The 63,264-nt window shown below is 51.1% G+C and overlaps 2 protein-coding genes and 3 pseudogenes across 2 annotated transcripts; all 5 read left to right on the top strand.

Annotated features, from left to right (window-relative positions):
- The first annotated feature begins 2,953 nt into the window (after window positions 1-2,953).
- Window positions 2,954-4,657, top strand: LOC135441470 (zinc finger protein 239-like). The gene is made up of 2 exons (XM_064701015.1): window positions 2,954-3,053; window positions 3,280-4,657. The coding sequence occupies exon 2, from the start codon at window positions 3,294-3,296 to the stop codon at window positions 4,200-4,202; it is 909 nt and encodes a 302-aa protein (XP_064557085.1). The 5' UTR covers window positions 2,954-3,053; window positions 3,280-3,293; the 3' UTR covers window positions 4,203-4,657.
- A 222-nt stretch (window positions 4,658-4,879) lies between these two features.
- On the top strand, window positions 4,880-13,465 carry LOC135441471 (zinc finger protein 883-like; annotated as a pseudogene).
- A 4,256-nt stretch (window positions 13,466-17,721) lies between these two features.
- On the top strand, window positions 17,722-22,434 carry LOC135441469 (zinc finger protein 850-like; annotated as a pseudogene).
- A 4,419-nt stretch (window positions 22,435-26,853) lies between these two features.
- LOC135441468 (zinc finger protein 850-like) lies at window positions 26,854-46,591 on the top strand (annotated as a pseudogene).
- A 2,912-nt stretch (window positions 46,592-49,503) lies between these two features.
- On the top strand, window positions 49,504-61,789 carry BLVRB (biliverdin reductase B; the record flags this gene model as incomplete). The annotated part of the gene is made up of 3 exons (XM_064701014.1): window positions 49,504-49,573; window positions 58,031-58,192; window positions 61,662-61,789. Coding segments are annotated over exons 1-3 (360 nt in total), but the record flags the coding sequence as incomplete, so codon positions are not given.
- Between the last annotated feature and the right edge of the window lie 1,475 nt (window positions 61,790-63,264).

Below are 63,264 nucleotides of genomic sequence, written 5' to 3'. Positions count from 1 at the left end.
CGGGAACATCTTTTCCTTGCTGGGAGCTGGAATTCCAGACTTTTGGAATGTGTGGAGGGCGATAAGGACTGGGATTAAATATGGAGTGAGATCAATTAGGGACTGGGATTAAATATGGACTGGGATTAAATATGGACTGGGATCAAATATGGAACTGGGGTAAAATATGGACTGGGATCAAATATGGACTGGGATTGTGCAGACTGGGATAAACTGGACTGAGATTATTTAGACTGCAATAAAATATGGGCTGGGAATCTTATGGATTGGGACCACTAAGACTGGGATAAACTGGACTGGGATCAAATAGGGACTGGGGTAAAATATGGACTGGGATCCTACAGACTGGGATAAAATGGACTGTGATTATTTAGACTGGGATCATGTATGGACTGGGATCAACTTTGGACTGGGATCAAATATGGACTGGGATCAAATATGGACTGGGATGAAATATGGATGGGGATCAAATATGGACTGGGATCAAAAATATATTGGGATCAAATGGACTGGGTTTCTACAGACTGGGATAAACTGGACTGAGATTATTTAGACTACGATCAAATACGGACTGGGATTAAATATGGATTGGGATCAAATATGGACTGTGGTAAAATATGGACTGGGATAAAATATGGACTGGGGTCAAATAGGGACTGGGATCCTACAGAGTGGACCAAATATGGAGTGGGATTAAATAGGAACTGGGATAAAATATGGACTGGGATCAAATATGGACTGTGATCAAATGGACTGGGATAAAATATGGACTGGGGTCAAATAGGGACTGGGATCAAATAGGGACTGAGATAAAATATGGAGTGGAATCAAATGGACTGGGATCCTACAGACTGGGATAAACTGGACTGAGATTATTTAGACTGGGATCAAATATGGACTGGGATTAAATATGGATTGGGATCAAATATGGACTGGGATCAAATATGGACTGGGATCAAATATGGACTGGGCTCAAATATGGACCGGGACCATCCCGACAGGGACGGCTGCACCGGAACCGAGCGAGCCGAGGCCGTCCCACCCCGCGCAGTCCCTCCCAGTTCCCTCCCAGTTCCCTCCCAGTCCCTCCCAGTTCCCTCCCAGTCCCTCCCAGTCCCTCCCAGTTCCTCTCAGTCTCTCCCAGTTCCCTCCCATTGCCTCCCAGTCCCTCCCGGTTCCCTCCCAGTTCCCGCCCATTCCCTCCCAGTCCCGCCCAGTCCCTCCCAGTCCCTCCCAGTTCCCTCCCAGTTCCCTCCCAGTCCCTCCCAGTCCCTCCCAGTCCCTCCCAGTTCCTTTCAGTCTCTCCCAGTTCCCTCCCATTCCCTCCCAGTCCCGCCCATTCCCTCCCAGTCCCTCCCAGTTCCCGCCCATTCCCTCCCAGTCCCTCCCAGTCCCTCCCAGTTCCCTCCCAGTCCCTCCCAGTTCCCTCCCATTCCCTCCCAGTCCCTCCCAGTTCCCTCCCAGTCCCTCCCAGTTCCTCCCATTCCCTCCCAGTCCCTCCCAGTCCCTCCCAGTTCCCTCCCCAAACCCCTCGGAGCCATCGCGGAGCTCCCGGTGCCGATCCCGATCCCAATCCCGAATCCTCGGTTCCGGTCCCGATCGCGGTCCCGGTTCGAGTCTCGCTCCCGATCCCAAATCCCGATCCCAGATCCCGATCTTGATCCCGTTCCCGGTTTGATCCGGTTCGGTTCGGTTCGGTCCGGTTCACGGCACCGGGGATGAAGATCGCGATCTTTGGAGCCACCGCAGAACCGGGCGGGTCACGCTGGGGCTGGCGCTGGAGCAGGGTACGGGACACCCCGAAAACGGGCACGGGACACCCCAAAAATGGGCACTGGGATCCTGAAATTTGGGGGAATTTGGGACCCCAAATTCGGGAATGGACGGAGCCAAAAATGGACACAGGGAGCCCAAAAATGGACACAGGGAACCCAAAATTTGTGAGAAATTGGGGAAACTTGGGACCCCAAAAACGGGCACGGGCACCCCAAAAATGGACACTGGGACGCCAAAATTTGGGGGAGTTTGGGGGAATTTGGGACCCCAAAAACCGGGAACAGTGGGACTTGGATCTGGTGCTCCGTGAGCAGCTCCGTGAGGGGAGAAGCCACACACGTGTGGGGAGTGTGGGAAGAGCTTCAGGTGGAACTGCGAACTGATCGAGCACCAGAGGATTCACACTGGGGAGAGGCCCTATGAGTGTGATAAATGCAGGAAGAGGTTTCGGACCAGCACCCATCTCCTCAGGCACTATTGGAGTCACAGAGAGGAGAGACCCTTCCAATGCCCTGAGTGTTGGAAGGGATTCAAGCGTAACGGCAACCTCGTCACCCACCGGCGCATCCAGACTGGGGAGAGGCCCTACGAGTGTCCCCAGTGTGGGAAGAGCTTCTCACAGAGCTCTAACTTGACTCGACACCAATGGAAGCACCACGAAGGGATGACCTGTGAGTGCCCCGAGTGCGGGCAGAGCTTCGTGCGCTGCTCAACCTCACGGATGTGGATTGTTATGGGCTGGCAGAGAATGATGTATTTGACAGCAAATAAAAGTCTGAGACGTACAACTTTCTTTCACGTTCATGTTCAGTCGGTTGCAGTTCTGTTTGCAGAGTGCCGCCTCCCAGAGAGTCCCCTCAGAGTTGCCGCCCTTGGCCTGAGCCCGCCCCTTTCCCCTCACGGTTCCCGCCCTTTCCCTGCCCCCTTTCCCCTCACGGTTCCCGCCCTTTCCCTGCCCCCTTTCCCCTCACGGTTCCAGCCGGTTCGGGGAGAGGAGCAGGGCTGGGGTGGAAGGATAGCGGAGATGCGCAGCGATGGAAGAGGAGAGAAGGTGGGTAGGGAGCAGGAGGAGGAGAAGGGATGGAAGGGGGGGATGGAAGAGGAGAAGGAGGCGGAGATAACGCTGAGGAGAGGGCGGGGGGATGGAAGAGGGGGAGCGGGAGGAAGAGGAAGAGGAGGGACAAAGGCGGATCGAGGCTGAGCGGACGGATCCACGCGGTCGACCAGCCTGAATTCGCAGCCCCCGCCTGTGGGATCATCGCCCCCGGAACGCGCCGGTGAGCAGGGACGGGAGCCCGGCCCTGATATCCCGGGGGGTCCCTGGGTTGGGTTTTTGGGGGATGTTTGGAGAATGAAGAAGTCCAAGGCTGAGCGGAAAAGGCCCCTCGGGGGGACATCGGGGGTGGCGGTGCCGTCCTGCCGGGGACGGCCTGGGGGGATCTCGTTGCCCTCGGCTGTGGCACGGAGGCAAATCCCATGGTGTCCTTGTCCTTCCTCCCCCAGAGCAGGAGCGGAGCATGGAGAGCAGGGAGGACAAATGCCCGCGGCAGGAGCTGGTGGAAGAGGCCGTTTTGAGCGGCTCCACGGCGCAGGAAGGCAACGGGGAGGAAAAGGCGCGGAGATGCCGCTCGAGGAGGGGCTGCAAACGCAGCCGGCGGGGATGTGAGGAGGAAAGAGCCGGCCTGGGCCGGGAAGGCGGCCGGAGACGGAGGCAGAGCTCGGAGCTGGTGCTCCGTGAGCAGCTCCGTGATGGGGAGAAGCCCCACACGTGCGGGGAGTGTGGGAAGAGCTTCAGGTGGAACTCTGTACTAATCAAGCACCAGAGGATTCACACTGGGGAGAGGCCCTTTGAGTGTGGGGAGTGTGGGAAGAGCTTCACAGAGAGCTCCAGCCTGATCGTGCACCAGAGGATCCACACTGGGGAAAGGCCTTTCGAGTGTTCCGTGTGTGGGATGCGCTTCACCCAGAGCTCCGCACGGAACATGCACCAGAGGAGCCACACAGGGGAGAGGCCCTTCGAGTGTGACAAATGCAGGAAGAGGTTTCAGACCCGCGCCGATCTCTTCCGCCACTTTCAGACTCACACAGAGGAGAGACCCTTCCAGTGCCCTGACTGTGGGAAGGGATTCCGGAAGAACTCCACCCTCATCGCCCACCAGCGTATCCACACAGGGGAGAGGCCCTACGAGTGTGATAAATGCAGGAAGAGGTTTCGGACCAGCGGCCTTCTCCTCCAGCACTATCGGATTCATACAGAGGAGAGGCCCTTCCAGTGCCCTGAGTGTGGGAAGGGATTTAAGCACAACTCCACCCTCATCAAACACCGGCGCATCCACACTGGGGAGAGGCCCTACGAGTGTCCCCAGTGTGGGAAGAGCTTCTCACGGAAGTCTCACTTGACCCAACACAAACGTAGACACCAGTAAGGGAAGCCCTGTGAGTGCCCCGAGTGCGGGCAGAGCTTCGTGCGCTGCTCCAGCTCCATCCCCCACTGGAGGAGGCACTGTGGGCACAGCCCTGGTCACTCACATTCCCTGTGATCCGTGCTGGGAACAGACAAGGAGGCTTCAAATTTTGGTTTGGCCTTAATATTTCTCCCTTCTCCATCTCTTTGCACTCCAAAATCCACGAGGGATGGATCTGTCACCTCAAAACCACTCAAATCCCACTGAAAACAGATCAATCTTATCCCAAAACTGCTTAATTGCAACTCAAAAAAGTCAATGTCATAGAAAACTCACTCAATTCCTCCACCACCTGAGTAAGACTGGGCTGGAAGGAGACTGGGAGAAGCGTGACCTCACTTACGGTGGTGGGATGGGGATTATCTTGGGCTGGGTGTGTGGGATGTATTTGATACGAAATAAAACTTTCAGACTTATTAATTTCTCTCCTGTTCATGTTCAGACGTTGCAGTTCTGTTTGCACAGTGCCGCCTCCCAGAGTGTCCCCTCAGAGTTGCCGCCCTTGGCCTGAGCCCGCCCCTTTCCCCTCACGGTTCCCGCCCTTTCCCTGCCCCCTTTCCCCTCACGGTTCCCGCCCTTTCCCTGCCCCCTTTCCCCTCACGGTTCCCGCCCTTTCCCTGCCCCCTTTCCCACACGACTCCAGGCGGTTCGGGGAGAGGAGCAGGGCTCGGGGAGATGGAAGGGGAGGGATGAAGGCAGAGAGAGAGCAGCGATGGCAGGAGGAAAAGGAGGTGGGGTTAGGGAGCAGGAGGAGGAGAAGGGATGGAGGAGGCGGGATGGAAGAGGAGAAGGAGGCGGAGATAACGCTGAGGAGCGGGAGGGGGGATGGAAGAGGAGGAGCGGGAGGAAGAGGAAGAGGAGGGACAAAGGCGGATCGAGGCTGAGCGGACGGTTGCACGCGGTCGACCACCCTGTATTGGCACTAGTCTCTATGGGATCATCTCACCCCCCATCGCGCCGGTGAGCAGGGACGGGAGCCCGGCCCTGATATCCCGGGGGATCCCTGGGTTGGGTTTTTGGGGGGATGTTTGGAGAATGAAGAAGTCCAAGGCTGAGCGGAAAAGGCCCCTCGGGGGGACATCGGGGGGTGGCGGTGCCGTCCTGCCGGGGACGCCCTGGGGGGATCTCGTTGCCCTCGGCTGCGGCACGGAGGCAAATCCCATCGTGTCCTTGTCCTTCCTCCCCCAGAGCGGGAGCGGAGCATGGAGAGCAGGGAGGACAAATGCCCGCGGCAGGAGCTGGTGGCAGAGGCCGTTTTGAGCGGCTCCACGGCGCAGGAAGGCAACGGGGAGGAAAAGGCGCGGAGATGCCGCACGAGGAGGGGCTGCAAACGCAGCCGGCGGGGATGTGAGGGGGAAAGAGCCGGCCTGGGGCGGGAAGGCGGCCGGAGACGGAGGCAGAGCTCGGAGCTGGTGCTCCGTGAGCAGCTCCGTGATGGGGAGAAGCCCCACACGTGCGGGGAGTGTGGGAAGAGCTTCAGGTGGAACTCAAAACTGATCGAGCACCAGAGGATTCACACTGGGGAGAGGCCCTTTGAGTGTGGGGAGTGTGGGAAGAGCTTCAGCCAGCGCTGCAATCTTCTCAGGCACCAGAGGACCCATCCTGGGGAGGTGCCCTACGAGTGTGGGGAGTGTGGGAAGAGCTTTACCCAGAACTCCAGCCTGGTCAAGCACCAGAGGTCCCACCTTCGGGAGAAGCGCCACGAGTGTGGGGAGTGTGGGCAGAGCTTCCGATGGAGGTCGGACCTGATCAGGCACCAAAGGACCCACAATGGGGAACGGCCCTACAAGTGTGGGGAGTGTGGGAAGAGCTTCACAGTGAGCTCCAGCCTGATCCAGCACCAGAGGATCCACACTGGGGAGAGGCCTTTCGAGTGTTCCGTGTGTGGGATGCGCTTCAGCCACAGCTCCGCCCGGAACATGCACCAGAGGAGCCACACAGGGGAGAGGCCCTTCGAGTGTGACAAATGCAGGAAGAGGTTTCAGACCCGCGCCCATCTCTTCCGCCACTTTCAGACTCACACAGAGGAGAGACCCTTCCAGTGCCCTGACTGTGGGAAGGGATTCAGGCAGAACTCCAACCTCATCGCCCACCGGCGCATCCACACTGGGGAGAGGCCCTACGAGTGTCCCCAGTGTGGGAAGAGCTTCTCACAGAGCTCTAACTTGACCCAACACCAATGTAGACACCACTAAGGGAAGCCCTGTGAGTGCCCCGAGTGCGGGCAGAGCTTCGTGCGCTGCTCCAGCTCCATCCCCCACTGGAGGAGGCACTGTGGGCACAGCCCTGGTCACTCACATTCCCTGTGATCCATGCTGGGAACACACCTGGCTGCTTTTCCTTTTAATTTCACCTGAATTTTTTTCTCTTCTCGTTCTCTTTGCACTCCAAAAGCCAAGAGAGATGAATCTTTCACTGCAAAACTACTCAAATCCCAATGAAAACAGCTCACTCTTGCCCCAGAATGATGAATCCCTCCTGAGAAAAACTCCATGCCATACAAATTTTCCTCGATTCTACAGCCAGCCTGTGGTTTAGAGTAGTGGGATCTCAATTAGATTGGTGGGGCGAGGATTGTGTGGAGCTGGGTGTGTGGGATGTATTTGATAGCAAATAAAACTCTCAGAGTTACAGATTTCTCTCCTGTCCATGTTCAGTCCGTTGCAGTTCTGTTTGCACAGTGCCGCCTGCTGAGCTCATTGTGTTTGTGTCCCTTTTTCTCTCCTGCCTCTCTTTGCCTGCTCTGTTTCTCTCTCAGTGTCTCCCTTGATCCTGGGACCACCAGAGACCCTGCCCTGATTTAATTGACCCCTGCCCTGATTTAATTGACCCCTCCCCTGATTTAATTGACCCCTGCCTGATTTAATTGACCCCTTTCCTGATTTAAATTTCACATTGCCCGATTTAATTGACCCCTGATCTGATTTAATTGACCCCTGCCCTGATTTAATTGACCCCTCCCCTGATTTAATTGATCCATTGCCTGATTTAATTGACCCCTCCCCTGATTTAATTTTCCCTTGCCTGATTTAATTGATCCATTGCCTGATTTAATTGACCCCTCCCCTGATTTAATTGACCCCTCCCCTGATTTAATTGACCCCTTGCCTGATTTAATTGACCCCTCCCTGATTTAATTGACCCCTTGCCTGATTTAATTGACCCCTTGCCTGATTTAATTGACCCATTACCTGATTTAATTGACCCATTGCCTGATTTAATTGACCCCTTGCCTGATTTAATTGACCCCTTGCCTGATTTAATTGACCCCTCCCTTGATTTAATTGACCCCTTGCCTGATTTAATTGACCCATTGCCTGATTTAATTGATACATTACCTGATTTAATTGACCCCTTGCCTGATTTAATTGATACATTACCTGATTTAATTGACCCCTGCCTTGATTTAATTGACCCCTTGCCTGATTTAATTGACCCCTGCCTTGATTTAATTGACCCATTGCCTGATTTAATTGACCCCTCCCCTGATTTAATTGATCCATTGCCTGATTTAATTGACCTATTGCCTGATTTAATTGACCCCTTGCCTGATTTAATTGACCCATTACCTGATTCAATTGACTCCTGCCCTGATTTAATTGACCCCTCTGTCCCCACCGACCCTCCCCTGAATATTAATTATTTTATTTCCCAATTATTATTTTAATTTCCAGTCCCCGGAGCTGAAGTCCTGAGGGCTGGCAGGGAAATGTCTCTGTAGGATTTTGCTCCGTTTGTCTTCAAGGTCGGGAACATCTTTTCCTGGCTGGGAGCTGGAATTCCAGACTTTTGGAATGTGTGGAGGGCGATAAGGACTGGGATTAAATATGGAGTGGGATCAATTAGGGACTGGGATCAAATATGGACTGGGATTAAATATGAATTGGGATCAAATATGGACTGGGATTAAATATGGACTGGGATTAAATATGGACTGGGATTAAATATGGTTTGGAATCAAATATGGACTGGGATCAATTAGGGAGTGGGATTAAATAGATTTGGATCAAATATGGACTGGGATCAAATAGGAACTGGGGTAAAATATGGACTGGGATAAATCGGACTGGGATAAAATACGGACTGGGATAAAATATGGACTGGGATCCTACAGACTGGGATAAACTGGACTGAGATTATTTAGACTGGGATCAAATCCGGACTGGGATCAACTTTGGACTGGGATCAAATATAGCCTGGGATCAAATACAGACTGGGATGAAATAGGGACTGGGATCAAATCAGGACTGGGATCAATTTTGGACTGGGATCAAATATAGCCTGGGATCAAATATGGACTGGGATCAAATATGGACTGGGATTAAATATGGAGTGGGATCAAATAGGGACTGGGATTAAATATGGTTTGGAATCAAATATGGACTGGGATCAATTATGGAGTGCGATTAAATAGATTTGGATCAAATATGGACTGGGATCAAATAGGAACTGGGATTAAATATGGATTGGGATCAAATCAGGACTGGGATCAAATATGGAACTGGGGTAAAATATGGACTGGGATCAAATATGGACTGGGATTGTGCAGACTGGGATAAACTGGACTGAGATTATTTAGACTGCAATAAAATATGGACTGGGAATCTTATGGATTGGGATCACACAGACTGGGATAAACTGGACTGGGATCAAATAGGGACTGGGGTAAAATATGGACTGGGATAAAATATGGACTGGGATCCTACAGACTGGGATAAACTGGACTGAGATTATTTAGACTGGGATCAAATCCGGACTGGGATCAACTTTGGACTGGGATCAAATATAGCCCGGGATCAAATACAGACTGGGATGAAATAGGGACTGGGATCAAATATGGACTGGGATCAAAAATATATTGGGATCAAATGGACTGGGTTTCTACAGACTGGGAAAAACTGGACTGAGATTATTTAGACTGGGATCAAATACGGACTGGGATTAAATATGGATTGGGATCAAATATGGACTGTGGTAAAATATGGACTGGGATCAAATATGGACTGGGATCAAATATGGACTGTGGTAAAATATGGACTGGGATCAAATGGACTGGGATCAAATATGGACTGGGGTCAAATAGGGACTGGGATCCTACAGAGTGGACCAAATATGGAGTGGGATCAAATATGGACTGAGATAAAATATGGACTGGAATCAAATGGACTGGGATCCTACAGACTGGGATAAACTGGACTGAGATTATTTAGACTGGGATCATATATGGACTGGGATCAGATATGGACTGAGATAAAATATGGACTGGGTGTGGTGGTTTGACCAGGAAGAAGTGGGAATTCTGGGAAGCTGTGGTCAAACCAATGAAGGTTTTGGGTTTGAGACTGGCACCTGGTGTAGCCAGTGGGGTTTGGACACACCTCCGAGAATACACAGGGGTTAAAAAGCAGGGCACTGCCCTTGGATCTCTCTCTTGGGACGTCGCAGCGCAGAGGTCGGATCTCTTCCCCCGTCCAGCCTCTGCTGCTGGGCGGGGGGGAGGGGCAGCCATGCGGTAGGCCCGGGGCCTGGACAGAGATGGGGGTGAGAAAGCTCTCAAGGATGGAAGGGTGGGGGAGCCCCAAGAGACATCGGGCAGCCATTCCCCCCCCCAGGAGAGAGAGAGAGGAGAGCCGGCGTCTGAATGTGATAGCAGCCAGCCCGGGAGGAGAAAGGGGAGGGAAGAGTGCAGCCTGGCCGGCGGAGCAGCAGCACCTGTGGGAGTACCAGCATTCTGAGATAGACAGAGACTGAAAACTTTTAACCCTTTCTTTCATGATTGGGGCCTTGCAAAAATGCTAATCCTCCTCGAAGCTGAATAAGAAGGGAGATAAGAGATGAGATGAGACAAGGACCTGGCCCGAAGAACGTGGAGATGATTGGATGGGGAGAGATGATTTGGAGTGGCCTTTTGGCTGGACTTTTCTTGTGGCCATGGACTCAGTTGTTCCTGTGACACAGACTGCATTTAGGGGGAGGCAGTGCCTCAAAACCAGGAGGGTTCATTCGTGAGGACCCCCCGGCCCCAGGGGGTTGGAAAAATATGGGGGGGACAGATGTCCCAAAGCAGAGACTGTGCCTTTTTGGAGTGAGACAAGGCATCCTTGAAAGACAACCCTAAAAGCAGCTCTGATCCATGCACGGTGGTGAGAGCACTGGGCATGGAAGGAAGATGTCACAAGCGGCAAAAAGGACTTTTTCCGGGCGGTGCCGAAGTGACAGGGAAGCACACGAGGTTTCAGTGTGTTTCCAGGGGAAGCCTATGGAACAAGAAGGACTCCTTTCCTCTTCATGAACTGCAGTTTGAGTATACTAAAATGTGGGGCCAAGGCTGGGCAGTTGATGATTTGGGAGAATGTATCGGATTGGGAAAGTCAGGTAGTGGGGAGGGGGGAAAGTGGTTTTTGTAAGGTTTTCAATTTTTTTTCCTTTTCCTTATAGTCTTTCCCTATTTTCCTGTAGTTTAGGTAATAAAGTGTTTTTTATGTTTAAGTTGGAGCCTGTTTTGCTTATTCCTGGTCACATCTCACAGCAGACACCAGGGTGAGGCATTTTCATGGGGGGCACTGGCTCTGTGCCAGGCTCAAACCATGACACCCCTCTGGAGGAGGCACTGTGGGCACAGCCCTGGTCACTCACATTCCCTGTGATCCATGCTGGGAACACACCTGGCTGCTTCTCCTTTTAATTTCACCTTAATTTTTTTCTCTTCTCGATCTCTTTGCACTCCAAAAGCCAAGAGAGATTAATCTATCACTGCAAAACAACTCAAATCCCAATGAAAACAGCTCGCTCTTGCCCCAGAATGCTCAATCCCTCCTGAGAAAAACTCAATGCAATACGAATTTTCCTCGATTCTTCAGCCAGCCTGTGGTTTAGAGTAGTGGGATCTCAATTAGAGTATTTGGGCGGGGATTGTGTAGGGCTTGGTGTGTGGGATGTATTTGATAGCAAATAAAATTCTCAGAGTTACTTTTTTCTCTCCCGTTCATGTTCAGTCGGTTGCAGTTCTGTTTGCAGAGTGCCGCCTCCCAGAGTGTCCCCTCAGAGTTGCCGCCCTTGGCCTGAGCCCGCCCCTTTCCCCTCACGGTTCCCGCCCTTTCCCTGCCCCCTTTTACCCTCACGGTTCCGCCCTTTCCCTGCCCCCTTTCCCCTCACGGTTCCGCCCTTTCCCTGCCCCCTTTCCCCTCAGGGTTCCCGCCCTTTCCCTGCCCCCTTTCCCCTCACGGTTACAACCGGTTGGGGGAGAGGAGCAGGACTAAGGAAGAAAGAAGGGGAGGGATGAAGGCGGAGAGAGAGCAGCGATGGAAGGAGGGGAAGAAGGCGGGGTTGGGGAGGAGAAAGAGGAGAAGGGATGGAAGGGGCGGGATGGAAGAGGAGAAGGAGGCGGAGATAACGCTGAGGAGCGGGAGGGGGGATGGAAGAGGAGGAGCGGGACGAAGAGGAAGAGGAGGGACAAAGGCGGATCGAGGCTGAGCGGACGGATCCACGATCTGGAGCCCGGCCTGAATTCGCAGCCCCCGCCTGTGGGATCATCTCCCCCCGCATCGCGCCGGTGAGCAGGGACGGGAGCCCGGCCCTGATATCCCGGGGGGTCCCTGGGTTGGGTTTTTGGGGGGATGTTTGGAGAATGAAGAAGTCCAAGGCTGAGCGGAAAAGGCCCCTCGGGGGGACATCGGGGGTGGCGGTGCCGTCCTGCCGGGGACGGCCTGGGGGGATCTCGTTGCCCTCGGCTGTGGCACGGAGGCAAATCCCATCGTGTCCTTGTCCTTCCTCCCCCAGAGCGGGAGCGGAGCATGGAGAGCAGGGAGGACAAATGCCCGCGGCAGGAGCTGGTGGAAGAGGCCGTTTTGAGCGGCTCCACGGCGCAGGAAGGCAACGGGGAGGAAAAGGCGCGGAGATGCCGCACGAGGAGGGGCTGCAAACGCAGCCGGCGGGGATGTGAGGGGGAAAGAGCCGGCCTGGGCCGGGAAGGCGGCCGGAGACGGAGGCAGAGCTCGGAGCTGGTGCTCCGTGAGCAGCTCCGTGATGGGGAGAAGCCCCACACGTGCGGGGAGTGTGGGAAGAGCTTCAGGTGGAACTCTGTACTAATCACACACCACAGGATTCACAATGGGGAGACGCCCTTTGAGTGTGGGGAGTGCGGGAAGAGCTTCAGCCAGCGCAGCCATCTGATCAGGCACCAGAGGACCCACACTGGGGCGAGGCCCTACGAGTGTGGGGAGTGTGGGCAGAGCTTCACCCAGAGCTCCAGCCTGATCAAGCACCAGAGGTCCCACCTTAGGGAGAAGCGCCACGAGTGTGGGGAGTGTGGGCAGAGCTTCCGATGGAGGTCGGACCTGATCAGGCACCAAAGGACCCACAATGGGGAACGGCCCTACAAGTGTGGGGAGTGTGGGAAGAGCTTCACATTGAGCTCCGGCCTGATCCAGCACCAGAGGATCCACACTGGGGAGAGGCCTTTCGAGTGTTCCGAGTGTGGGATGCGCTTCAGCCACAGCTCCGCCCGGAACATGCACCAGAGGAGCCACACAGGGGAGAGGCCCTTCGAGTGTGACAAATGCAGGAAGAGGTTTCAGACCCGCGCCCATCTCTTCCGCCACTTTCAGACTCACACAGAGGAGAGACCCTTCCAGTGCCCTGACTGTGGGAAGGGATTCAGGCAGAACTCCAACCTCATCGCCCACCAGCGTATCCACACAGGGGAGAGGCCCTACGAGTGTCCCCAGTGTGGGAAGAGCTTCTCACAGAGCTCTCACTTGACCCAACACCAACGTAGACACCACTAAGGGAAGCCCTGTGAGTGCCCCGAGTGCGGGCAGAGCTTCGTGCGCTGCTCCAGCTCCATCCCCCTCTGGAGGAGGCACTGTGGGCACAGCCCTGGTCACTCACATTCCCTGTGATCCATGCTGGGAACACACCTGGCTGCTTCTCCTTTTAATTTCACCTGAATTTTTTTCTCTTCTCGATCTCTTTGCACTCCAAAAGCCAAGAGAGATGAATCTTTCACTGCAAAACTACTCAAATCCCAATGAAAACAGCTCACTCTTGCCCCAGAATGCTCAATCCCTCCTGAGAAAAACTCCATGCCATACAAATTTTCCTCGATTCTACAGCCAGCCTGTGGTTTAGAGTAGTGGGATCTCAATTAGTGTGGTGGGGTGGGGATTGTGTGGAGCTGGGTGTGTGGGATGTATTTGATAGCAAATAAAACTCTCAGAGTTACAGATTTCTCTCCTGTCCATGTTCAGTCCGTTGCAGTTCTGTTTGCACAGTGCCGCCTGCTGAGCTCATTGTGTTTGTGTCCCTTTTTCTCTCCTGCCTCTCTTTGCCTGCTCTGTTTCTCTCTCAGTGTCTCCCTTGATCCTGGGACCACCAGAGACCCTGCCCTGATTTAATTGACCCCTCCCCTCATTTAATTGACCCATATCCTGATTTAATTGACCCCTGATCTGATTTAATTGACCTATTGCCTGATTTAATTTACCCTTGCCTGATTTAATTGACCCATTTCCTGATTTAAATTTCACATTGCCCGATTTAATTGACCCCTTGCCTGATTTAATTGATACATTACCTGATTTAATTGACCCCTTGCCTGATTTAATTGACCCCTATCCTGATTTAATTGACCCCTCCCCTGATTTAATTGACCCTTCCCCTGATTTAATTGACCCATTTCCTGATTTAAATTTCCCATTGCCTGATTTAATTGACCACTCCCCTGATTTAATTGACCCCTGCCCTGATTTAATTGACCCCTCCCCTGATTTAATTGACCCCTCCCCTGATTTAATTGACCCCTCCCTTGATTTAATTGACCCCTCCCCTGATTTAATTGACCCCTGATCTTATTTAATTGACCCATTGCCTGGTTTAATTGACCCATTGCCTGATTTAATTGACTCCTGCCCTGATTTAATTGACCCATTACCTGATTTAATTGACCCCTCTGTCCCCACCGACCCTCCCCTGAATATTAATTATTTTATTTCCCAATTATTATTTTAATTTCCAGTCCCCGGAGCTGAAGTCCTGAGGGCTGGCAGGGAAATGTCTCTGTAGGATTTTGCTCCGTTTGTCTTCAAGGTCGGGAACATCTTTTCCTGGCTGGGAGCTGGAATTCCAGACTTTTGGAATGTGCGGAGGGCGATAAGGACTGGGATTAAATATGGAGTGGGATCAATTAGGGACTGGGATTAAATATGGAACTTGGGATCAAATATGGACTGGGATTAAATATGGACTGGGATTAAATATGGTTTGGAATCAAATATGGACTGGGATCAATTAGGAGTGGATTAAATAGTTTGGATCAAATATGGACGGGGATCAAATAGGAACTGGGTAAAATAGGATGGGATCAAATCAGGACTGGATCAATATGGAACTGGGTAAAATATGGACTGGGATCAAATATGGACTGGGATTGTGCAGACTGGGATAAACTGGACTAAGATTATTTAGTCTGGGATCAAATATGGACTGGGAATCTATGGATTGGGACATACAGACTGGGATAAACTGGACTGGGATCAAATAGGACTGGGTAAAATATGGACTGGGATAAATCGACGTACTGGAGGATAAACTGGACTGGGATCAAATGGACTAAAATGACTGGGATCAAATATGGACTGGGATCCTACAGACTGGGATAAACTGGACTGAGATCATTTAGACTGGGATCAAATATGGACATGGGATCAACTGGTTGGACGGGGATCAAATATAGCCTGGGATCAAATACAGACTGGGATGAAATAGGGACTGGGATCAAATCAGGACTGGGATCAAATCAGGACTGGGATCAATTTTGGACTGGGATCAAATATAGCCTGGGATCAAATATGGACTGGGATCTTATGGACTGGGATGAAATATGGATGGGGATCAAATATGGACTGGGATCAAAAATATATTGGGATCAAATGGACTGGGTTTCTACAGACTGGGATAAACTGGACTGAGATTATTTAGACTGGGATCAAATATGGACTGTGGTAAAAAATGGACTGGGATCAAATGGACTGGGATAAAATATGGACTGGGGTCAAATAGGGACTGGGATCAAATAGGGACTGAGATAAAATATGGACTGGAATCCTACAGACTGGGATAAACTGGACTGAGATTATTTCGACTGGGATCATGTATGGACTGGGATCAACTTTGTACTGGGATCAAATATGGACTGGGATCAAATACAGACTGGGATGAAATAGGGACTGGGATCAAATATGGAATGGGATCAAAAATATATTGGGATCAAATGGACTGGGTTTCTACAGACTGGGATAAACTGGACTGAGATTATTTAGACTGGGATCAAATACGGACTGGGATTAAATATGGATTGGGATCAAATATGGACTGTGGTAAAATATGGACTGGGATCAAATGGACTGGGATAAACTGGACTGGGATAAAATATGGACTGGGGTCAAATAGGGACTGGGATTGTAGAGAGTGGACCAAATATGGACTGGGATTAAATAGGAACTGGGATCAGATATGGACTGGGATCCAATATGAACCGCGATAATCCTGACTGGGATAAACTGGATGGAGATTATATAGACTAAGATCAAATAGGGACTGGGATCAAATAGGGACTGAGATAAAATATGGACTGGAATCAAATGGACTGGGATCCTACAGACTGGGATAAACTGGACTGAGATTATTTAGACTGGGATCATATATGGACTGGGATCAGATATGGACTGAGATAAAATATGGACTGGGATCAAACAGACTGGGATCAAATGGACTGGGCTCAGATATGGACTGGGCTCAAATATGGACTGGGATCAAATATGGACTGGGATCAAATATGGACCGGGACCATCCCGACAGGGACGGCTGCACCGGAACCGAGCGAGCTGAGGCCGTCCCACCCCGCCCCGCCCAGTTCCCTCCCAGTCCCTCCCAGTTCCCTCCCAGTCCCTCCCAGTTCCCTCCCAGTTCCCTCCCAGTTCCCTCCCAGTCCCTCCCAGTCCCTCCCAGTTCCCTCCCCAAACTCCTCGGAGCCATCGCGGAGCTCCCGGTGCCGATCCCGATCCCGATCCCGAATCCCGGTTTCAGTCTCGGTTCCGGTCCCGATCGCGGTCCCGGTTCGAGTCTCGCTCCCGATCCCAAATCCCGATCCCAGATCCCGATCTTGATCCCGTTCCCGGTTTGATCCGGTTCGGTTCGATCCGGTTCGGTTCACGGCACCGGGGATGAAGATCGCGATCTTTGGAGCCACCGCAGAACCGGGCGGGTCACGCTGGGGCTGGCGCTGGAGCAGGGTACGGGACACCCCGAAAACGGGCACGGGACACCCCAAAAATGGGCACTGGGATCCTGAAATTTGGGGGAATTTGGGACCCCAAATTCGGGAATGGACGGAGCCCAAAAATGGACACAGGGAGCCCAAAAATGGACACAGGGAACCCAAAATTTGCGAGAAATTGGGGAAACTTGGGACCCCAAAAACGGGCACGGGCACCCCAAAAATGGACACTGGGACCCCAAAATTTGGGGGAGTTTGGGGGAATTTGGGACCCCAAAAACCGGGAACAGTGGGACTTGGATCTGGTGCTCCGTGAGCAGCTCCGTGAGGGGAGAAGCCACACACGTGTGGGGAGTGTGGGAAGAGCTTCAGGTGGAACTCCCACCTGATCGCGCACCAGAGGATCCACACAGGGGAGAGGCCCTACGAGTGTGATAAATGCAGGAAGAGGTTTCGGACCAGCACCCATCTCCTCAGGCACTATTGGAGTCACAGAGAGGAGAGACCCTTCCAATGCCTGAGTGTTGGAAGGGATTCAAGCGTAACGGCAACCTCGTCACCCACCGGCGCATCCAGACTGGGGAGAGGCCCTACGAGTGTCCCCAGTGTGGGAAGAGCTTCTCACAGAGCTCTAACTTGACTCGACACCAATGGAAGCACCACGAAGGGATGACCTGTGAGTGCCCCGAGTGCGGGCAGAGCTTCGTGCGCTGCTCAACCTCACGGATGTGGATTGTTATGGGCTGGCAGAGAATGATGTATTTGACAGCAAATAAAAGTCTGAGACGTACAACTTTCTTTCACGTTCATGTTCAGTCGGTTGCAGTTCTGTTTGCACAGTGCCGCCTCCCAGAGAGTCCCCTCAGAGTTGCCGCCCTTGGCCTGAGCCCGCCCCTTTCCCCTCACGGTTCCGCCCTTTCCCTGCCCCCTTTACCCTCACGGTTCCGCCCTTTCCCCGCCCCCTTTCCCCTCACGGTTCCCGCCCTTTTCCCTGCCCCTTTCCCCTCACGGTTCCCGCCCTTTCCCTGCCCCCTTTCCCCTCACGGTTCCAGCCGGTTCGGGGAGAGGAGCAGGGCTGGGGGAGATGGAAGAGGAGGGATGAAGGCGGAGAGAGAGCAGCGATGGAAGGAGGGGAAGAAGGCGGGGTTAGGGAGGAGAAAGAGGAGAAGGGATGGAAGGGGCGGGATGGAAGAGGAGAAGGAGGCGTAGAACGCTGAGGAGCGGGAGAAGGGATGGAAGAGGAGGAGCGGGAGGAAGAGGAAGAGGAGGGACAAAGGCGGATCGAGGCTGAGCGGACGGATCCACGCGGTCTGGAGCCCGGCCTGAATTCGCAGCCCCCACCTGTGGGATCATCTCCCCCCGCATCGCGCCGGTGAGCAGGGACGGGAGCCCGGCCCTGATATCCCGGGGGGTGCCTGGGTTGGGTTTTTGGGGGATGTTTGGAGAATGAAGAAGTCCAAGGCTGAGCGGAAAAGGCCCCTCGGGGGGACATCGGGGGGTGGCGGTGCCGTCCTGCCGGGGACGGCCTGGGGGGATCTCGTTGCCCTCGGCTGTGGCACGGAGGCAAATCCCATGGTGTCCTTGTCCTTCCTCCCCCAGAGCGGGAGCGGAGCATGGAGAGCAGGGAGGACAAATGCCCGCGGCAGGAGCTGGTGGAAGAGGCCGTTTTGAGCGGCTCCACGGCGCAGGAAGGCAACGGGGAGGAAAAGGCGCGGAGATGCCGCTCGAGGAGGGGCTGCAAACGCAGCCGGCGGGGATGTGAGGGGGAAAGAGCCGGCCTGGGCCAGGAAGGCGGCCGGAGACGGAGGCAGAGCTCGGAGCTGGTGCTCCGTGAGCAGCTCCGTGATGGGGAGAAGCCCCACACGTGCGGGGAGTGTGGGAAGAGCTTCAGGTGGAACTCCCATTTGATCGAGCACCAGAGGATCCACACTGGGGAAAGGCCTTTCGAGTGTTCCGTGTGTGGGATGCGCTTCAGCTACAGCTCCGCCCGGAACAAGCACCAGAGGAGCCACACAGGGGAGAGGCCCTTCGAGTGTGACAAATGCAGGAAGAGGTTTCAGACCCGCACCGATCTCTTCCGCCACTTTCAGACTCACACAGAGGAGAGACCCTTCCAGTGCCCTGAGTGTGGGAAGGGATTCAGGGAGAACTCCAGCCTCATCGCCCACCAGCGCATCCACACAGGGGAGAGGCCCTACGAGTGTGATAAATGCAGGAAGAGGTTTCGGACCCGCGGCCATCTCCTCCAGCACTATCAGAGTCACACAGAGAAGAGGCCCTGCCAATGCCCTGACTGTGGGAAGGGATTCAGGCGCAACTCCACCCTCGTCACCCACCGGCGCATCCACACTGGGGAGAGGCCCTACGAGTGCGATAAATGCAGGAAGAGGTTTCGGACCAACGGCCATCTCCTCCAGCACTATCGGATTCATACAGAGGAGAGGCCTTTCCAATGCCCTGAGTGTGGGAAGGGATTCAAGTACAACTCCACCCTCGTCAGGCACCGGCGCATCCACACTGGGGAGAGGCCCTACGAGTGTCCCCAGTGTGGGAAGAGCTTCTCACGGAGGTTTCAGTTGACCCGACACCAACGGAGCCACCACTAAGGGAAGCCCTGTGAGTGCCCCGAGTGCGGGCAGAGCTTCGTGCGCTGCTCCAGCTCCATCCCCCACTGGAGGAGGCACTGTGGGCACAACCCTGGTCACTCACATTCCCCGTGATCCGTGCTGGGAACACACATGGAGGCTTCAAATTTTGGTTTGGCCTTAATATTTCTTCTTTCTCCATCTCTTTGCACTCCAAAATCCACGAGGGATGGATCTGTCACCTCAAAACCTCTCAAATTCCACTGAAAACTGCTCGATATTAACACAAAACTGCTCAATTGCAACTCAAAAATGTCAATGTCATAAAAAATTCACTCGATTGTCAGCCTCCTGAGTAAGATTGGGCTGGAAGGAGACTGGGAGAAGCGTGACCTCAGTTAGGGTGGTTGGATGGGGATTATCTTGGGCTGGGTGTGTGGGATGTCTTTGATATGAAATAAAACTCTCAGAGTTACTGATTTCTCTCCCGTTCATGTTCAGTCACTTACAGTTCTGTTTGCACAGTGCCGCCTCCCAGATTGTCCCCTCAGAGTTGCCGCCCTTGGCCTGAGCCCGCCCCTTTCCCCTCACGGTTCCCGCCCTTTCCCTGCCCCCTTTTCCCCTCACGGTTCCGCCATTTCCCAGCCCCCTTTCCCCTCACGGTTCCCGCCCTTTCACCGCCCCCTTTTACCCTCATGGTTCCGCCCTTTCCCTGCCCCCTTTCCCCTCACGGTTACAGCCGGTTGGGGGAGAGGAGCAGGACTAAGGAAGAAAGAAGGGGAGGGATGAAGGCGGAGAGAGAGCAGCGATGGAAGGAGGGGAAGAAGGCGGGGTTGGGGAGGAGAAAGAGGAGAAGGGATGGAAGGGGCGGGATGGAAGAGGAGAAGCAGGCGGAGATAACGCTGAGGAGCGGGAGGGGGGATGGAAGAGGAGGAGCGGGAGGAAGAGGAAGAGGAGGGACAAAGGCGGATCGAGGCTGAGCGGACGGATCCACGCGGTCTGGAGCCCAGCCTGAATTCGCAGCCCCCACCTGTGGGATCATCGCCCCCCCCATCGCGCCGGTGAGCAGGGACGGGAGCCCGGCCCTGATATCCCGGGGGGTCCCTGGGTTGGGTTTTTGGGGGGATGTTTGGAGAATGAAGAAGTCCAAGGCTGAGCGGAAAAGGCCCCTCGGGGGGACATCGGGGGGTGGCGGTGCCGTCCTGCCGGGGACGGCCTGGGGGGATCTCGTTGCCCTCGGCTGTGGCACGGAGGCAAATCCCATCGTGTCCTTGTCCTTCCTCCCCCAGAGCAGGAGCGGAGCATGGAGAGCAGGGAGGACAAATGCCCGCGGCAGGAGCTGGTGGAAGAGGCCGTTTTGAGCGGCTCCACGGCGCAGGAAGGCAACGGGGAGGAAAAGGCGCGGAGATGCCGCTCGAGGAGGGGCTGCAAACGCAGCCGGCGGGGATGTGAGGGGGAAAGAGCCGGCCTGGGCCGGGAAGGCGGCCGGAGACGGAGGCAGAGCTCGGAGCTGGTGCTCCGTGAGCAGCTCCGTGATGGGGAGAAGCCCCACACGTGCGGGGAGTGTGGGAAGAGCTTCAGGTGGAACTGCGAACTGATCGTGCACCAGAGGACCCACACTGGGGAGAGGCCCTATGAGTGTGGGCAGTGTGGGAAGAGCTTCAGCCAGCACGCCTATCTGATCGTGCACCAGAGGATTCACACTGGGGAGAGGCCCTACGAGTGTGGGGAGTGTGGGAAGAGCTTCAGCCAAGTCAACAATCTGGTCACGCACCAGAGGAGCCACACTGGGGAGAGGCCTTTTGAGTGTGGGCAGTGTGGGAAGAGCTTCAGGAGGAGCTCCCATCTGATCGAGCACCAGAGGATCCACACTGGAGAGAGGCCCTTTGAGTGTGGGCAGTGTGGGAAGTGCTTCAGGTGGAAGTCCCATTTGATCCCGCACCGGAGGATTCACACTGGGGAGAGGTCCTTTGAGTGTGGGGAGTGCGGGAAGAGCTTCACCCAGAGCTCCAGCCTGATCAATCACCAGAGGTCCCACCTTCAGGAGAATCGCCACGACTGTGGGGAGTGTGGGCAGAGCTTCCGATGGAGGTCGCAGCTCATCAGGCACCAGAGGACCCACACTGGGGAGAGGCCCTACGAGTGTGGGGAGTGTGGGAAGAGCTTCACAGTGAGCTCCAGCCTGATTGTGCACCAGAGGATCCACACTGGGGAAAGGCCTTTCGAGTGTTCCGTGTGTGGGATGCGCTTCAGCCAGAGCTCCCACCGGAACAAGCACCAGAGGAGCCACACTGGGGAGAGGCCCTTTGAGTGTGACAAATGCAGGAAGAGGTTTCAGACCCGCGCCGATCTCTTCTACCACTTTCAGACTCACACAGAGGAGAGGCCCTTCCAGTGCCCTGAGTGTGGGAAGGGATTCCGGAAGAACTCCAACCTCATCGCCCACCAGCGCATCCACACTGGGGAGAGGCCCTACGAGTGTGATAAATGCAGGAAGAGGTTTCAGACCAGCTCCCATCTCCTCCGGCACTATCGGATTCACACAGAGGAGAGGCCCTTCCGCTGCCCCGACTGCGGGAAGGGATTCAAGCACAACTCCACCCTCGTCACCCACCGGCGCATCCACACTGGGGAGAGGCCCTACGAGTGTCCCCAGTGTGGGAAGAGCTTCTCACAGAGCTCTCACTTGACCCAACACCAACGTAGACACCACTAAGGGAAGCCCTGTGAGTGCCCCGAGTGCGGGCAGAGCTTCGTGCGCTGCTCCAGCTCCATCCCCCACTGGAGGAGGCACTGTGGGCACAGCCCTGGTCACTCACATTCCCTGTGATCCATGCTGGGAACACACCTGGCTGCTTCTCCTTTTAATTTCACCTGAATTTTTTTCTCTTCTCGATCTCTTTGCACTCCAAAAGCCAAGAGAGATGAATCTTTCACTGCAAAACTACTCAAATCCCAGTGAAAACAGCTCACTCTTGCCCCAGAATGCTCAATCCCTCCTGAGAAAAACTCCATGCCATACAAATTTTCCTCGATTCTACAGCCAGCCTGTGGTTTAGAGTAGTGGGATCTCAATTAGTGTGGTGGGATGGGGATTGTGTGGAGCTGGGTGTGTGGGATGTATTTGATAGCAAATAAAACTCTCAGAGTTACAGATTTCTCTCCTGTCCATGTTCAGTCCGTTGCAGTTCTGTTTGCACAGTGCCGCCTGCTGAGCTCATTGTGTTTGTGTCCCTTTTTCTCTCCTGCCTCTCTTTGCCTGCTCTGTTTCTCTCTCAGTGTCTCCCTTGATCCTGGGACCACCAGAGACCCTGCCCTGATTTAATTGATCCATTGCCTGATTTAATTGACCCCTCCCCTGATTTAATTGACCCCTCCCCTGATTTAATTGACCCATTTCCTGATTTAAATTTCCCATTGCCTGATTTAATTGACCCCTATCCTGATTTAATTGACCCCTCCCCTGATTTAATTGACCCCTATCCTGATTTAATTGACCCCTGATCTGATTTAATTGACCCCTCCCCTGATTTAATTGACCCTTGCCTGATTTAATTGACCCCTTGCCTGATTTAATTGACCCCTCCCCTGATTTAATTGACCCCTATCCTGATTTAATTGACCCCTTGCCTGATTTAATTGACCCCTTCCCTGATTTAATTGACCCCTCCCCTGATTTAATTGACCCCTCCCCTGATTTAATTGACCCCTTGCCTGATTTAATTGACCCCTTGCCTGATTTAATTGACCCCTCCCCTGATTTAATTGACCCCTCCCCTGATTTAATTGACCCATTGCCTGATTTAATTGACCCCTGCCCTGATTTAATTTTCCCTTGCCTGATTTAATTGACCCCTCCCTTGATTTAATTGACCCCTCCCCTGATTTAATTGACCCCTTGCCTGATTTAATTGATACATTACCTGATTTAATTGACCCCTTGCCTGATTTAATTGACCCCTGATCTGATTTAATTGACCCCTTGCCTGATTTAATTGACTCCTGCCCTGATTTAATTGACCCATTGCCTGATTTAATTGACCCCTCTGTCCCCACCGACCCTCCCCTGAATATTAATTATTTTATTTCCCAATTATTATTTTAATTTCCAGTCCCCGGAGCTGAAGTCCTGAGGGCTGGCAGGGAAATGTCTCTGTAGGATTTTGCTCCGTTTGTCTTCAAGGTCGGGAACATCTTTTCCTGGCTGGGAGCTGGAATTCCAGACTTTTGGAATGTGTGGAGGGCGATAAGGACTGGGATTAAATATGGAGTGGGATCAATTAGGGACTGGGATTAAATATGAATTGGGATTAAATATGGACTGGGATTAAATATGGTTTGGAATCAAATATGGACTGGGATTAAATATGGACTGGGATTAAATATGGTTTGGAATCAAATATGGACTGGGATCAATTAGGGAGTGCGATTAAATAGATTTGGATCAAATATGGACTGGGATCAAATAGGAACTGGGATTAAATATGGATTGGGATCAAATATGGACTGGGATCAAATAGGAACTGGGGTAAAATATGGACTGGGATCAAATATGGACTGGGATTGTGCAGACTGGGATAAACTGGACTGAGATTATTTAGACTGGGATCAAATATGGACTGGGAATCTTATGGATTGGGACCATACAGACTGGGATAAACTGGACTGGGATCAAATAGGGACTGGGGTAAAATATGGACTGGGATAAATCGGACTGGGATAAAATACGGACTGGGATAAAATATGGACTGGGATCCTACAGACTGGGATAAACTGGACTGAGATTATTTAGACTGGGATCAAATCCGGACTGGGATCAACTTTGGACTGGGATCAAATATAGCCCGGGATCAAATACAGACTGGGATGAAATAGGGACTGGGATCAAATATGGAATGGGATCAAAAATATATTGGGATCAAATGGACTGGGGTCTACAGACTGGGATAAACTGGACTGAGATTATTTAGACTGGGATCAAATATGGACTGGGATTAAATATGGATTGGGATCAAATATGGACTGTGGTAAAATATGGACTGGGATCAAATGGACTGGGATAAAGTGGACTGGGATAAAATATGGACTGGGGTCAAATAGGGACTGGGATTGTAGAGAGTGGACCAAATATGGACTGGGATAAAATATGGACTGGGGTCAAATATGGACTGGGATCCAATATGAACCGCGATAATCCTGACTGGGATAAACTGGATGGAGATTATATAGACTAAGATCAAATAGGGACTGGGATCAAATAGGGACTGAGATAAAATATGGACTGGAATCAAATGGACTGGGATCCTACAGACTGGGATAAACTGGACTGGGATCAAATCAGGACTGGGATCAAATATGGAACTAGGATCAAATAGGAACTGGGATTAAATATGGATTGGAATCAAATAGGAACTGGGATAAACTGGACTGGGATTAAATATGGATTGGGAACAAATATGGAATGGGATGAAATGCGAACTGGGATCAAATATAGACTGGGATAATTCTGACTGGGGTAAACTGGAGTGAGATTATATAGACTAAGATCAAATATGGACTGGGATCAGATATGGACTGGGATTAAATATAGATTGGGAACAAATATATATTGGGATCAAATGGACTGGGTTTCTACAGACTGGGATAAACTGGAGTGAGATTATTTAGACTGGGATCAAATACGGACTGGGATAAAATATGAAATGGGGTCAAATAGGGACTGGGATTGTAGAGAGCGGACCAAACATGGACTGGGATTAAATGCGAACTGGGGTCAGATATGGACTGGGAGAAAATACGGACTGGGGTCAAATAGGGACTGGGATCCTACAGAGTGGACCAAATATGGAGTGGGATTAAATAGGAACTGGGATAAAATATGGACTGGGATCAAGTATGGACTGGGATAATCCTGACTGGGATAAACTGGACTGGGATAAAATATGGACCAGGGTCAAATAGGGACTGAGATAAAATATGGACTGGCATCAAATGGACTGGGATCCTACAGACTGGGATAAACTGGACTGGGACCAAATATGGACTGGGATCAAATCAGGACTGGGATCAAATATGGAACTAGGATCAAATAGGAACTGGGATTAAATATGGATTGGAATCAAATATGAACTGGGATAAACTGGACTGGGATCAAATATGGATTGGGAACAAATATGGAATGGGATGAAATACGAACTGGGATCAAATATAGACTGGGATAATCCTGACTGGGATAAACTGGAGTGAGATTATTTAGACTGGGATCAAGTGGACTGGGATAAAATATGGACTGGGGTCAAATATGGACTGGGATTGTAGAGAGCGGACCAAATATGGACTGGGATTAAATGGGAACTGGGGTCAGATATGGACTGGGATCAAATATGAACTGGGGTCAAATAGGGACTGAGATAAAATATGGACTGGAATCCTACAGACTGGGATAAACTGGACTGAGATTATTTTGACTGGGATCATGTATGGACTGGGATCAACTTTGTACTGGGATCAAATATGGACTGGGATTAAATATAGACGGGGATCAAATATGGACTGGGATCAAAAATATATTGGGATCAAATGGACTGGGTTTCTACAGACTGGGAAAAACTGGACTGAGATTATTTAGACTGGGATCAAATACGGACTGGGATTAAATATGGATTGGGATCAAATATGGACTGTGGTAAAATATGGACTGGGATCAAATGGACTGGGATAAACTGGACTGGGATAAAATATGGACTGGGGTCAAATAGGGACTGGGATTGTAGAGAGTGGACCAAATATGGACTGGGATTAAATAGGAACTGGGGTCAGATATGGACTGGGATCCAATATGAACCGCGATAATCCTGACTGGGATAAACTGGATGGAGATTATATAGACTAAGATCAAATAGGGACTGGGATCAAATAGGGACTGAGATAAAATATGGACTGGAATCAAATGGACTGGGATCCTACAGACTGGGATAAACTGGACTGAGATTATTTAGACTGGGATCATATATGGACTGGGATCAGATATGGACTGAGATAAAATATGGACTGGGATCAAACGGACTGGGCTCAAATAAGGACTGGGATTAAATCAGGACTGGGATCAAATGGACTGGGCTCAGATATGGACTGGGATCAAATATGGACTGGGATCAAATATGGACCGGGACCATCCCGACAGGGACGGCTGCACCGGAACCGAGCGAGCTGAGGCCGTCCCGCCCCGCCCCGCCCAGTTCCCTCCCAGTCCCGCCCAGTCCCTCCCAGTTCCTTCCCATTCCCTCCCAGTTCCCCCCAGTCCCTCCCAGTTCCCGCCCAGTCCCGCCCAGTCCCTCCCAGTCCCGCCCATTCCCTCTCAGTCCCGCCCATTCCCTCCCAGTCCCTCCCAGTCCCTCCCAGTCCCGCCCAGTCCCTCCCAGTTCCCTCCCAGTCCCTCCCAGTCCCGCCCAGTCCCTCCCAGTTCCCTCCCATTCCCTCCCAGTCCCTCCCAGTCCCTCCCAGTTCCCTCCCCAAACTCCTCGGAGCCATCGCGGAGCTCCTGGTGCCGATCCAGATCCCAATCCCTAATCCCGGTTTCAGTCTCGGTTCCGGTCCCGATCGCGGTCCCGGTTCGAGTCTCGCTCCCGATCCCAAATCCCGATCCCGGATCCCGATCTCGATCCCGTTCCCGGTTCGATCCGGTTCAGTTCGGTCCCGTTCGATCCGGTTCGGTTCGGTCTGGTTCGATCCGGTTCGGTTCACGGCACCGGGGATGAAGATCGCGATCTTTGGAGCCACCGCAGAACCGGGCGGGTCACGCTGGGGCTGGCGCTGGAGCAGGGTACGGGACACCCCGAAAACGGGCACGGGACACCCCAAAAATGGGCACTGGGATCCTGAAATTTGGGGGAATTTGGGACCCCAAATTCGGGAATGGACGGAGCCAAAAATGGACACAGGGAGCCCAAAAATGGACACAGGGAACCCAAAATTTGTGAGAAATTGGGGAAACTTGGGACCCCAAAAACGGGCACGGGCACCCCAAAAATGGACACTGGGACCCCAAAATTTGGGGGAGTTTGGGGGAATTTGGGACCCCAAAAACCGGGAACAGTGGGACTTGGATCTGGTGCTCCGAGAGCAGCTCCGTGAGGGGAGAAGCCACACACGTGTGGGGAGTGTGGGAAGAGCTTCAGGTGGAACTGCGAACTGATCGAGCACCAGAGGATTCACACTGGGGAGAGGCCCTTCGAGTGTGATAAATGCAGGAAGAGGTTTCGGACCAGCACCCATCTCCTCAGGCACTATTGGAGTCACAGAGAGGAGAGACCCTTCCAATGCCCTGAGTGTTGGAAGGGATTCAAGCGTAACGGCAACCTCGTCACCCACCGGCGCATCCAGACTGGGGAGAGGCCCTACGAGTGTCCCCAGTGTGGGAAGAGCTTCTCACAGAGCTCTAACTTGACTCGACACCAATGGAAGCACCACGAAGGGATGACCTGTGAGTGCCCCGAGTGCGGGCAGAGCTTCGTGCGCTGCTCAACCTCACGGATGTGGATTGTTATGGGCTGGCAGAGAATGATGTATTTGACAGCAAATAAAAGTCTGAGACGTACAACTTTCTTTCACGTTCATGTTCAGTCGGTTGCAGTTCTGTTTGCACAGTGCCGCCTCCCAGAGAGTCCCCTCAGAGTTGCCGCCCTTGGCCTGAGCCCGCCCCTTTCCCCTCACGGTTCCCGCCCTTTCCCTGCCCCCTTTCCCCTCACGGTTCCCGCCCTTTCCCTGCCCCCTTTCCCCTCGCGGTTCCAGCCGGTTCGGGGAGAGGAGCAGGGCTGGGGGAGATGGAAGAGGAGGGATGAAGGCGGAGAGAGCGCAGCGATGGAAGGAGGAGAAGAAGGTGGGGTTAGGGAGCAGGAGGAGGAGAAGGGATGGAAGGGGCGGGATGGAAGAGGAGAAGGAGGCGGAGATAACGCTGAGGAGAGGGCGGGGGGATGGAAGAGGAGGAGCGGGAGGAAGAGGAAGAGGAGGGACAAAGGCGGATCGAGGCTGAGCGGACGGATCCACGCGGTCGCCCAGCCTGAATTCGCAGCCCCCACCTGTGGGATCATCGCCCCCCGCATCGCGCCGGTGAGCAGGGACGGGAGCCCGGCCCTGATATCCCGGGGGGTGCCTGGGTTGGGTTTTTGGGGGGATGTTTGGAGAATGAAGAAGTCCAAGGCTGAGCGGAAAAGGCCCCTCGGGGGGACATCGGGGGGTGGCGGTGCCGTCCTGCCGGGGACGGCCTGGGGGGATCTCGTTGCCCTCGGCTGTGGCACGGAGGCAAATCCCATCGTGTCCTTGTCCTTCCTCCCCCAGAGCGGGAGCGGAGCATGGAGAGCAGGGAGGACAAATGCCCGCGGCAGGAGCTGGTGGAAGAGGCCGTTTTGAGCGGCTCCACGGCGCAGGAAGGCAACGGGGAGGAAAAAGGGCGGAGATGCCGCACGAGGAGGGGCTGCAAACGCAGCCGGCGCGGATGTGAGGGGGAAAGAGCCGGCCTGGGCCGGGAAGGCGGCCGGAGACGGAGGCAGAGCTCGGAGCTGGTGCTCCGTGAGCAGCTCCGTGATGGGGAGAAGCCCCACACGTGCGGGGAGTGTGGGAAGAGCTTCAGGTGGAACTCTGTACTAATCACACACCAGAGGATTCACACTGGAGAGAGGCCCTTTGAGTGTGGGGAGTGCGGGAAGAGCTTCAGCCAGCGCAGCAATCTGCTCAGGCACCAGAGGACCCATCCTGGGGAGAGGCCCTACGAGTGTGGGGAGTGTGGGAAGAGCTTCACCCAGAGCTCCAGCCTGATCAAGCACCAGAGGTCCCACCTTCGGGAGAAGCGCCACGAGTGTGGGGAGTGTGGGCAGAGCTTCCGATGGAGGTCGGACCTGATCAGGCACCAAAGGACCCACAATGGGGAACGGCCCTACAAGTGTGGGGAGTGTGGGAAGAGCTTCACATTGAGCTCCGGCCTGATCCAGCACCAGAGGATCCACACTGGGGAGAGGCCTTTTGAGTGTTCCGTGTGTGGGATGCGCTTCAGCCACAGCTCCGCCCGGAACATGCACCAGAGGAGCCACACTGGGGAGAGGCCCTTTGAGTGTGACAAATGCAGGAAGAGGTTTCAGACCCGCGCCCATCTCTTCCGCCACTTTCAGACTCACACAGAGGAGAGGCCCTTCCAGTGCCCCGACTGTGGGAAGGGATTCAGGCAGAACTCCAACCTCATCGCCCACCAGCGTATCCACACTGGGGAGAGGCCCTACGAGTGTCCCCAGTGTGGGAAGAGCTTCTCACAGAGCTCTCACTTGACCCAACACCAACGGAGCCACCACTAAGGGAAGCCCTGTGAGTGCCCCGAGTGCGGGCAGAGCTTCGTGCGCTGCTCCAGCTCCATCCCCCACTGGAGGAGGCACTGTGGGCACAGCCCTGGTCACTCACATTCCCTGTGATCCATGCTGGGAACACACCTGGCTGCTTTTCCTTTTAATTTCACCTGAATTTTTTTCTCTTCTCGTTCTCTTTGCACTCCAAAAGCCAAGAGAGATGAATCTTTCACTGCAAAACTACTCAAATCCCAGTGAAAACAGCTCACTCTTGCCCCAGAATGATGAATCCCTCCTGAGAAAAACTCCATGCCATACAAATTTTCCTCGATTCTACAGCCAGCCTGTGGTTTAGAGTAGTGGGATCTCAATTAGTGTGGTGGGGTGGGGATTGCGTGGAGCTGGGTGTGTGGGATGTATTTGATAGCAAATAAAACTCTCAGAGTTACAGATTTCTCTCCTGTCCATGTTCAGTCGGTTGCAGTTCTGTTTGCACAGTGCCGCCTGCTGAGCTCATTGTGTTTGTGTCCCTTTTTCTCTCCTGCCTCTCTTTGCCTGCTCTGTTTCTCTCTCAGTGTCTCCCTTGATCCTGGGACCACCAGAGACCCTGCCCTGATTTAATTGACCCCTCCCCTGATTTAATTGACCCCTCTCCTGATTTAATTGACCCATTGCCTGATTTAATTGACCCATTGCCTGATTTTATTGACCCCTCCCTTGATTTAATTTACCCTTGCCTGATTTAATTGACCCATTGCCTGATTTAATTGACCCATTGCCTGATTTAATTGACTCCTGCCCTGATTTAATTGACCCATTGCCTGATTTAATTGACCCATTGCCTGATTTAATTGACCCCTCCCCTGATTTAATTGACCCCTTGCCTGATTTAATTGACCCCTCCCCTGATTTAATTGACCCCTTGCCTGATTTAATTGACCCCTCCCCTGATTTAATTGACCCCTTGCCTGATTTAATTGACCCCTCCCCTGATTTAATTGACCCATTTCCTGATTTAAATTTCCCATTGCCTGATTTAATTGACCCCTTGCCTGATTTAATTGACCTCTGCCCTGATTTAATTTTCCCTTGCCTGATTTAATTGACCCCTCCCCTGATTTAATTGACCCATTGCCTGATTTAATTGACCCATTGCCTGATTTAATTGACCCCTTGCCTGATTTAATTGACCCCTTGCCTGATTTAATTGACCCCTTGCCTGATTTAATTGACCCCTCCCTTGATTTAATTGACCCCTCCCCTGATTTAATTGACCCCTCCCCTGATTTAATTGACCCATTGCCTGATTTAATTGATACATTACCTGATTTAATTGACCCCTTGCCTGATTTAATTGACCTCTGCCCTGATTTAATTTTCCCTTGCCTGATTTAATTGGCCCATTGCTTGATTTAATTGACCCCTCCCTTGATTTAATTGACCCCTCCCCTGATTTAATTGACCCCTACCCTGATTTAATTGACCCATTGCCTGATTTAATTGACCCCTTGCCTGATTTAATTGACCCCTATCCTGATTTTATTGACCCCTGCCCTGATTTAATTGACCCCTCCCTTGATTTAATTGATCCATTGCCTGATTTAATTGACCCATATCCTGATTTAATTGACCCCTGCCCTCATTTAATTGACCCATATCCTGATTTAATTGACCCCTGATCTGATTTAATTGACCCCTATCCTGATTTAATTGACCCCTATCCTGATTTAATTGACCCCTTGCCTGATTTAATTGACTCCTGCCCTGATTTAATTGACTCCTGCCCTGATTTAATTGACCCCTCTGTCCCCACCGACCCTCCCCTGAATATTAATTATTTTATTTCCCAATTATTATTTTAATTTCCAGTCCCCGGAGCTGAAGTCCTGAGGGCTGGCAGGGAAATGTCTCTGTAGGATTTTGCTCCGTTTGTCTTCAAGGTCGGGAACATCTTTTCCTGTCTGGGAGCTGGAATTCCAGACTTTTGGAATGTGTGGAGGGCGATAAGGACTGGGATTAAATATGGAGTGGGATCAATTAGGGACTGGGATTAAATATGAATTGGGATTAAATATGGACTGGGATTAAATATGGTTTGGAATCAAATATGGACTGGGATCAATTAGGGAGTGCGATTAAATAGATTTGGATCAAATATGGACTGGGATCAAATAGGAACTGGGATTAAATATGGATTGGGATCAAATCAGGACTGGGATCAAATATGGAACTGGGGTAAAATATGGACTGGGATCAAATATGGACTGGGATTGTGCAGACTGGGATAAACTGGACTGAGATTATTTAGACTGCAATAAAATATGGACTGGGAATCTTATGGATTGGGATCACACAGACGGGGATAAACTGGACTGGGATCAAGTAGGGACTGGGGTAAAATATGGACTGGGATAAAATATGGACTGGGATCCTACAGACTGGGATAAACTGGACTGAGATTATTTAGACTGGGATCAAATCCGGACTGGGATCAACTTTGGACTGGGATCAAATATAGCCCGGGATCAAATACAGACTGGGATGAAATAGGGACTGGGATCAAATATGGAATGGGATCAAAAATATATTGGGATCAAATGGACTGGGGTTCTACAGACTGGGATAAACTGGACTGAGATTATTTAGACTGGGATCAAATACGGACTGGGATTAAATATGGATTGGGATCAAATATGGACTGTGGTAAAATATGGACTGGGATCAAATGGACTGGGATAAACTGGACTGGGATAAAATATGGACTGGGGTCAAATAGGGACTGGGATTGTACAGAGTGGACCAAATATGGAGTGGGATTAAATAGGAACTGGGATCAGATATGGACTGGGATCAAATATGGACTGGGATAATCCTGACTGGGATAAACTGGACTGGGATAAAATATGGATTGGGAACATATTGGAATATGTATCCCAATATAACCAGTTAGATGGTGCCTAGGCCAGTTCTGACCTTCGCTGCTTGGCCAGAGGCAGCACTGTGGTGTTTAACCCCAGAGGTACCTTGGCTGGCGGCAAAGTGCAGCGGGGCACAAGACAGGACTCCGTTCTCCTCAGGAGAGAGCTTCTGGCGATGGTGAAGAAAAGAAGGGAGCGGATTCTGCTAGAAGGTTGCCAGATGTTTATTCCATGAGTACAGATACGTCTGCACTGGGCCACTGCTGGTAACAGAATGAAGCCGCATGGTCTCATTCACATTTTAAGCTCAGGACAGGGGAAGGGGAGGGGACAGGTGAGTCACCAACCAGGTGAAGGGGCAGGGTCTCAAGGTACTAGGGCCACCTATCACACGACGCCTTGCTGGTATGTTAGCCTGATTGACAGGGCACACTCAGCGAGGGGCGAGGGGGAAGGGAGAAGGTAAAACAGGATATTGCAACACACCACAACATCTCCCCCTAGTTTTGTTTAAAAAGAAGAGGGCTGTGTTTATGGTGCAGAATGATTCTACTTAGGCTTCCAGGTCATCCACTGGAGCACTGAGGGCTTCCAAATGGTAGACTTCAGGAGGGGAGATGAGTTTGAGATTAACTTGAGAACCATGCGTCTGATTACTCCAAAAACAATGCTAAAAAACTACAATAACTACAACTAAAATAAACAGCACTAAAATTACAGTTTTCAGAATAGATCCCAACCAGCCCGCGAGTCCCCAGCCTTTGAACAGTCCATTCAGCCCGTTGTCAGTTTCTCTGTTGATGTCTGAGAGCCTTTGTCAAGGTAGTCCATATGTGGTTTGGGCTGCGGTACTATGTAGGAGATCGCAGGTGGGATGATCACGAGTAGGACGAGAAGCAGGCTCGGTCTCATGACGTCTCGAGGCTACACACGAACAGTGGGATCTAAACTGGTACAAAAACTTGAGACAAACATATATTACAAACTATTCCAGATAGGAGGCTTAAATGGAATTTCCTCCAGAGAACGTGCGCGGCGTTTTCTTCTCCAGGCAGCGTGAGCAACCTGGGGTGCTTCTGCAGATTTCTCTGAGACTTTGGGAACATAGGGCTTTACCCATTTGGAAGGAACCCACCTTAAACCAGAGGGGGTGGACACACAGGCGTATCCACGTCCCCAAGTAACCAATTTGTAAGGTCCCACCATTTTCCAAGTCTCAGGGTCCTTTACTAAAACTGGAGGTTTTTCTTTCATCAATCTGTGACTTTCCCCCCAAAGTGGCGTAGGATGGGAGGGTTCAGGCTGTCAAAAGAACAATTCAGAAAATTGATTGTGAATAGCGCCCTGGATAACCGGATGTGGGGAGGTTCTACCTTCAGAACCTGTTGTTGCTGGTCCAGGACCCTTTTAATATCACGGTGAGTTCTTTCTACAATGGCTTGACCTGTCGGGGAGTAGGGGATGCCAGTTTTGTGCACTACTCCCCATTGCTGCAGGAAGCTCCCGAATTCCTTGGATTTATAAGCTGGCCCATTATCAGTTTTCAGCTCCTTGGGGATGCTCATGAAAGAAAAAGCCTGTAAGAGGTGCTTAATAGCATCAATAGATGATTCTCCTGTGTGGGCAGAAGCATAGACCGCTCCAGAAAAGGTATCTACACTAACATGAACATATTTCTGCCGTCCAAAAGCCTGTATGTGTGTTACATCTGTTTGCCACAGTTCACAACTGTTCAGTCCCCTTGGGTTTGCTCCCGTACTCACTGTAGGGAGTGCATGTTGTTGGCAATTTGGGCACGTGGCCACAATCGCTTTGGCCTGTTCTCGAGTGATGTTAAACTGGCGAACCAGGCCAGGTGCATTTTGGTGGAAAAGCTGGTGGCTGATTTTTGCCTGTTCAAAAACATTTGGGAGAGTGGCCATCACTGCAGGTGCAGCAAGAGCATCTGCCCTTCTGTTCCCTTCAGCAATAAACCCTGGCAAGTCAGTGTGTGACCTGACATGCATCACATAAAAGGGTTGCTCTCGGTGAGTGACTAACTTTACTAGTTTGGAAAGCAATTCAAAAAGTGCAATGTTAGATACATCTTGCAGTATTGCTTGATCTGCTCTGGATACTACTCCTGCCACGTATGCAGAGTCTGTAATCAGATTAAATGGTTCTGAGAACCTTTCAAAAGCCCTAACAACTGCAGCCAATTCAGCAACCTGAGGTGAACCTTCCACCTCAGCAATGTCCGTCTCCCACTGCTGGGTTTGAGGATCTTTCCAAGTCATAACAGACTTGTGGGACCTCCCGGACGCATCTGTAAAGACAGTCAGAGCCCTTTTTAAAGGTCTCCTACTTAGAGCAGTTCTTAATTTTAAAGTAAATTGAACATCTTGTTCAAACAATTTGCAAGCGGGCCGTGCTACCGAAAATTGTCCTGAGTAGGAATCCAGAGCAAACTGCAACACTTCATTTTCTTGAAACAACTGTTCCAGTATTTTCATAGTATTTTGACCTGATTTTAACTCAACTGGAATGTGAATGCACTTAAAATCACATCCTGCTAACTCCCTGATCCGGGTCCTTGCTTTCCGGATCAGTTCTGCTATCAGCTCCTGAGGCTTTGTCAGCCTCTTGGACCTTTTGTGACTGAGGAAAACCCATTCTATGATCAAGAGAGAGTCCCTCTGGTCCCGGTCCTTTTTTGGTGGGTCCTTTGCCTTGGGTGTTTGTTTTTCCTCCCACTGGAAAATAATTCCATGGAGGTGTGGCAACTTACCTAGGATGATAAATTTGAATGGCAGATCAGGCCGGCATCGGTGGGCCTGTCTTGTGGACATTGCAATCTGAACCTTTTCTAGAGCTTTCCGTGCCTCTGGGGTAATAGACCTAGGAGCACCTGGGTCCTCTCCCCCTTTCAGTAAATTGAAAAGAGGGGCAAGGTCTTCATTAGTCAGACCAAGCCATGGTCTTACCCAATTCAAAGACCCACACAACTTGTGGACATCCGCAAGGGTATTGATCCTTGGATTGATTTCTAGTTTTTGAGGAACAATGGTCCTATTTCCAATTTCTAAGCCCAAATACTTCCAAGGTGGCATCTTTTGAATTTTCTGTTCCTGGAGCTCGAACCCTGCAACAATCAATGCATCGATCGTTAGGTCAAGCGCATGTGTTAGTAAATCATCATTGGGGGCACACACAAGGATATCATCCATATAATGGTAGATGATGGCCTTCTCTGCGGCTGCACGAACTGGGGAAAGCAGGGAAGAGACATACCACTGGCAGATAGCTGGAGATACCTTCAGGCCCTGAGGAAGAACGGTCCAATGGTACCTTTTCATAGGAGCTTCTGAATTGATAGAAGGGACAGAGAATGCCAAACGCGGTGCATCGTCAGGGTGCAATGGGATTTGGAAAAAACAATCTTTAATATCAATAACAGCTAATTTCCAATCTTGAGGAAGCATTGTTGGGGATGGCATACCAGGCTGGGGAGAACCCATATCTTCAATTACATTATTAATTTGTCGGAGGTCACAGAGAAGTCGCCACCTCTTTTTGTCAGCTTTTTGGATGACAAACACCGGAGAGTTCCATGGGGACATGGTCTCCACAATGTGGCCTTTTCTTAGTTGCTCTTGTACCAGTTCTTCAAGCACTTTTATTTTTTGTTTACTGAGTGGCCACTGTTTCACATCAACTGGTTCGTCTGTTTTCCACTTAAGTTTTTGAGCGGGGCGCTGTTGTTTAATGACTGCTGCACAAAAATGCTGTGGAGAGTCTGGAATATTAATTGTGACACCCCACTGGGCCATTAAATCTCTCCCTAACAAAGGTTCTGAATAATCTAACACAAATGGACGGATATTTGCTAATTGTCCGTTTGGACCCTCGAATTGAATAATGCTTTTGGATTGCCTTGCCAATTGCAGACCTCCTACACCTCGAAGGTGACCAGCAACATTTTGTAAAGGCCAGTGTGCTGGCCAGTCTTGTACTGGAATCACTGTGCAGTCTGCACCTGTGTCTACAAGCATCTCAATGCGTTTAGACTCCCCACCCCCACTGACATTGCACCACAATTTGGGTTTATCTGTCCCAATAACTTGGACCCGGGCGACTGTGGGCCCTTGTTTATCGACATTTTCAGGTAAAGATGGCACAGGGATAGCTTGAGCAACAATTTGTCCCTTAGGAAGAAACAGGGGTGGGTGGAAACAGTGCAGGCTGAGAACAAATTGCTTGGGATCTGATGTTGTCAGTCCCGGAGCAATTTCGATCTCTTGTGGTGTGTTTTTGCCCCCAGTGATGATGTACTTACAACGAATTTGGTTCCAAGTACCCTTCTGTTCAGGATTTACAGAGACAAAATGCCAGTCAGTGTCCTTCAGGTGGAGTGACTCTGTCAGCTGCAACCTGTAAGGCTCATTGACAGAAGATGCGGTTAATACAGAATCACTTAAATCATAACAAAGGTTATTTTGTTTCACATTTAACAGTGGACTAGCGGATTTGGTCTTTGAAGCACCTGCTTCACTTACACAAATGTTAATATTATCGCGCGCTTGATTTATTTTGCTACCCTTATTCTCTTGGCCTGCTCCTTTTATGTCTGCACGCCTGGCAGGCTGGCGCTTTATTCTTCGTTTTTTTGTTGTTGACCCCCAGGGAGGGCTTGCAGTTCTCCTCCCTGCTATTTTTAAATTCATCAAATTCCCTTTTCAGGGGGCACTGGTTACTCCAGTGCCCTAGCTTATTGCAAAGCAGGCATGGTTTAGTGGGCTCAACCATTGCCGGTCTCCGCTGCTGCCCAGGGTACTGCTGTGCTGAGGGAGAAGGTGCAGGGCTGGCAACAGCAACACGCTGAGGTGGTCTTGGCAGCAGCCTTGGTCTGGTGTCTTCAGCTACAGTCATCAGAGGCACTTTCCTGTTACAGACTAGAAGCATATCTTTTAATGTAGGGGAAGGTTCCATAGGAAGGCTCAGGATTGCTGCTCGACACTGTTCATTTGCATTTGTAAACGCTATTTCTTCTAAAATTGCTTCCCTTGCATTTTCCTTTTTAACTTGTATTTCAATGGCTCTAGTTAGCCTTTCTACAAATTTCACAAAAGGCTCTGATGGTAGTTGTTTGATTTTACTATAGGGCTCAAAAGGCCCCTCAGGTTGAAGGGAAAAGAATGCCTTTTGAGCTGCTTCCTTTACTTTCTCAAGTGTTTCTGCAGGAATTGCAGCAGCTTGGACTGAGGGAGAAGACCATTGACCCTCACCACAGAGGTGGTCAATAGTAATGGGGTTACCATTGTTGTCTTTTGCTGTGTTTGGATCAGCCTGTAAGCTTGGGAGAGCATCTTTTAGCAGTTGTTTCAATGCTGATTCCCATAATTTGAATTCCGTGGATGTCATGAGACATGAAAACAATTGTTTTAAATCATGTGGAACCACAATAGTCCTACTTAATTCAGAATTTAAAAGGCCACGGAAATATGGACTGTGTTGACCATATTCTTTATGAGATTTACAGATCTCTTTAATCAATTGTCGTCCAAAAGAACTCCAATTAGCAGTTGGGGCTGCTCCAGCTTGAGCTGCAGGCTGAAACGTAACAGGGGCTAGTGACAACATGGCACCATGCATTGGGTCTGCTGTCCCCTGCTCTGTATCCCCAGAATCAGAAGCATTGGGATCACAGCTACAGGTTTGGGGACAGGCAGTGGGTGTGTCCCCACCGTGGGAACCCGGGGAGGGGGCGGGGACAGGGAGCCGGCAAGGGGCGGGGAAACCGTGGGAACAAGGGGCGGGGTCAAGGGGCTGGCAGGGGGCGGGGATACCGTGGGAACAGAGGGCGGGGTCACCTGGTGACATCACGTCAGCAGCCGCCCCCTGGCAGGAGTAGAGGGGCGGAGCTGAGGGTACTGCAGGAAAGGCGGGGGGAGGGGGGAAGGTGTCACGAGGAACAGGAGGAGAGGGGGATGGGGCAGGAATTTTGGGATGCTTAAGAGGATTTTGGGAAGAAGAAGACCAGGTTTGGGAAGATGCCACGTGGCACCCACCATCTTGTGCACCCCCTAGGGACTGGGGGCCATTTTGGACATCACTGCTCTCCGAAAAGCTAACACGTGCTCGGAATTTTTTTGGGGAAAGAGGTTTAGGGGTTTTAGAGGGAGAGGGAGGAACAGGGAGAGCAGAGGCACATGGCTTTACATTTGGCTTTTTCTCCATTTCCTTTTGTTTGAGCAATGCTGTTCGAATTTGCAAACTCCAGAACACAAATTTAGCTGAGGGTGATTTGCCAGATTGTCCTAAGGTTATCAATTCATTCCCAACTTTATCCCAGAATTGAATATTGTGGATTTCTTCAGGGGAAATGTTTGGGAACTGCAGAAAAAGCCATCTTATAAACTGTTTCAATTTTCCTTTAGAGAATTTCACATTACTCTTGATTAAAATGCTAACAATATGATAATACACTCCCCTTTGTACAATGCTAAGTTTGGAACCCATGATAGATGTAAAAAAGCAGAGTACTTAATCCCGCCTGACCAAAAACAAAGCTAAAATCAGCTACCAATTTCTAAAAAAAACCACAGATAGAAAGCGATAACGAGCAGACAAAAGCTTCACAATGCAGCTGTATATACTGCTTTTAAAATTCCCGGGCAGCGGCGGCAGGGCACGCCCTGCCGAACCGGCACACCCTGCCGAACCGAGGCAGAAACAAAGCCTCCCCCGCCGTGGAATGCAACCCCCCCGCGGAGCAGAGGCAGCAGCCACGCCACGTGGCAGCCGAAACCGGGACGCCCCCCCCCCGCCGCCGCGTGTGCAGAGCACTCCCGACCCCCGCAGGTCCCCCGGCCACGTGGAAAGAGAGCCCCCCCCCTCCTCCGCAAAGAGAAAGAGAAAGAAAATCTCCTAACACGTGTCTGAACACGCTGCTGAGCCGGGGGGGGAAGGGCAGAGAGCGATCCCGCTCCGGCGCGAATTCTAAAAAACAGTGAAACACGCAGCAGGAAAGCTAAACTAGAACGCTATGAATTCTCGTCTGTGGGGCTGCGCAGCCAAAAATGCAAAGGCAAAAAAGGAACAGAACTCGCGGCAGAGTCTGTTTTTGAGCTTCTGCTCTACCGAAAGCAGAGATACTCACGTGAAATGGAAGCTGTAGGCTGGGTACAGGCAGGCAGGTCTCCACCGGAAAAGGACCTCTCTCTGGGTGCAAGAGAAGCTACCCTTTTCTTCCTCTGGAAAATCTGTTCACCACAATGAAGCAGGGCTTTCCAAAGGCACCGAACAGTCCACGAAACTTTTTCTGGGAGTATTCCCAAAGTCTCTAGCTGGGAGTCTTGAAGCCAGGCTCCTTTCAGCTGGATGCACGGCTGGCAGAAGCTTCTCTGAGGAACTGCGAGTCCTTTTTCGGGCTGCAGAGTCGAGCCCCACGTTGGGCGCCAATATATTGGAATATGTATCCCAATATAACCAGTTAGATGGTGCCTAGGCCAGTTCTGACCTTCGCTGCTTGGCCAGAGGCAGCACTGTGGTGTTTAACCCCAGAGGTACCTTGGCTGGCGGCAAAGTGCAGCGGGGCACAAGACAGGACTCCGTTCTCCTCAGGAGAGAGCTTCTGGCGATGGTGAAGAAAAGAAGGGAGCGGATTCTGCTAGAAGGTAGCCAGATGTTTATTCCATGAGTACAGATACGTCTGCACTGGGCCACTGCTGGTAACAGAATGAAGCCGCATGGTCTCATTTACATTTTAAGCTCAGGACAGGGGAAGGGGAGGGGACAGGTGAGTCACCAACCAGGTGAAGGGGCAGGGTCTCAAGGTACTAGGGACACCTATCACACGACGCCTTGCTGGTATGTTAGCCTGATTGACAGGGCACACTCAGCGAGGGGCGAGGGGGAAGGGAGAAGGTAAAACAGGATATTGCAACACACCACAACAGTCACCCACCGGCGCATCCACACAGGGGAGAGGCCCTACGAGTGTGATAAATGCAGGAAGAGGTTTCCGACCAGCTCTGATCTCCTCCGGCACTATCGGATTCACACAGAGGAGAGGCCCTTCCGCTGCCCCGACTGTGGGAAGGGATTCAAGCACAACTCCACCCTCGTCACCCACCGGCGCATCCACACTGGGGAGAGGCCCTACGAGTGTCCCCAGTGTGGGAAGAGCTTCTCCAGCAGCTCTAACTTGACCCGACACCAACGGAGCCACCACTAAGGGAAGCCCTGTGAGTGCCCCGAGTGCGGGCAGAGCTTCGTGCGCTGCTCCAGCTCCATCCCCCACTGGAGGAGGCACTGTGGGCACAGCCCTGGTCACTCACATTCCCCGTGATCCGTGCTGGGAACACACATGGAGGCTTCAAATTTTGGTTTGGCCTTAATATTTCTCCATTCTCCATCTCTTTGCACTCAAAAATCCACGAGGGATGGATCTGTCACCTGAAAACAACTCAAATCCCGACTGAAAGCAGATTAATCTTATCTCAAAACTTTTCAAATGCAACTCAAAAAAGTCAATGTCATAGAAAACTCACTCAATTCCTCCACCACCTGAGTAAGATTGGTCTGAAAGGAGACTGGGAGAAGCGTGATCTCAGTTAGGGTGGTGGGATTGGGATTATCTTGGGCTGGGTGTGTGGGATGTATGTGATAGAAAATAAAATTCTCAGAGTTACAGATTTCTCTCCCGTTCATGTTCAGTCCGTTGCAGTTCTGTTTGCAGAGTGCCGCCTCCCAGAGTGTCCCCTCAGAGTTGCCGCCCTTGGCCTGAGCCCGCCCCTTTCCCCTCACGGTTCCCGCCCTTTCCCTGCCCCCTTTCCCCTCACGGTTCCGCCCTTTCCCTGCCCCCTTTCCCCTCACGGTTCCCGCCCTTTCCCTGCCCCCTTTCCCCTCACGGTTCCCGCCCTTTCCCTGCCCCCTTTCCCCTCACGGTTCCAGCCGGTTCGGGGAGAGGAGCAGGGCTGGGGGAGATGGAAGGGGAGTGATGAAGGCGGAGTGAGAGCAGCGATGGAAGGAGGAGGAGAAGGCGGGGTTAGGGAGCAGGAGGAGGAGAAGGGATGGAAGGGGAGGGATGGAAGAGGAGAAGGAGGCGGAGATAACGCTGAGGAGCGGGAGGGGGGATGGAAGAGGAGCAGCGGGAGGAAGAGGAAGAGGAGGGACAAAGGCGGATCGAGGCTGAGCGGACGGATCCACGCGGTCTGGAGCCCGGCCTGAATTCGCAGCCCCCACCTGTGGGATCATCGCCCCCGCATCGCGCCGGTGAGCAGGGACGGGAGCCCGGCCCTGATATCCCGGGGGGTCCCTGGGTTGGGTTTTTGGGGGGATGTTTGGAGAATGAATATTAGCGCGACCTTAGACGGTCACTGTTGTGAGAGAAGGACAGAATCTTGTTTCTTGATCAGAAGGCTGATTTATTCGTATAAGATATATTATACATTATAACTATACTAAAAGGAAGAAAAAGAGAGGTTGCAGAGAGCAGCTATCCTAAGAATAGAATAGAAAGAATGAATAACAAAGTTCTGTGTCCAGGGAATCTGTCCCTGAGCTGCTCCTGTGATTGGCCTTTAATGGTACACAAGGAAGATGAGCCAATCACAGGGACACCTGCTACATTTCACAACAGCTGATAACAATTGTTTACATTCTTCTTCTGGGGCCCTTTGCTTCCCAGAAGAAGGACAAATCCCAAAGAAAGGATTTCTATGAAGAAATGTCTGCGACATCTCACCTTTCTAAATTGTATAAATTAAAAGAAAAATGCTGATGTGAAATGAACAGGAGATTTCTTCAACTGTAAAATATACAATACTAATAAATCACTAAAACAATCCTACAATCTAAAAAAATGCAAAAAACAATGCAAAGAGAATTCAAGTCCAAGCAGCTGAGTTTCAGGAACCGTCCATAAGCTGGAGTTGTTTCTCTTGAATATCTGAGCGTCCTTTTTGGTCCTGAAAACAGACTTGCTGCAAAAGTCCCATCAACAGTTATCACAAACCATTGACAGTCTTACAACAATGTCAAACAACTTGAACGACTTTTAGAATGTCCTTTTCTGGCCCTTCAATGCTTCAGTGCTTCAGAGCTGCTGCCCACTGTTTTCAATCTTTTTTTTTTTTTTTTTTTTTTTTGATCGAAAATGAAAAGAGCAGCAGCAGAGCAGAGCAGTGCCAGAGAAGGAAAGGCCCTGGGGGCCCTGGCCCATGATGGACCAGGAACCCCAAAACTGGCCCACAAAGGGGGACCAGGACCGGTAGGAGAAACCTCAACCCCCAGTAACACCAAGAGGCCAAATGCTGGCCCTGGCCCAAAAACTTCCTGAGCCCAACGGCCCAGGCCAAACCCATGAGGCAGGCCCTGCATTCCCACAGGCCTGCACCCTGCTGCCAGTACAATGGCAGCACGGGTGGGGACACGCTTCCTTTTCCCAAAACCACTGAGGCGTGCCAGCAGCAGGGAAATAGAAACCTTGTCCAGCAATCCCATCTGGGGTCTGGAGATGTTTGTTCCCACAGCAAACATGCTATGGTCTCCTCCATCCGTGCCCTCTCCCTCTGCACTGCAAACGCAGCAGGCTTGTCTCTCATCTGCCCCATGGTTTCATCCCCACCCCCTCCGGGCTGGGGACCAGAGCTCTCGGGAATGCCACTAGGGCGCAAGAGAGGCGGCAGAGATGACAGCCTGCAGGGGACAATCCCCGAAAAACCACCCCCGAACCCGCCGAGAATGCTGATCTTAAAAGCAGGGAGACGGGCTGTCCCCCCAGTCAGCTGGCGAGCACTCCCCGCTCCACGGAAGGGAAGACCAGCCGCCGGGGCCGCTGCTACAGCAACCGGTCCGGGATGGTCCGAGCTCGAACAAGCCGCCGGTTCCAGGGCAGTCTCTGACGCCGACACGGAGGACACAGCCTCCGAAAACAGCAGGACTGCTGGGGCAGCCTGTGCAGGCAGCGGGGGGGAAGCCGGAACCGGGGAGGGAATCTCGCTGGATGTAGGAGCGGCCGCGGGCTTTTCCGAGGGTCCCGCAGGTTCGGCGCCGTCTCCAGCACCATCCTGAACAGGGACCGTCTCGGCTTGAGGCGGCGAGGAGGCCGATGGAAGCGGCAGAGGGGCCGGAGGGGCCGGAGAGAACAACTCCCCCGCTGAGCCGGAAGCTGGAGACGCGTCGTCGTCGCTTAGCAACTCAGCAGCCACAGGAAGTGCCTCTTCTGCATTCTCAGACGCAGGCGCTGGCAGGGGCGGGGAGGCCTGTGAAGCGTGGCGGGACTGCTGGGAGGGGAGACGGGATCGCCTGGAGTGGCGGCCGCGCCGGTGAGGCGGGTCTGAAGGCGGACGCAGCGCTGGCAGGGGCGGTACCAACGGCGCTGGTTCGAGCGGGACTGCCCACTCCCATCCCCCTGGAGAGAGAGAAGGAGGGGGGGGAGAAGGTTCCGTCTGCGCAGGCTCCGGAGAAAGAATAAAAAAAACTTCTTCGCTCGGCGCAGTTTCGCCCCCCCCGCCGCGAAGCAGAGGGGGCCGGGAAGCCCCCACTCATCCCCCGCCGGGTCTTCTCCCGCTGGGGACGGTGGAAACGGAGCCTGCCCATAGCAGTTAGAAATCCATTGAAAAACAGCTGCTCTCCATTTCAAAACTGGGAAGAGCTTTAGAAATGCTGGGTAGATAAAAGGCAAAACACGTTCCTGGCCCCAGACAAACTGAAAAATGGAGTTCATGCACTCCCAGACAAAAACATCCAAGGCGTACAGGACATCAGTAAAGAACCCAAAAAGCTTTGCCCATCGAAAGAACTCATAGAGATCTGTTGCTGACAGAAAAATCCCATCTTCTCTACACCATTTTTGCCAGAGGGCAATAAGTTTCTCCTCTGAAGGAGAGAACTGAACCTCTTCTTCCAAGGCATGTGTCCGCCATACCAACCGCCACAAACTACGAAGGGCTGGTTCATCAGGAAGGGAAAAGCCACAGTACCTTGAGAATGTGTCCAGCTTGCTCTGGCCAGCTCCTCGGGTCTGCTGCCGTCTCCAAACATCTAACTGAAAGTTTCCAGAAGAAGGTTCACTTGTGGTCAGCCTTGGCTGTGAACTCTGTCCAAATCAGGATCTTCAGTTCTGCAACTCCTGGCTTGATCCACTTCTGTGGTCACTTCAAAGCAACCATCACATGCTACACATACAGGATTTTACCCAGTGCAGCAATTTTGCTCCTCTGGTCTTTATCAAATTAATTTTTGCCCTGACACGAGGGGTCACCAGATATTACAGCGACCTTAGACGGTCACTGTGGTGAGAGAAGGACGAGAATCTTGTTTCTTGATCAGAAGGCTGATTTATTCATATAATACATTATAACTATACTAAAAGGAAGAAAAAGAGAGGTTACAGAGAGCAGCTATGCTAAGAATAGAATTGAAAGAATGAATAACAAAGTTCTGTGTCCAGGGAATCTGTCCCTGAGCTGCTCCTGTGATTGGCCTTTAATGGTACACAAGGAAGATAAGCCAATCACAGGGACACCTGCTACATTTCACAGCAGCTGATAACAATTGCATACATTCTTCTTCTGGGGCCCTTTGCTTCCCAGAAGAAGGACAAATCCCAAAGAAAGGATTTCTATGAAGAAATGTCTGCGACAAATGAAGAAGTCCAAGGCTGAGCGGAAAAGGCCCCTCGGGGGGACATCGGGGGTGGCGGTGCCGTCCTGCCGGGGACGGCCTGGGGGGATCTCGTTGCCCTCGGCTGTGGCACGGAGGCAAATCCCATCGTGTCCTTGTCCTTCCTCCCCCAGAGCGGGAGCGGAGCATGGAGAGCAGGGAGGACAAATGCCCGCGGCAGGAGCTGGTGGAAGAGGCCGTTTTGAGCGGCTCCACGGCGCAGGAAGGCAACGGGGAGGAAAAGGCGCGGAGATGCCGCACGAGGAGGGGCTGCAAACGCAGCCGGCGGGGATGTGAGGGGGAAAGAGCCGGCCTGGGCCGGGAAGGCGGCCGGAGACGGAGGCAGAGCTCGGAGCTGGTGCTCCGTGAGCAGCTCCGTGATGGGGAGAAGCCCCACACGTGCGGGGAGTGTGGGAAGAGCTTCAGGTGGAAGTGCCAACTGATCGAGCACCAGAGGATTCACACTGGGGAGAGGCCCTATAAGTGTGGGGAGTGTGGGAAGAGCTTCACCCAGAGCTCCAGCCTGATCAAGCACCAGAGGTCCCACCTTCGGGAGAAGCGCCACGAGTGTGGGGAGTGTGGGCAGAGCTTCCGATGGAGGTCGGACCTGATCAGGCACCAAAGGACCCACAATGGGGAACGGCCCTACAAGTGTGGGGAGTGTGGGAAGAGCTTCACAGTGAGCTCCAGCCTGATCCAGCACCAGAGGAGCCACACAGGGGAGAGGCTCTTCGAGTGTGACAAATGCAGGAAGAGGTTTCAGACCCGCACCCATCTCTTCCGCCACTTTCAGACTCACACAGAGGAGAGACCCTTCCAGTGCCCTGAGTGTGGGAAGGGATTCAGGGAGAACTCCAACCTCATCGCCCACCAGCGTATCCACACAGGGGAGAGGCCCTACGAGTGCGATAAATGCAGGAAGAGGTTTCGGACTAGCGGCCTTCTCGTCAAGCACTATTGGATTCACACAGAGGAGAGGCCTTTCCAATGCCCTGAGTGTGGGAAGGGATTCAGGCACAACTCCACCCTCGTCAGGCACCGGCGCATCCACACTGGGGAGAGGCCCTACGAGTGTCCCCAGTGTGGGAAGAGCTTCTCACAGAGCTCTAACTTGACCCAACACCAACGGAGACACCACTAAGGGAAGCCCTGTGAGTGCCCCGAGTGCGGGCAGAGCTTCGTGCGCTGCTCCAGCTCCATCCCCCACTGGAGGAGGCACTGTGGGCACAGCCCTGGTCACTCACATTCCCTGTGATCCATGCTGGGAACACACCTGGCTGCTTCTCCTTTTAATTTTACCTGAATTTTTTTCTCTTCTCGTTCTCTTTGCACTCCAAAAGCCAAGAGAGATGAATCTTTCACTGCAAAACTACTCAAATCCCAATGAAAACAGCTCACTCTTGCCCCAGAATGATGAATCCCTCCTGAGAAAAACTCCATGCCATACAAATTTTCCTCGATTCTACAGCCAGCCTGTGGTTTAGAGTAGTGGGATCTCAATTAGTGTGGTGGGGTGGGGATTGTGTGGAGCTGGGTGTGTGGGATGTATTTGATAGCAAATAAAACTCTCAGAGTTACAGATTTCTCTCCTGTCCATGTTCAGTCCGTTGCAGTTCTGTTTGCACAGTGCCGCCTGCTGAGCTCATTGTGTTTGTGTCCCTTTTTCTCTCCTGCCTCTCTTTGCCTGCTCTGTTTCTCTCTCAGTGTCTCCCTTGATCCTGGGACCACCAGAGACCCTGCCCTGATTTAATTGACCCCTCCCTTGATTTAATTGACCCCTATCCTGATTTAATTGACCCCTGATCTGATTTAATTGACCTATTGCCTGATTTAATTTACCCTTGCCTGATTTAATTGACCCATTTCCTGATTTAAATTTCACATTGCCCGATTTAATTGACCCCTTGCCTGATTTAATTGACCCCTTGCCTGATTTAATTGACCCCTTGCCTGATTTAATTGACCCCTGCCTTGATTTAATTGACCCCTGCCCTGATTTAATTGACCCCTCCCCTGATTTAATTGATCCATTGCCTGATTTAATTGACCCCTCCCTTGATTTAATTGACCCCTCCCCTGATTTAATTGACCCCTCCCCTGATTTAATTGATCCATTGCCTGATTTAATTGACCTCTGCCCTTATTTAATTGATCCATTGCCTGATTTAATTGACCCCTATCCTGATTTAATTGACCCCTGCCCTGATTTAATTGACCCCTCCGTTGATTTAATTGATCCATTGCCTGATTTAATTGACTCCTGCCCTGATTTAATTGACCCCTCTGTCCCCACCGACCCTCCCCTGAATATTAATTATTTTATTTCCCAATTATTATTTTAATTTCCAGTCCCCGGAGCTGAAGTCCTGAGGGCTGGCAGGGAAATGTCTCTGTAGGATTTTGCTCCGTTTGTCTTCAAGGTCGGGAACATCTTTTCCTGGCTGGGAGCTGGAATTCCAGACTTTTGGAATGTGTGGAGGGCGATAAGGACTGGGATTAAATATGGAGTGGGATCAATTAGGGACTGGGATTAAATATGGACTGGGATTAAATATGGACTGGGATTAAATATGGTTTGGAATCAAATATGGACTGGGATTAAATATGGACTGGGATTAAATATGGTTTGGAATCAAATATGGACTGGGATCAATTATGATGCGTTAAATAGATTTGGATCAAATATGGACTGGGATCAATAGGAACTGGGTCAAAATATGGACTGGGATCAAATATGACTGGGATGTGCAGACTGGATAAACTGGCTGAGATTATTTGACTGGATCAAATATGGACTGGGAATCATATGGATTGGGATCACACAGATGGATAAACTGGACTGGGATCAAATAGGACTGGGTAAATATGGACTGGGATAAATCGACTGATAAATACGGACTGGGATAAATATGGACTGGGATCCTACAGACTGGGATAACGACTGAGATTATTTGACTGGGATCAATCGGACTGGATCACTTGGACTGGGATCAAATATACTGGGATCAAATACAGATGGGATGAAAATAGGGACTGGGATCAAATATGGAACTGGGATCAAAAATATTGGGATCAAATGGACTGGGGTCTACAGACTGGGATAAACTGGACTGAGATTATTTAGACTGGGATCAAATATGGACTGGGATTAATATGGATTGGGATCAAATATGACTGGGTAAATATGGACTGGGATCAAATGGATGGGATAAAGGACTGGGATAAAATATGGACTGGGATCAAATAGGACTGGGATAACTGACTGGGACAAATAGGATGGGATAAATATGGACTGGGATCAAATATGGACTGGATCAAATATAGACTGGGATAACTGGACTGGGATCAATACTGGACTGGGATAAATAGACTGGGATAAATAGGACTGGATCAAATAGGACTGGGATCAAATGGACTGGGATTAGACTGGGATCAAATAGGACTGGGATAAATAGGACTTGGGATCAAATATGGACTGGGATCAAATAGGACTGGGATTAAATATGGATTGGAATCAAATGATGGACTGGGATTAATATGATGGGAAAAATGGATGGATTAAATAGACTGGATCAAATATGGACTGGGATAAATTGACTGGGATAAACTGGATGAGATAAATATGACTGGGATCAAATGGACTGGATAAAATATGGACTGGGATCAAATATGGACTGGATTGTAGCAGACTGGATAAACTGGACTGAGATTAATTAGACTGGGATCAAGATATGGACTGGGATCAAATATGACTGGATAAATGGACTGGGATCAAATACTGACTGGGATAAACTGGACTGGATTCATAATATGGACTGGGATCAAAAATGGATTGGGATCAAAATGGACTGGTTTGGACTGGGATAAACTGGACTGGATATAGACTGGGATCAAATATGGACTGGGATAAATATGGATGGGATCAAATAGGACTGGGATCAAATATGGACTGGGATCAAATATGGACTGGGATAAATGGACTGGGATAAAATATGGACTGGGATCAAATAGGACTGGGATCAAGATGGACAAATATGAGTGGATCAAATGGACTGGGATCAATGACTGGGATAAACTATGGACTGGAAATTGACTGGATAAAGGACTGGATCAAATATGGATGGTCAATGGGACTGGATAAAAATGGACTGGAATCAAATGGACTGGGATCCACAGACGGTACTGGACTGGAGATCAATAGGACTGGATCCAATAGGACTGTCAGACTATTAAATATGACTGGATCCTACAGTACTAGGATCAACTGCCATCCCTCGCAGTGCCTCAAATCGAGAGCTGGCATCCGTCTGACTCCGATCCAATCCGTCTCAGTCCGGGTCAGAAATCGACTGGATCAAATCCGACTGGGTCGATGGTCTGGTCATCGTCGATCCAAATCCCGATCAATCCCGATCTTGACCGTTCCCGGTTTATCCGTCGGTCGATCCGTCCGGTTCGGTTCGTTTCGGTTCGGATCGTCTGGTCGATCCGTTCGGTCAGGACGGGATGAAGATCGCGATCTTTGGAGCCACCGGCAGAACCGGGCGGGTCACGCTGGGGCTGGCGCTGGAGCAGGGTACGGGACACCCCGAAAACGGGCACGGGACACCCCAAAAATGGGCACTGGGATCCCGAAATTTGGGGGAGTTTGGGGGAATTTGGGACCCCAAAAACCGGGAATGGAGGGACCCCAAAAATGGGCACAGGGATCCCAAAATTTGGGGGAGTTTGGGGGAATTTGTGACCCCAAAAACCGGGAATGGAAGGACCCCAAAAATGGGCAAGGTGACCCCAAAATGGGCAAGAGGATCCCGAAATTTGGGGGAATTTGGGACCCCAAAAACCGGGAACGGAGGGACCCCAAAAACGGGCACGGGACACCCCAAAAATGGGCACAGGGACCCCAAAATTTGGGGGAGTTTGGGATCCAAAAATCGGGAATGGAGGGACCCCAAAATTGTGAGAATTTGGGGGGATTGGAGGATCCCAAACCTTGGGAATGAGGGATCCCAAAAATTGGGATGGGGGGAGACCCCAAAAAAGGGAACGAGGGGACCCCAAAATGGGGGAGAATTGGGGGATTTGGGGGGGACCCCAAAAGCGGAATTTGGGGAAGTCACGAGGGATTGGGGAAGTCACGGGAAATTTGGGGAAGTTGCCGGAATTTGGGGTCACTGGAGTTTGGGGTCACTGGAATTTGGGGGAGACCCCGGAATTTGGGGTCCTTTGGGATTTGGGGGTCTCTGGGAATTTGGGGGAGCCCCCGAGAATTTTGGGGTCACGGGAATTTGGGGTCTTTTGGGATTTGGGGGAGACACGGGAGTTTGGGGTCACGGGAATTTGGGGATCCCTGGGAATTGGGGGAGCCCTGGGAATTTGGGGGGGACCCCGGAACTTGGGGTTCAGGTGAGTTTGGGGTCCTTTGGAATTTGGGGTCACTGGAATTTGGGGGAGACCCCAGAATTTGGGGTCCTTTGGGATTTGGGGTCTCTGGGAATTTGGGGAGTCCCCGAGAATTTTGGGGTCACTGGAATTTGGGGGACCCCGGAATTTGGGGGAGACCCCGGAATTTGGGGTCCTTTGGGATTTGGGGGTCTCTGGGAATCTGGGGGAGCCCCCGAGAATTTTGGGGTCACTGGAATTTGGGGAAGTCCCAGAAATTTGGGGTTCCTTGGAAATTGAGGAGTTTTGGGGTCCCTTGAAATTTGGGGGAGTCCCCGAGAATTTTGGGGTCATGGGAATTTGGGGTCTTTTGGGATTTGGGGGAGACACGGGAGTTTGGGGTCACGGGAATTTGGGGTTCCCTGGGAATTTGGGGGCGACCCCGGAATTTGGGGTTCAGGTGGGTTTGGGGTCCTTTGGAATTTGGGGTCTCTGGAATTTGGGGGAGACCCCGGAATTTGGGGTCCTTTGGGATTTGGGAGTCTCTGGGAATTTGGGGGAGCCCCCGAGAATTTTGGGGTCACTGGAATTTGGGGGGACCCCGGAATTTGGGGTTCCCTGAGAATTGAGGGGTTTTGGGGTTCCCTGGGAATTTGGGGGAGTCCCCGAGAATTTTGGGGTTCCCTCGGAATTTGGGGTCCTTTGGAATTTGGGGTGACTGGAATTTGGGGTCCCTGGAATTTGGGGGAGACCCTGGAATTTGGGGTCGTTTGGGATTTGGGGGTCTCTGGGAATTTGGGGGAGACCCCGAGAATTTTGGGGTCACTGGAATTTGGGGGAGACCCCGGAATTTGGGGGGACCCCATAATTTGGGGTTCCTTGAGAATTGAGGGGTTTTGGGGTCCCTTGAAATTTGGGGGAGTTCCCGGGAATTTGGGGTTCCCTCGGAATTTGGGGTCTTTTGGGATTTGGGGGAGACACGGGAGTTTGGGGTCACAGGAATTTGGGGTTCCCTGGGAATTTGGGGTTCCCTCGGAATTTGGGGGGACCCCGGAATTTGGGGTTCAGGTGGGTTTGGGGTCCTTTGGAATTTGGGTCACTGGAATTTGGGGAGACCCCAGAATTTGGGGTCTTTTGGGATTTGGGAGTCTCTGGGAATTTGGGGGAGCCCCCGAGAATTTTGGGGTCACTCACTGGAATTTGGGGGGACCCCAGAATTTGGGGGGACCCCAGAATTTGGGGTTCCCTGGAATTTTGGGTTCCTATAGAATTGGGGGTTTTGGGGTACCCTGGGAATTTGGGGGATCCCCGAGAATTTTGGGGTTCCCTCGGAATTTGGGGTCTTTTGGGATTTGGGGGAGACACAGGAGTTTGGGGATCCCTGGGAATTTGGGGGAGCCCTGGGAATTTGGGGGGACCCCGGAATTTGGGGTTCAGGTGGGTTTGGGGTCCTTTGGAATTTGGGGTCTCTGGAATTTGGGGGAGACCCCAGAATTTGGGGTCCTTTGGGATTTGGGGGTCTCTGGGAATTTGGGGAGTCCCCGAGAATTTTGGGGTCACTGGAATTTGGGGGACCCCGGAATTTGGGGTTCCCTGGAATTTGGGGTTCCTATAGAATTGAGGGGTTTTGGGTACCCTGGGAATTTGGGGGAGTTCCTGGGAATTTGGGGTTCCCTGGGAATTTGGGGGGACCCCGGAATTTGGGGTTCAGGTGGGTTTGGGGTCCATTGGAATTTGGGGTGACCAGCTGGATTTTGGGGTGATGAGAATTTGGGGAGACCCCGGAATTTGGGGTCCTTTGGGATTTGGGGAGTCCCCGAGAATTTTGGGGTTCCCTGGGATTGAGGGAGTCCCAGAAATTTGGGGGTTTCTGGAATTTGGGGGGTTCCAAATTCCAGGTTTTGGGGTTCCCTGGGATTGGGAGAGTTCAGAAATTTGGGGGTTCCCTGAAAATTTGGGGGTCCCCAGGATTTGGGGTTCCTGGAATTTTGGGGGGATCCCGGGGAATTTGGGGTTCCCTGGAATCAAGGGAGTCCCAGAAATTTGGGGCTTTCTGGAATTTGAGATTCCCTGAAATTTTGGGGTCCCCTGGGAACTGAGAACTTTTGGGGTTCTCTGAATTTGGGGGAGTCTCAGAAATTTTGGGGTTCCTTGAGAATTTGGGGTTCCCTGCAATTGAGGGAGTCCCAGAAATTTGGGGTTTCTGGAATTTTGAGGAAATCCCAGAAATTTGGGGTTACAAAAATTTGGGGTTCCTTGGAAATTGAGGGGTTTTTGGGGTCCCCTAAAATTTGGGGTTCACTGGAATTTTGGGGAAGCCCCAAAAATTTGGGGTTCCTTGGAAATTGAGGGGTTTTGGGGCTCCCTAAAATTTGGGGTCCCCTGAAATTTGGGGTCCTTTAAAATTTGGGAATCCCTGAAATTTTGGGGTCCCCTGGGAACTGAGAACTTTTGGGGTTCTCTGGATTTGGGGGAGTCTCAGAAATTTTGGGGTTCCTTGAGAATTTGGGGTTCCCTGCAATTGAGGGAATCCCAGAAATTTGGGAGTTTCTGGAATTTGGGGTCCCTGGAATTTTGGGGAAGTCCCAGAAATTTGGGGTTACAAAAATTTGGGGTTCCTTGGAAATTGAGGGGTTTTGGGGTCCCCTAAAATTTGGGGTTCACTGGAATTTTGGGGAAGCCCCAGAAATTTGGGGTTCCTTGGAAATTGAGGGGTTTTGGGGTCCCCTAAAATTTGGGGGGTGTCCCAGAAATTTGGGGCTTTCTGGAATTTGGGGTCCTTTAAAATTTGGGAATCCCTGAAATTTTGGGGTCCCCTGGGAACTGAGAACTTTTGGGGTTCTCTGGATTTGGGGGAGTCTCAGAAATTTTGGGGTTCCTTGAGAATTTGGGGTTCCCTGCAATTGAGGGAATCCCAGAAATTTGGGGGTTTCTGGAATTTGGGGTCCCCGGAATTTTGGGGAAGTCCCAGAAATTTGGGGTTACAAAAATTTGGGGTTCCTTGGAAATTGAGGGGTTTTGGGGTCCCCTAAAATTTGGGGTTCACTGGAATTTTGGGGAAGTCCCAGAAATTTGGGGTTCCTTGGAAATTGAGGGGTTTTGGGGCTCCCTGGATTTGGGGGGGTGTCCCAGAAATTTGGGGCTTTCTGGAATTTGGGGTCCTTTAAAATTTGGGAATCCCTGAAATTTTGGGGTCCCCTGGGAACTGAGAACTTTTGGGGTTCTCTGGATTTGGGGGAGTCTCAGAAATTTTGGGGTTCCTTGAGAATTTGGGGCTCCCTAAAATTTTGGGGTCCCCTCGGAATTCAGGACTTTTGGAGCTCCCTGGGTTTTTGGGGTCCCCAAAAATTTGGGTTCAATTCCGACGGTTTTGGGGCTCCCCGTGTTTTGGGGGGGCTGATAAGGCTTATCTGGGTTTTGGGGGGGCTGATAAGGGCTGGGAGGGGTTTTGGGGGGGCTGGGAGAGGTTTTGGGGGGCGCTGATAAAAAATGGGGGGGACCTGAGGGGGTGGGGGGGATTTTGGGGGGTCCTGGGGGATTTTGGGGGGGTCCAGGGGGATTTTGGGGGGTCCTGAGGGGATTTTTGGGTGTCCTGGGTGATTTTTGGGGTCCCTGATGGGATTTTTGGGGTTCCCTTGATGAATTTTTGGGGTCCCTTTTAATGGGATTTTTGGGTTTCCTGAGGGGATTTTTGGGTTCCTGGGTTGATTTTTTGGGGTCCCTGGTGGGATTTTTGGGGTTCCTGATGGGATTTTTGGGTTCCTGGGTTGATTTTTTGGGGTTTCTGGGTGGATTTTTGGGGTCCCTGTTGGCATTTTTGGGGTTCCCGAGGGGATTTTTGGGTTCCCTGATGGGATTTTTGGGGTTCCTGGGTGGATTTTTGGGGTCCCTGGGTGGATTTTTGGGGTTCCTGATGGGTTTTTGGGGTTCCTGATGGGATTTTTGGGGTTCCTGGATGGATTTTTGGGGTCCCTGATGGGATTTTTGGGGTCCCTGATGGGATTTTTGGGTTTCCCGAGGGGATTTTTGGGGTCCCTGGGTTGATTTTTTGGGGTTCCTGATTGGATTTTGGGGTCCCTGGGTTGATTTTTGGGGTTCCCGAGGGATTTTTGGGGTCCCTGTTGGAATTTTTTGGGTTTCCCGAGGGGAATTTTGGGGTCTCTGGATGGATTTTTGGGGTTCCTTGGTTGATTTTTGGGGTCCCTGATGGTTTTTTTGGTGTTCCTGGATGGATTTTTGGTTTCCCGAGGGGATTTTTGGGGTTCCTGGGTGGATTTTTGGGTTTCCTGATGGGATTTTTGGGGTCCCCCGCAGGTTTTGAGGTGACCGTGCTGGTCTGGGTGGGTTTTTGGGGTGTCCTGGATGATTTTTGGGGTTCCTGGGTGGATTTTTGGGGTCCCTGATGGGATTTTTGGGGTTCCTGGGTTGATTTTTGGGGTTCCTGATGGGATTTTTGGGGTTCTTGGGTGGATTTTTGGGGTCCCTGTTGGGATTTTTGGGGTTCCTGGGTGTTTTTGGGGTTCCTGACGGGATTTTTGGGGTCCCCCAGGTTTCGAGGTCACCGTGCTGGTCCGGGTGGGTTTTGGGGTGTCCTGGATGGATTTTTGGGGTTCCCGAGGGGATTTTTGGGATTCCTGGGTGGATTCTTGGGTTTCCCGAGGGGATTTTTGGGGTCACTGATGGGATTTTTGGGGTCCCTGTTGGGATTTTTGGGGTTCCTGGGTGGATTTTTGGGTTTCCCGAGGGGATTTTTGGGGTCCCTGGGTTGATTTTTGGGGTCCCTGTTGGGATTTTTGGGTTTCCCGAGGGGATTTTTGGGGTCCCTGGGTTCATTTTTGGGGTCCTTGTTGGGATTTTGGGGTTCCTGGATGAATTTTGGGGTCCCTGATGGGATTTTTGGGGTCCCCAGGTTTCGAGGTGACCGTGCTGGTCCGGGTGGGTTTTTGGGGTTCCTGGATGGATTTTGGGGTTCCCTGTTGGGATTTTGGGGGTTCCTGGGTGGATTTTTGGGGTCCCTGATGGGATTTTTGGGGTTCCTGACGGGGTTTTTGGGGTCCCTGTTGGGATTTTGGGGGTTCCTGGGTTGATTTTTTGGGGTTCCTGGGTGGATTTTTGGGGTCCCTGATGGGATTTTTGGGGTTCCTGATGGGATTTTTGGGGTTCCTGACGGGGTTTTTGGGGTCCCCCAGGTTTCGAGGTGACCGTGCTGGTCCGGGTGGGTTTTTGGGGTCCCTGGTGGGATTTTGGGGTTCCTGGGTGGATTTTTGGGGTCCCTGATGGGATTTTTGGGGTCACTGATGGGTTTTTGGGGTTCCTGGGTGGATTTTTGGGGTCCCTGTTGGGATTTTTGGGGTCCCTGGTGGGATTTTTGGGGTTCCTGGGTGGATTTTTGGGGTCTCTCGGTGGATTTTTGGGGTCCCTGTTGGGATTTTTGGGGTTCCTGGGTTGATTTTTGGTGTCCCTGATGGGATTTTTGGGGTTCCTGGATGGATTTTTGGGGTTCCTGTTGGGATTTTTGGGGTCCCTGATGGGATTTTTTGGGTTCCTGACGAGGTTTTTGGGGTCCCTGAAGGGATTTTTGGGGTCCCTGATGGGATTTTTGGGGTTCCTGGATGGATTTTTGGGGTCTCTCAGTGGATTTTTGGGGTCCCTGATGGGATTTTTGGGGTTCCCAGATGGGTTTTTGGGGTACCCGAGGGAATTTTTGGGGTTCCTGGGTTGATTTTTGGGGTTCCTGGGTGGATTTTTGGGGTTCCTGGGTGGATTTTTGGGGTCCCTGTTGGGATTTTTGGTTTCCTGATGGGATTTTTGGGGTCTCTCGGTGGATTTTTGGGGTCCTTGTTGGGATTTTGGGGGTCCCTGATGGGATTTTTGGGGTCCCTGGGTGGATTTTTGGGGTTCTTGACGGGGTTTTTGGGGTTCCTGGGTTGAATTTTGGGTTTCCTGGATGGATTTTTGGGGTTCCTGTGTTGATTTTTGGGTTTCCCGAGGGGATTTTTGGGGTTCCTGACGGGGTTTTTGGGGTCCCCCAGGTTTCGGGGTGACCGTGCTGGTCCGGGTGGGTTTTTGGGGGTCCCTGGATGGATTTTTGGGGTTCCTGAAGGGATTTTTGGGGTTCTTGGATTTATTGTGGGGTCCCTGGGTTGATTTTTGGGGTTCCTGGGTGGATTTTTGGGGTCCCTGGGTTGATTTTTGGGGTTCCTGGATGGATTTTTGGGGTTCCTGGGTTGATTTTTTGGAGTCCCAGGGTTGATTTTTGGGGTCCCTGACCGGGATTTTGGGGTCCCCCAGGGTTCGAGGTCACCGTGCTGGTCCGGGTGGGATTTTTGGGGTTCCTGATGGGGTTTTGGGGTTCCTGGGTTGATTTCTTGGGGTCCCTGACGGGATTTTTGGGGTTCCGAAAAGGATTTTTGGGGTCCCTGGGTTGATTTTTGGGTTTCCTGATGGGGTTTTTGGGTCCCTGGGTGGATTTTTTGGGTTCCTGGGTTGATTTTTGGGGTTCCTGGGTGGATTTTCAGGGTGTCCTGGGTTGATTTTTGGGGTCCCTGACGGGGTTTTTGGGGTCCCCGCAGGTTTCGAGGTGACCGAGCTGGTCCGGTGGGTTTTTGGGGTGCCCTGGGTGGATTTTTGGGGTTCCTGATAGGGGATTTTGGGGTTCCTGGGTTGATTTTTGGGGTTCCTGGTTGATTTTTTGGTGTTCCTGGGTGGATTTTTGGTTTCCCGAGGGGATTTTTGGGGTTCCTGGATGGATTTTTGGGGTGTCCTGGATGGATTTTGGGGTCCCAGGGTGGATTTTTGGGGTCCCTGATGGAATTTTTGGGGTCCCTGGGTAGATTTTTGGGGTTCCTAAAGGGATTTTTGGGGTCCCTGTTGGGATTTTGGGGTTCCTGACAGCGTTTTTGGGGTCCCTGTTGGTATTTTTGGGGTCCCTGTTGGGATTTTGGGGTTCCTGAAGGGACTTTTGGGGTTCTTGGATTTATTGTGGGGACCCTGGGTTGATTTTCTGGTTTCCTGAGGGGATTTTTGGGGTTCCTGGGTTGATTTTTGGGGTCCCTGATGGGATTTTTGGGGTCCCTGTTGGGATTTTTGGGGTCCTGGATGGGATTTTTGGGGTCCTGGATGGATTTTGGGGTTCCCTGTTTGGATTTTTAGGGTTCCTGAGGGGATTTTTGGGGTCCCTGGGTTGATTTTTGGGGTTCCTGGGTTGATTTTTGGGGTCCCTGATGGGATTTTTGGGGTCCCTGGGTGGATTTTTGGGGTCCCTGGGTGGATTTTTGGGTCCCTGTTGGGATTTTTGGGGTCCCTGGGTGGATTTTTGGGGTCCCTGATGGGATTTTTGGGGTCCCCCCAGGTTTCGAGGTGACCGTGCTGGTCCGGGTGGGTTTTTGGGGTTCCTGGGTTGATTTTTTGGGGTCCCTGATGGGATTTTTGGGGTCCTTGAGGGGATTTTTGGGGTTCCTGACCGGGATTTTTGGGGTCCCCCGCAGGTTTCGAGGTGACCGTGCTGGTCTGGGTGGGATTTTTGGGGTTCCTGGGTTGATTTTTGAGGTTCCTGGGTTGATTTTTGGGGTCCCCCGCAGGTTTCGAGGTGACCGTGCTGGTCCGGGTGGGTTTTTGGGGTTCCTGGGTTCATTTTTGGGGTCCCCCGCAGGTTTCGAGGTGACCGTGCTGGTCCGGGACCCCTCCCGGCTGCCCCCCGGCCCCTCCCCCTCCCGGGTGGTCGTGGGGGACGCTCGGGACCCGCGGGCGGTGGCGGAGGCGCTGCGGGGCCAGCAGGGGGCGCTGATCGTGCTGGGCACCGGCAACGACCTCGGTGAGGACGGGACCCCGCCCCCAGTGACCTTTGACCCCTCCCCAGTGACCTTTGACCCCTCCCCAGTGACCTTTGACCCCGCCCACAGTGACCTTTGACCCCGTTTTGGGGGATCGTCGCCCCTCCCCCACCCGCCTTGACCCCTCCCCCACTGATCTCTGACCCCTCCCCCACCCATCCTGACCACTTATGGCTCCTCCCCCAATGACCTTTGACCCCGTTTAGGGGATCCTCGCCCCTCCCCCACTGACCTTTGACCCCATTTAGGGGATCCTGACCCCTCCCCCACCCCATCCTGACCCACCCTGACCCCTCCCCCAATGACCTTTGACCCCATTTAGGGAATCCCCGCCCCTCCCCCATCGACCTTTGACCTCATTTTAGGGGAAATCTCCCACCCCTCCCCCATGACCTTTGACCCCATTTTTGGACACCCCCCTCTCACCCCTCCCCCACCCATCCTGGCCACTTTAACCGCTCCCCATTGACCTTTGACCCATTTTGGGATCCCTCACCCCTCCCCACCCCATTCAGACCCATCCTGACCCCTTCCCAATGACCTTTGACCCCATTTTGGGGACACCCTCCCACACCCTCCTCCACTGACCTTTGACCCCCTTTGGAACCCAAACCCTCCCCCACCCCAACCTGACCCACCCTGACCCCTCCCCCAATGACCTTTGACCCCATTTTTTGGAATCCAAACCCCTCCCCCACCCATTGTGACCCCTCTTGACCCCTCCCCCAATGACCTTTGACCCCATTTAGGGGATCCCCGCCCCTCCCCCACTGACCTTTGACCCCATTTTTTGGACACCCCCCCTCACCCCTCCCCCACCCCATCCTCACCCCTCCCCCAATGACCTTTGACCCCATTGGGGGGGGGCTCCCTTCCCCCCCAACCTGACCCCTCCCCAATGACCTTTGACCCCATTTTTTGGAATCCAAACCCCTCCCCCATTGACCTTTGACCCCACCAGTCCTGGAGCCCCCCCGAATTTGGGGGAGGGGAAGAAAATGAAATAAAAAAATGGGAAAAGGGAGAGAAAAAATGGGAAAAAATGGGAAATAAAAAATGGGAAAAGGGAGAGAAAAAATGGGAAAAAATGGGAAAAAAGGGGAAATAAAAAATGGGAAAAGGGAGAGAAAAATTGGGGAAAAATAGGAAAAAAGGGGAAATAAAAAATGGGAAAAAGGGAGAGAAAAATTGGGGAAAAATGGGAAATAAAAAATGGGAAAAGGGAGAGAAAAATTGGGGAAAAATGGGAAATAAAAAATGGGAAAAGGGAGAGAAAAATTGGGGAAAAATAGGAAAAAAGGGGAAATAAAAAATGGGAAAAGGGAGAGAAAAATTGGGGAAAAATGGGAAAAAAGGGGAAATAAAAAATGGGAAAAGGGAGAGAAAAATTGGGGAAAAATGGGAAATAAAAAATGGGAAAAGGGAGAGAAAAATTGGGGAAAAATCAGAGAAAAGTGGAAATAAAAAATGGGAAATGGGAGAGAAAAATTGGGGAAAATGGGAAATAAAAGATGGGAAAATGGGTGTAAAATGGGCAAATAAAAAATGGGAAAAATTGAGGAAAATTGGGGAAAAATGGGAAAAAAGAAAAAAGAGGGAAAGAGGGTGAAGGGGGAAAATGGGGAGAAAAAATGGGGGAAAAATTGGAATAAAAGGGGAGGGAAAGGGGGGGAAAATGGGGAAAAATGGGGCAAAAAAATAAGAAAAAAAAGGAATAAAGGGAGAAAAAATGGGGAAAATTTGAGGAAAAAATGGGGGAAAAATTGGAATAAAAGGGGGGGAAAGGGAGGGAAAATGGGGAAAAATGGGGCAAAAAATTCAGGAAAAAAGAGGAATAAAGGGAGAAAAAATGGGGAAAATTTGAGGAAAAAATGGGAGAAAAATTGGGGGAAATGGGAAAAAATGGGAAATAAAAGATGGGAAAATGGGTGTAAAATGGGCAAATAAAAAATGGGAAAAATTGAGGAAAATTGGGGAAAAATGGGAAAAAAGAAAAAGGAGGGAAAGAGGGTGAAGGGAAAAAAAATGGGGAAAAATTGGAATAAAAGGGGAGGGAAAGGGAGGGAAAATGGGGAAAAATGGGGCAAAAAATTCAGGAAAAAAAAGGAATAAAGGGAGAAAAATGGGGAAAATTTGAGGAAAAATGGGGGGAAAATTGGAATAAAAGGCGGGAAAATGGGGCAAAAAATTCAGGAAAAAAGGGGAATAAAGGGAGAAAAATGGGGAAAATTTGAGGAAAAATGGGAGAAAAATTGGAATAAAAGAGGGGGGAAATGGGGAAAAATGGGGCAAAAAATTCAGGAAAAAAGAGGAATAAAGGGAGAAAAATGGGGAAAATTTGAGGAAAAAATGGGAGAAAAATTGGGGGAAATGGGAAAAAATGGGAAATAAAAGATGGGAAAATGGGTGTAAAATGGGCAAATAAAAAATGGGGAAAATTGAGGAAAATTGGGGAAAAATGGAGGAAAATTGGGGAAAAATGGGAAAAAAGAAAAAGGAGAGAAAGAGAGTGAAGGGAGAAAAAATGGGGGAAAAATTGGAATAAAAGGGGAGGGAAAGGGAGGGAAAATGGGGAAAAATGGGGCAAAAAATTCAGGAAAAAAGAGGAATAAAGGGAGAAAAAATGGGGAAAATTTGAGGAAAAAATGGGGGAAAAATTGGAATAAAGGGGGGAAAATGGGGAAAAATAGGTTAAAAAATTCAGGGAAAAAGGAGGAATAAAGAGAGAAAAATGGGGAAAAATTGAGGAAAAAATGGGGGAAAAATTAGAATAAAAGGGGGGGAAAGGGAGGAGAAAATGGGGAAAAATGGGGCAAAAAATTCAGGAAAAAAGGGGAATAAAGGAGAAAAATGGGGAAAATTTGAGAAAAAATTGGAATAAAAGGGGGGAAAAATGGTGAAAAATGGGGCAAAAAATTCAGGAAAAAAAGGGAATTAAGGGAGAAAAAATGGGGAAAATTTGAGGAAAAAATGGGAGAAAAGGGGGGGAAAGGGAGGGAAAATGGGGAAAAATGGGGCAAAAAATTCAGGAAAAAAGAGGAAAAAAGGGAGAAAAATGGGGAAAATTTGAGGAAAAAATGGGGGAAAAATTGGAAAAAAAGGGGGGAAAATGGGGGAAAATGGGGCAAAAAATTCAGGAAAAAAGGGGAATAAAGGGAGAAAAAATGGGGAAAATTTGAGAAAAAATTGGAATAAAAGGGGGGGAAAGGGAGGGAAAATGGGGAAAAATGGGGCAAAAAATTCAGGAAAAAAGAGGAATAAAGGGAGAAAAAATGGGGAAAATTTGAGAAAAAATGGGGGAAAAAATTGGAATAAAAGGGAGGAAAATGGGGCAAAAAATTCAGGAAAAAAGGGGAATAAAGGGAGAAAAAATGGGGAAAATTTGAGGAAAAATTGGGAAAAATGGGAAAAGAGAAGAAAAGTGGGAAAAGACCCCCTTGGACCCCCCAGGCCCAACCACGGTGATGTCGGAGGGCACCAAAACCATCCTGGAGGCCGCGGCCGAGCACGGCGTGAGCAAGGTGGTGGCGTGTCTGTCCGGTGAGAGACGTCCCAAAATCACCCCAAATCACCCCAAAAATCCCCTAAAAATCCCAAAAAATCCCCTAAAAATTCACCAAAATATTCCCTAAAAATTCCCCAAAAATTCCCCAAAAATCCCCCAAAAATTCACCCCAAAATCCCAAAAAATCCCCCAAAAATTCCCCAAAAAATCCCCCCAAAAATCCCAAAAAAATCCCCAAAAATTCACCCCAAAATCACCCCAAAAATCCCCTAAAAATTCACCCCAAAATCCCCAAAATCCCCCCAAAATTCACCCCAAAATTTCCCCAAAAATCCCCCAAAAATTCACCAAAAAATCCCAAAAAAAATCCCCAAAAATCCCCCAAAAAATCACCCCAGAATCACCCCAAAAATCCCCTAAAAATTCACTCCAAAATCCCCCCAAAATCCCTCAAAAATCCCCCAAAAAATTCCCCCCAAAATTCCCAAAAATCCCCTAAAAATTCACCCCAAAATCACCCCAAAAACCCCCTAAAAATTCACCCCAAAATCCCCAAAATCACCCCAAAAATCCCCCAAAAATTCCCCCAAAATCATCCCAAAATCCGCTAAAAATTCACCAAAATATTCCCTAAAAATTCCCCAAAAATTCACCCCAAAATTCCCCAAAAATCCCCTCAAAAATCCCCCAAAATCACCCCAAAAATCCCCCAAAAATCCCCTAAAAATTCACCCCAAAATCCCCAAAAATCCCCCAAAAATTCACCCCAAAATCACCCCAAAAATCCCCTAAAAATTCACCAAAAAATCCCCCAAAAGTCCCCTCAAAAATCCCTCCCAAATCCTGCCAAAATACCCCAAAAATTCATCCCAAAATCCCCCCAAAAATCCCCAAAAAATCCCCCAAAAATTCACCCCAAAATCACCCCAAAAATCTCCTAAAAATTCACCAAAAAATCCCAAAAAAATTCACCCCAAAATCCCCCAAAAATCCCCTAAAAATTCACCAAAAAATCCCCAAAATCCCCCAAAATTCCCCAAAAATTCACCCCAAAATCCCCCCAAAAATGCCCCAAAATCCCTCCAAAATTCGCCAAAAAATATCCCCAAAATCCCCAAAAATCCCCCAAAAATTCACCCCAAAAATCCCCAAAATCCCAAAAATCCCCAAAAATCCCGCAAAATTCACCCCAAAATCACCCCAAAAATCCCCAAAAATACCCCAAAAATTCACCCCAAAAATCCCCCAAAAATTCACCCCAAAATCGCCCCAAAATCCCACCAAAAATCCCCAAAATCCCTCTAAAATTCACCAAAAAATATCCCCAAAATCTCTGCAAAATTCATCCCAAAATCCCTCCAAAAATCCCTATAAAATTCCCAAATCCACCCCAAAATCCCCCCAAAAATGCCCTGAAAAAATCCCAAAAATTCAACCCTAAAACCCAAAAATACCCCAAAAATTCACCCCAAAAATCCCCAAATTCACCCCAAAATCCCCCAAAATTCACCCCAAAATTTCCCTAAAAATCCCAAAATTCACCAAAAA

This window comes from Zonotrichia leucophrys, unplaced genomic scaffold, assembly GCF_028769735.1.
Source record: "Zonotrichia leucophrys gambelii isolate GWCS_2022_RI unplaced genomic scaffold, RI_Zleu_2.0 Scaffold_304_63264, whole genome shotgun sequence".
NCBI classification, from domain to species: Eukaryota; Metazoa; Chordata; class Aves; order Passeriformes; family Passerellidae; genus Zonotrichia; species Zonotrichia leucophrys.
This window is presented reverse-complemented; position numbering and strand designations above follow the sequence as displayed.

Bases quoted from the DNA above. Each gene is read 5' to 3' on its own strand.
- LOC135441470 (XM_064701015.1), top strand. From the start codon at position 3,294: ATGGAGAGCAGGGAGGACAAATGCCCGCGGCAGGAGCTGGTGGAAGAG.